The sequence below is a fragment of the Carassius carassius genome, chromosome 43 (genome assembly GCF_963082965.1).
Source record: "Carassius carassius chromosome 43, fCarCar2.1, whole genome shotgun sequence".
Taxonomy (NCBI): Eukaryota; Metazoa; Chordata; class Actinopteri; order Cypriniformes; family Cyprinidae; genus Carassius; species Carassius carassius.
The window spans coordinates 19,778,813-19,850,901 of NC_081797.1; the positions used below are offsets into that span (position 1 = coordinate 19,778,813).

Below are 72,089 nucleotides of genomic sequence, written 5' to 3' on the forward strand. Positions count from 1 at the left end.
GTTCAGCATGCCTCTAATTAACAAACCTGTTAGAGCTTGTTATTGAGAGTTATCGAGCATCGTAGGGATGAGAGAATAAGAGTGGATCTGCCCTGACGCCAAATACATGGGAAAAAGTGCATGTCAGAGAGAAAACAAGAGCTATGATAAGTATGTGTGCCTCATTCTCTGAGCGTTCAGAGATTCTCCTTCAAGGCTCACTTTCTAGTGGTCTTAGTTTTGTTTTAGGGATCTTGTCTCCGTCATTACTCTTAAAATTCTTTGGGAGAAACAACAGGATGGTTTTTCCAGCAAAATGGTACATTGAACACCAATCTGAGCTCAGTTTGAGACATAGTTGTGATCTTTTAAACATCTCTTGATCAGATATGTGAAATGATTGGATTTTTTTTCTTAAATGGTTATGATGTAATTTCTCAGAGAGAAATTGCATTGCTCAGAAGCTGCACTTTTATAGTTCAGGAGAATTAAAGGTGGTCTCAGATAAAGGATCAACTTGGTCTCAGATGTTTCTCAAAAGAATCCCTGGGATAAAGTAAAAATAAAACCAAATGGGGTGAATTTAATGAGAAATCTCTGTGTTAGATATTTGATCTTGAGCAAAAAAATCTGAGTTTGAGACCTGGTTGAAATCTATTTTGGAGATGTGCGAGATTACAGTCTTGGAGTTTTATTGTCAATGGAAAACTCTGAATATCAGAAGTAGCTAAGTATCAGTTTACTCGCATTACAGTCTATGAGAAACCAATGAGATACTGAAAATTTCTCCTGTAGGATTTTAATCATGGGTTACAATATAAACATCTCACAGAGAAATATTATTGTTGATAATTCTTAAGTATCTCAGATATGTTTCATTTAAGTGTCAGCTTTTGGGCATTTCTCCTAAAATTCCTTCATATGCAATAAATGCACCATGCGCATAATATCAATGTGCCTAATAATAATGGTGTATAGACACTAACTGGGAAATATTTGAGTTCCCTTTGAGTCTTTTTACTGAGTTTGTGTGTTGAGAGCAAACCTAAGAGCAGTTTGAGACAGTAGCTGCATTTCCATTACATATTTGTTCAAAACTTTTGCGATATTTAAGAAAAATGATTAAAATGATGATGGTGTTTTATAAATTAAAACGTATTTTCGTCCTCTTGCAATAAGTCATGGAGACAGAGTTTGGTAGGTTTACGTATCTCGCAGCCATCGCACTAGCCATTTTGTTTTAATCAAAGGAGACTTGGGTGTATCTTTAGCAAAGTAGCATAGAGAGTGCTTCTGGGACACTTCTGAAATGTGCCGGTATAAACACAGGCTTGGACTAGATTGTCCATGTCAGAGCTGTAATGCAGTGTAAATAAGGGGTTATCCAAGCATCAGTGGCAGGGAACATCCCTTACACTTGACAGCGGCCACATATGACGTAATTCTTGGAGGTTGTAGTACATTAAGCTTCACAATGTATCATGGGATGCCATAACACATCAGCATATGGATCTGATCCATGCCTTGCCACAACAAGCCATTTAAAATGGGCACCCATTCTGTTGCGTCTCACACTGGCGGTTGGGCAGCATGTGCAGTCATTTTTAACGAGCGAGAGGCCTCTTCGCTGTGAGTGCTGGATTGTGCCTGACTAATTTGTGTGTGGAGGGACGTGCTTAGCGCTGGGCTGCGTGCGCGAGGGATCTTTGTGTCTGAGGCAGAGGACGGGGTCGACCTCGCGGGGCTCTGCTAGGGGCTGGAACAAAAGCCACGGCAGGATAATCCACCCTGAGACAAAGTGTGTGATTAACATGAGAAAGCAGCTTGGTTTGGCACCGCTGCCTTGGGCGAAGAGGGAACGGAGAGGTGGTCTACCAGCGTTTGCGGCGAGGGACATTGGAGGCACAGATTAATGCACCAATGCGCAAACAAAAGGGCCTTGGAGGTGGTTCTGTTGATCTAAGATGTTCTCGGATGGTTGACAAAGAAATCGTCCTTCTTGGTGTGCGAACAGAAAGTGGATGGATACGGTTTGGTGAGAGACTTGGATCTATGACAAATCCCAAGTCCTGCTGCGATGACTAAACAGGCCCATTGAGCGGCCGCTGTCCTAAACCCCCAGCAAGTAGATTTGAACTTTTCACAAACTTTCTTGTTCCTGCAAATTAAGAGGATGAGCCGATCTCCTCTATGTAAACCCCCTCCACCTCCTGGGTCCCTGGTTTAGAGAGTCACAAGTAGCATTTGTTTTGTCTGGGAAGAGATATCCTCTCAGTAAATCTCCTATCCTCTCACTCTTGTCCGAGAGCATTTGATATGTTGAAGCACCATATCAGATGGCCTAGCAGATGCTGCCATCTCCGTGTCTTCAGTAGCTCTTTTTTCCAGTATCATCCTAATTTGCATACATAAGTTTACACAAATCACAGTCAGTGCATTTCAAAAGGAAAAGTTCATCCAAAATTTACAGAAATTCCGTTTTGGGTGGAAATTTTCTTTTAATATATGTTGTGTATGCTAACAAATACCAGTACTCAAGGGGGTGGTAGACTTCAAATGACTTTCAAGATTCATTATACAGATAACTAACTATGGAAGCTTTATTACACCATGATGTAAACATTTTTTAAAGGTAATTGCGACTTATCTCACGATTCATGGAGTGTTCCAGGTCAGGTTTCGCTACAATTGTGAGATGTACAGGTAAACTCTGAATTATGAAGAAAAAACTGATGTAAACTAAGAATTCTGAATTGTGAAATATAATCTTGAAATTCCAAGAAAAAAAAAAAAGTATAATTATGAGATTTAAAACAGTGAAATGTAAACACATAATTCTGGGTAAAAAATGATCAGAATTGTGAAATGTCAACTTGGAATAAAAATGTTTTTTTTTAATAAAATTTCAGAATTACCAGACATAAACTTCACGTAAGCATTGTGACATTTGACATTTTTATTCTGTGGTCCCATACCTATAAACGTTTATAAGACGGAACTTTCTCAGCAAGGTGCTCTTCAAACTATTTATTTGTGAAGTTGACATGAAAGAGAAAACAGACTGTCGCAGCAGACATTTTAATCTAATGCTCACTGTAGCAGAATTTACATTCTCAATTGCAGTCTGATGCATTTTAGAATGATTTCCTTTCGCCTGCTTATGTTTTGTGCCTTAAAACTAGAAACTTATACCACCACATACAGAATGTCTGGATATGAAAGGCTCCTTTTATCACATGCTGCTTGTGTTTGCATTAGCATTTAGCTGATTTCTGTCTAGCATTAGAATCTAGATAAATAACACAGAATAACAGTTAAAAACCTTGCCGAGTTTCGTCAGCTGACAATGCTGAAAGAAAAAAATTGCAAGCTACTCCTTTTCCATGAGGCAATGTATGCAATATTAGTCAACAAAGTGAAAATCCACCATCATCCAGGCAATCTGATTCACGTACTATAATTTCATATGCACTAATATGTGGATAGCACGCAAATTGGGACACAGGGTGAGTCTCTGTGTTCGTAATGCGTCAGTAATATGTAAATAATGACCAATTTGTCTTAAATCACTGGCATCTAGGGTTATCCAAAGGGTCAGAAGTTCAGCATGCTGCCGCCTTGACCAGCATTATTTACAGATGCCTTTTTGTCTGGGGTTGCCACTGTTTTGGTGCGTGTATATTACCCTGTGATGTTTTACGACCCCATTGTGTTCGGCCTTGTGTCTGCAGGCACTGTCTCTTCCTCTTTGGGGTAGAAAGCAGGTCAAAGCTTAAGCAAGACATCTCTGTTAAGTGATGCATTGTTCAGCTTTTGTCTGAAGTAAATAGCTGCTGAGGTCACTGTAGAAATCTTTGCTTGAAGTACAGTTACAGGAAGGCAACCAAATTCAGAGTGACCAAAAACCACTGGGCAATGAAACAAAGCGTTTTTGAACTTTAGATCTCTCAAAAGATGTCGGCTGATCAAGAGAAAGCCTGTCCGGATGTGACTCATATATTTGCTCATTGTTTGAACATGGAAACTGAGATACTTTACTCAAGCAAAAGAAACTTTAATTGAACTTTTGCCTACAATATAAAGTCAAAGGATGAAGAAAGTGTTGGGTGGGATAAGGGCATCATGTAGGAATCAAACCTTCGTCCTCTTGAGACCAACAACAAAAACATGTATCCTACCCACTGTACCACAGATCTCATGAAGGTACATGCTATAGTAGTTTTTGTTTCATATTTATTCATGTCTGCAATGCTAAACGAGTCTGCTTTTGGTGGTCACAAATCAGAAACAAGGCCTAGGCTAAAAATATCCCCCCGCTTCTCCTTTCTCTCCCCTTTTTTTCTTCAGAGTGTATTCATCCCCATACCAGTGGGAAAAAGATGGCAGTATAGGTGATTTATTGGACGAGAATGAATATATATCTACTTTTTGAGGGGAAGTGAACAAAGTTTGGCCTAAAAAATGGCATGATCCAGCAGTAGATTTGAAATTAAGCAGTCAGCAATGAAGTTATAAAACACTAGTGTGAGCCGACTACAGAGAGTATACAGTTATTTTAAATTCATCAAATTACAGCGTTATGGTCATGGTTTTAATGGGACACAAATTCTGATATTGTGATAAATTTGGCCAGATATTCATGTTTTTGAGGACATACACACACACATACACAGGGGAGGGCCGAGACCCCCAGATGGCTCAGGGTTCATGTGGTGACAGAGAGGCTCATTAATAACCATAGAAGAAGAAGAGACATCCTCTTCTGTGAGCCAGAGCCACATTCAGCCCAAAAACAGTTCATTTGAGCTCACACTGTAACTCACTATACATGCACAGAAGAACCTGTTTACACAGACAAACATCCACCCACAGGAATGACATGTGTATTCATCCACCAGGAAAAGTAGTCCCACCACTTACATGAATATATACACAACTTTACAACCAAATAACAATCACAATTTTTCTTATCCAATCTATTTATTATATCATTCATTCATTATGAACAATATAACAGAGGAAATTTTTTTTAGAAAGGAATGTCTGGTTTCTGATTTTTTATTTATTTATTTTGTAAAAAGTGGTATGAAATAGTGAAAGTATATTTTTCCTGCGCAACAATAATTATATATCTAATGAATCAATGAGTGCAATTCACCTTTAGTCCTCAATGTAGCACTGCTTGATACACAAATGCTTCACTCATAATAACCGCAGGCATAAAACAAAAGAATATAGTGGGCAAAAACTGAACTGGCTTGAATGGCTTTACTTGCAGAGCATGTACTGTAGCCACACAATGAAGTGTCACTGTCATTTGATGGTGGATGTTGTGAATGTACTGAAAATATTGATTTTAAAGACACTGAAAGTGATAGTTTTGAGAATTTGAACCTTTAAGTTGCTTCAGTCCAGTAAATTGTCTTCTTGAAGTATCACTAACAATATAAAAAGAGACACATGAACCATGAGCTGAAGGTGGATGCTTTTAGAGTTAGGCTTTATTGAAAGGGTTTTTTTTGTCTTTTGAGGACATAAGGCATGTAGTAGATGGTGTACAACAGGACTTTCAGCAGAGTTTTGAACATGTTGATAATTTAGATGCCTCGGATACATGTACCATTACTAATTTCACTACTAATAAAATTTAAGTTACATATTTGTTATTACCACTCTGCTGCAGATGCCAAAGCAGAAGGTTTTTTTTTGTTTTGAACACAGCTTTGTTGGCTGTGATGGGAGTCTTCTGGTCGTGTCGCGTCACGTCAGTCACTCGCGGGGCACACAGTGGTGTTTGAGTTCAGGGGTGGATCCCTCCGGCCCCTTTGACAGCCTCAAACACAGAGAGGAGCTGGTGACCGTCCCGGGCCGAGGGGTGTTTTGGGAGCACCACTCCCTCCGCTGAATAGACCTCGCTGTTGTCCCTCTGAAGGGGAGGGTGCAGAGCCGCGAACAAAAGCCCAATCAAAACCAAACCCACTACACTTTCTGCCTTTTCTTCTCCGTGCTCTTTTGTGGCTGTGCTCCTGACCCAGCTCTGCTCCGGACGGACGCAGGAATATTTATATGGCGAAAGCAGGGTGCTGATAAAGCGCTGCTTTTGATAAATGCGTCTGCGTGAACTCGAGCACGTACACAAGAGTATTCATCGAATGCACACACAGCACATTACATTTATTACTGATACAGAAACTCATATATCACTGGGAGACAAGCACGGGGCCTTGATAAAGTGTAACTCTGCTCATTTGAGACCACACACACGTCGTGATTTTACTGCCAACATTACTTCGACTCCTGTAACGCGCTTTACAATGAGCCTAATTGACCCTTACGCTGCCCTCTATTGTGCGAGCGCGCGTTACAGCATCATTTTTGTCTTTTCAAGTCTGTTTCCACCTTGCAACCTGGAATGTACAGGACAAAAGTGACATTCCCTATCCTTTATGTGTTTGTGAATTGACATGTTCACTGGACAGAAACACACACCGACAGCGGGACACTTAGGAGACGCAACCTGCCTTGATTGTACAACACATTTCATTTATTCACTCATTTCTGGCTAGGCTCCTCAAACTGTTAAAGGAAGAGTTCCCCCAAAAATGCAAATGTACTGAATATTTACTCATCCTCAGGCCATCCAAGATGTAGATGAGTTTATTTCTTCATCAGATTTGGAGAAATGTAGCATTTCATCATTTGCTTACCAATGGGTCCTCTGCAGTGAATGGGTGCCGTCAGAATGAGAGTCCAAACAGCTGAGTAAAACATCACAGTAATCCACACCACTGCAGTCCATCAATTAATGTCTTGTAAAGTGAAAAGGTGTGAGTTTGTAAGAAACAAATCCATCATTAAGGTATTTTAACCTAATCTATCTATCTATCTATCTATCTATCTATCTATCTATCTATCTATCTATCTATCTATCTATCTATCGATCTATCATTTAATCATTCATCTTTTACGTTGATTATATTTGATCAATATTTCAGATCAGATTAATTTATTTTCTGGCATCTTTAAGTATGCGCGAGTATGTTTATTTAAAGTCCAGGGAATAAAAAAATGTGTGTATCATTAAAAAAAATAAAAAATAATTCTTTGTGGTTTTAAAATGACCTCTTGGTAGATCAAAAAACAAGATATGTGAATTGGCATCTTTATCCTTTTGAATTAAAGTTTAAATGGTTCAAATAAAAAAAGCAAAACGAAGCCGGTCACCGAAACATTAACTATGCAAACACTATGCAAAAGTGAGATAACAAGAGTAAAAGTGGGCAAAGACTTCTTATTCAGCTGCTCTGAATGTTTCTTTCTCTGTGTACTTGTTGTCTGTGTGTGTGCTGCACAAGCTGGCCGCGCTCTGATAATGCCACAATGGGGATCGCTCTGTTTGTAGATGTCTTAGTGTGTGAGTTCCCACCCTGCTCAGAGTGTCTGCTCTCTCTGTGTTCAGGAGCCGCACGTGGGACACGGCCAGCTGTGCTATTCTCTGAGCGACCCGAGCCTCAATCGTCCTCCCCGGCAGGGCCTGCACACCATCAGATAACAACTCAGAAGCCCCTCCGAGCCACTCTGTGCTAACAATACGACCATCATTTACATGTGAAAACACTGGGCCTTATCTTGAGTTCACTGGAGCTTAAGGACAAGAGGACTCAGCTGGCATGTGACGGGATGCAGATCTGTAACAGGTAGGTGTCTGATGGAAAATGAGGGATGTGGTGCAAAGGAAAGTCTGCCAGAATAATATAAAGATGCAGAAAAGAGAGAGAGAGAGAAAAGCTAAACATATATGTATAGCTGTCACTACTATTAATTGGGGTGCAAAATGAATCATAAAGTGAAAGCATTCAAAGAAACATAATTCATTGATTAGGCTAAAACCTAATCCTGAAGTATTTGCAAAATTCCCATTCCCAAAGTTCAACTCTCACACAGCTGTTCACAAAGTTTTCATCTAGTTGTGTGGATCTTTGCCACCACCTACTGGAAAACAAACGAGAGCACTATCGTTCACTCTCAGAAAGAGGTACAAAAGCTGTCACTGGGACTGGACCCTTTCAAAAGGAACACATTTGTATCTTATTCCCCCCTAAAGGATGAATCTCAGTTCCTTAAAGGTACACATTTGTGTCATATTAGTACCAAAATGGAACATATTAGTGTATTTCGGAAAATGATGCCCCTTTTGTAGGCTGCCTATATGATTTTTATAATAGTGTTCTGTTATGTGCCGTATTGTTTAAAATGGTATACAGTTTGCGATGATGAACTTTTCAAACAAGTAGAGTAAGACTAGGGAAGATGACCCACTCACATCTGATTATTTTTAATTTTGCCATTCCCTCCGAGTATCAGCATTTGAGCGATTTTTGTCTTTTGAAACTGAAGGTTGACTGATCTTTGAGCCTTGTGTAGTAAGTGATTACATGTAATCTGGAATATCAGATTCCCTTTTGTTTTGTCAATAAAATCAATAAAAAACAAATGGGAAAGTGTAGTTATTTGATCAGCATTTAATTTTATTTCATGTCATTACTGAGAACAATGTTACATACAACAGGACCTTAAATTCTTCAAAGAGTGAAAATGTGCTTTGGTTTTAATAAACAGGTTGCAAATACTCAAGCATCATCATTTCAGAACAAACTACTTGACATTTCAAAAGCATTTGAAAACCGCATCAAGACCATACATGTACACACACACAAACCGGTACTGCAAATGCAAAGAGCTGCCTAACCTCCTGAAGGCGCATTGTGTCCACTGTGGAGAATATTCAAACTATCTAAATCGAAAAACAGACATATAGCTGCAAAAACATTGGTTAAATGGCGCTTTATGGTTCAAAAAGTGAATAGGGACGTGTCCCAAAAGTGTTCCCTGAGGTTTGCAGAGGATGCAAATCAAAGTGTTGTCACAGTTTTGAAGTTCAGTTTCAAGTCCCATTATGTATTAAAAAGTTCCTGAATATTCTAGAATCCTATTGATTTACAGACAGTGTCAAAATAATCATCTTAATATAAAGCAAAAATAGAGAAAAAGCAAGCACAAAACAATCAAATAGTGCCCGAAAGGTCAATTCAGCAAATCAAATCTTAGGCTAGTTGATCTTTTAATTAAAGTACCTCTTCTGACATTACTAGATAACAAATGAATACAACCTCGAAATTAGGTTCGTTTAAAAAGCCCTCCAACATGATGAAAACCCATACAAAAAACCCAACCAGAGGTAGTTTAAACCAAACATGGTGCAGAGAAATCAAAACACAATAAGAAAATGATTAAATCTCTGATTAAGTAAAACTTTCATTGATATATCAACTGATAATAATAACACGTCAAGATACCCAAAGATATTTACAGTATAGGTATTGATTTTATGCTTTTGGTCTCGTTTCAACACTTAATGCATGAATGCAATCTGCTAAACCTAACTTTTTTTAATTCATAAGAATAATGCACAAGCCACAAGAAAATATGGACAACATGCTGTATAAATTAAGCCATTGGTTGAAGCATTAAAATAAGAAAAGGCAAGAATACCCCAAAAGAAAAACCCTTGAAAAAAAAGAAGAAAGACTTGATATAAACCTGAATTAAATTAGACTTAAATATTTAGCAAGAATATAGATTTGGTTATAGTTTTACAGTATTTCTTAAGCATTTCAACATTCAATATTTCTTTGGAACTGTACATCAAAGCACCCTAATCGCTCAAGCAATACAACTTCACGAGCTCAGATCGCAACCCCACAGTGAAGTATTACCTGACCCCCTGAAAAGTGTTTATTAACACAGGCAGTGTGTTTTCCTCTGTTCTGAATCAGATGTCAGTTTAAGCTCATTAATTAAACTAGAAAGAGTGACTGTAATATGGAAGACACTGTGTAGTTTATCTTCTCTAATATGTATTTGTAATCTCATGCAGGCTAATCAGAGGGTTTGGTTTAATTTGAGGTAGCAAGTTTGTGTATTCAAGTAAACAACCCAGATAGCTTTATTACAGCGTCTGTTTCTGAAGCATAAACTCTATCATGACTCCTAAATTACATTCGCAAGTCACCGCTGTAAAATAACTGGTATCACCAGGAACATTCGGCTGTTTCAGTTCTGAGAGGATTACTAGCTATTTGAGGTAATTTTCATTTGAATCGATGAAACTACATCGTTAACTGGATAAACTCGATAGTTTTTAGCTACACACTAACAATAACAAACAATTCATGCACAATAATAAGAAGGTATGAAGAAAGAGGTATAACAGCAGGTATTGGCTGAAGTTGGCATTTTTATGCTGTTCAGGGAATGGCATTGCCATCTCTTTATAAAGATTTAGATAATTCTTTATAGCATTCTAGAGGATTTGCTGTGGAAACTGAACTTTAGATTAGCTAAAAAAAAGTAAACTTGATAGAGAATCGCTTGTGAACCCTAGATTAAACTATCTAGAAAGAATGCCACAAATAGAATGCTTTGGATCTTCTCTACAGAAGTCTTTTGAACTAAAGGGATTCTGGGAGAATTTCTGAATGAAAATGAAAAATTAGTATGGAGAAGATCTAGAGAACTGTTTGTAGAATTCTAAATGTGATGCAAACGGAATTCTCGATTACCTCAAAAGGTTTATCTGTGAATCTCTTTATTATTATAGAGGAACTGTAGCCAAACATCAACCTTACAATATACTACAGAGGTTTCCTTTCTTGAGATCATCTAGAATTTCACTTTGGAAAGGATTATTCATTAAATTCTAAATGACTTGTGATCCAAACGGAATCCAGTATTAGCTCAAAAGATAAAGTGTCTGAAGAAGACCTAAATTAATCTTCAGAGAATTCTAGAGGATTTGTGGCCACAGTTGATTTCTAGAACAGATTACAGAGATTCCCTCTTTGAGAAAATTTAGGCTTTAGTCACAAATCCTCAGAAATATAATTCTTGAATTCGATTTATAGACCAGTTTTCCACAAATTAGGAGTTTAACACCAACCCTAATCAATGACACCTGAAGAATCAAACCAAGGTATGCAAAGTTACAAGTAGGTAAGTTGTTCAGTGTTTAAGCAAAACCCTGCAGGGCCTCCACGTCTGAATTTGAGTGGACCATCCTCCAACCCTAACCAAACACACCTGAACAAGCTAGTCAAAGTGTTCCAATTGTGTTGCCACAGATTTGGAGCTGAAACCAGCAGGAAAGTAGCCTTTCAGGTGCAAAGCTCACTACCCCTGATCTTGATCAGTACTTCTTAAACCTGTCTACCACTTTGCATTTTGGTGTCCTCCTCCTTTAGACTGCAAGACTTTGAAATGGTGTAGGACAAGGGTGGGCAACGTCGGTCCTGGATTGCCGCTGTCCTGCAGAGTTTAGCTCTAACCCTAATCAACACACATGAACAAGCTAATCAAGGTCTTCAGGATTACTAAGGCTAAAGACAAGTGAGGTTTCTTTTTTCAGGGTTGGAGCTAAACTCTGCAGGACCACTCCATTGCCCTCCCCTGGTGTAGGATCCCCAGAAAAAAATAGAGAAGAGATCTAGACTGCTCTAGATCTTCAGAAGATTCTGTGTTGAGTTAGAAGAATCTTTGTAAAATTTTCAGAGATTTGTGGGTGAAAGTGAACACTGGTTTTGTTCAAAAAAAGAAATCGTTGTAGAGAAGATTTTTGTAGCAGTCTAGGGTATGTGTGGCCTGAACTGAACCCTAAATTAGCTCAATTACTAAACTCTGTGGAGAAAATCTAGAGGAATCTTTGTAGGATGTGTTTCCAAAATAGTACCTTAGATCAGGGACGTTAAATTCAGCTCCTGAAGGCCAACTGTCCTGCACACCTGAACTAGCCAATCAAGGTCTTTAGGATTACTCAAAACTTCCAGACAGGTGTTTTGAAGCAACACTCTGCAGGACAGTGGCCCTCCAGGACCAGAGTTCGACACGTGTTGTAGATTACACTACAGAGGTTTCCTTTTTAACCAAGATGACTCTTTGCAGAATCATAGAAGATTTGTGGGTAAGACTAAACCGTTCATTAGCTCAAAAAGGAAACCCCTGTAAAGAAGATTTAGAGGAATCTTTGTGATGTTCTGGAGAATTTGTTGGAAAACTGAACCCTAGTTAAAAAACCCAAACCAAAGCACTATGGAGAACTGTGGGCATCTGTGTTATCCTAGTTTAGGTCTTTGATCTGTTCTAAGATACTGAGGTATGCATCCGCATATGACTAATGAGGTTTCTTTGTTGCGTAAATTTCCCACCACAGACCTGGCACTTATATGGTTTCTCCCCTGAATGGACACGCATGTGCTCAGTGAGTCGGTACTGCCTGGTAAAGCGCATGCCACACTCCTCACACGCAAATGGCTTTAGACCGAGGTGGCTGCGCATGTGGCGGGTCATAGTGCCGCGCTGCGTGAACATCTTTCCACAAATGCTGCAAGGGAAGGGACGCACAGTGTCGACATCTTTGAGGGACTTTAATGGACTTTGATCCAGGCTTTCGGAAGTTTCTGGTGAGACTCTGGTAACTCCAGGCTCTCTGTCACGTTCCTCTTCCTCCTCATCCTCAACCTTCACATCCACATCTTCATCCAAATGGCTTTCCACATGGGATTTAAGACTCTCCGAGGAGGGAAAACCCTTTTCGCATGGGATACAAACATAAGGGTTTTCCCCTTCAGCTTCTTTGAGAAAGGTCTCCTTTTGATAAACAAAATTGGTGCTGCCATTGTTTGATTTTTGGCCCTCAATTTCATCTATTTTCCCTCCAATTCCTTTCTCTTTCTTTACAGACAACTGTAAAGTGAAGGTCTGATTCTGGCTTGATTGACTTCCAGACCTGCTAGGAGGAATGTAACCATTGACCTTAGATTTTCTTCGGGATCCCCCCCTTTTTCTTTCCTGAGCTCCATCCAAAGGAATTATCCACTTCTCTTCCTTTGGAACACACTTCATATTTATTGCCAGCTGCATATTGTTGGAGATGGGTCTAGACTGAAAAATTTCTTCGGTAGCTGTTGTCTCAGAATTTAAATTTTTCTTAGACAAATCCAACAACACCTCCTGCTTTTTCCTTGAAATGCATCTACTTTCGGCCTTATGCCGTTTTTTGGGAGGCGTCATACACGTGTATGTTTCAGTGTCTGATGAGTGGTCTTCGTACAAGTGAATTGAAAGCTTGGAGCTTCCACGAGCACCACTAATGAGGGACCCATTTTGGTTGATCTTACTGGAGCAGAGGTTTGCGAGGTCATTGAGCTGGAGAAAGTTAGCTGTGGTGAGCAGAGAGCTTATATCCACACCATCAAAGGTCTCTTCTGCCAACTTGCCGGTGTAAATGAAATCCAGAATTTCCTGGAAAACAACTGGATCCACCATGTCAGGGTCGAGGTGGATGAGGTTATCATGAAGGACAAGGGACTTGAAGTAGTGGCTGGTGGCGGCGAGGACACTTTTGTGGGCCCGGAAGAGCGTGTTTTCAACCATGATGATGACATCGCACAGGAAGCCCTTGGAGCGCTGCTGATTGAGCTGGAGAAGCAGTTGATTGGCGTAGTTTGGGAGCTCCATCGCATACCCTTGATGTTTTGCATCGGTTTCACTGTAAGAAAAGATGGCTAGATGTTATTTTGATGTGACACAAACCCTCAAGGATAATCGCTAGTATCTGCATTGTTTTAAGCAAACAAAAACAGGTTATACCAGGTAGGGGATAAAACACAAAAACCTTTACAGATAAAGTGCTTTAATTCCTTGTTGTCGTCATATGTCATAATTATAAAGTCACATTAAAAAACAAATAATTGTGTCAATGTTATATGATATGTCAATTGAGTTCAAAAGTGATTTCTATTGAGTTCTATAATACATCAGTACTTAAATATTGATTTTAAGCAAAAAAAGAGACAACTTAAAAATTAACATCACTGTGTACTTACAGTTCAATAGAAACTTATTGACATTTAGTCACTGATTTTAAACATGAAAGTTGACGGCAAAGTATTTAGCCTATTACAAATTATAGTCTAGATTAGTAACATAATCCAGGTCACTCATTTTAGGTAATGTATTCTGAAAATTTAGATTCCATTTCTTTCCCAATGTGTTTTAAACTTAACATAAGTTAACATAAGGGCTTGATGTAAGAACTGCAGTGGGATTGTGAATTGAAAAAAGCTAATAATCAAATAATGAAAATGTTAAATAAAACTACATTTAAAAACTTGTACTATAAAAATATAAATATATGTTTGTTTTCTTGCATGTTAACGTGACCATTAACAGAGATCAGATAACTGTGTACATGCAAATATGGTTGTTGTTATTTGAAGTATTAACTCAAAACAAAACAAAAAATGTTTGGGAATCCCTGCATTACGTATAATGCAAAAAAAAAAAAAACATTAATAAACACGAAGACAGTGACATGCCCAAAGTCTTCCATGTCTGAAATATATTTTTGTCCTGACTTCTAGAACCAACAGTTAGTGAAGGTCACTGGATATGATGAAGACAGTGTTTTATAGCTATATATCACCAGTTTTAAGTAACTAGTATAATTACTTGTTTTATACATGGTCTAATAGCTTGAGATGTGCTTTTCCCCCTTCAAATTCAGAAGTATGGTTTGCAAATTTATTTACACAACATTTGTGAACAGTCAAAGCTTAACTGTATGATAAAGTAGAATTTTAAGAAAGTAAAAAAAAAGACAGAAGATTAATTAGGAAGCATTAATAAATAATAATGTACTTCCATTGTGTGATTAATATAAAAAAGTAACTGTTATCTGGTGCATGTACTTAAGTACTTTTTCGAATCTGATTATGTAATCGGATTAAATGTAGCCTAATCAGTTACTACCCAGCACTTTTTACATATACAATGAATGAGTAGTTTGGGAGTGTATAGTAACCTACGATTGATAACAATGCTTGTAAATGCTATTGATAATAATAATAATAATAATAACGAATAACAAACAATGAATATGATTTTTACTTTTGCACGCTACTGTGGTCTTTAAATTCACAAGAAGTGATTCGAAGGCATTAAAAGCGTCTATAACCAAAACAAATAACCACATGTTTTGATGGTCACTAAAGTTATTGCTACCATAAAACCGCTGTAACTTCATATCAGCCAAGTCATAAAAAAAAGAAAAAGAAAAACAATGAAACAAGATGAAATCGGTTCCCAACGCGTGCACTACAGTTTATTATGATTTTACAGTATTGGCAAAAACTGCAGCATTTCGACCAGAAGCTCCGATTCGAGGATTTTTTTTTAAACAAAGTGGCATAAGTGATAATTAGAGTAAAATAACAATCATCGCCGGTTTTTTCAGTTTCTTATTGTGTTTTACGGAGCCTCGAACAACAGTGTAGATCAAATAATGCCCGAGTTACAGATGAACAGTTTAAGATCCTGAAGACCGACTGCGCATGTGCTAATTAATTAGGGCTGGTCTTTGATCAAAATTGCGAAACCACACGCGTTTAAAAAATGTGTTTTGGTTTCATTTCATAATGTTATCAAATAAAAAACAACATCTACTCGTCAAAAACAGCACGTCCGCGAACACCCACTTCAGGGTTTGATGAAAATATATAATGTTACACGTATGTCTTTATAAACGCGGACACTGCTCGTTTATAGGCGTGTACAGGTTAAAACTCATACATTTAACACATTGTTTTATACTCTCTACCATCCTGGATCCGACGAGATCTATTGATGTCTGCTAAGAGGTAAACGACGAACAATTTAAAGATCGTTTAAAATGAAAACAGGAAATGATACCTTGCTAGCAGATCACGAAACGCATTTAAAGCAGCTGCTGTTGTTGTTACGGCTAATAATCACCATCAGTTCCTCAGTTCAGCATCGCGCAGATGTTTCCACCACGTTTATATGCGACAACAAACACATATACGTTGTATTTTCAGATACCTTGTAAACAAGGGCAGGGGTCCTCACTTCTCCCGTCGTCATCAAAACGCCATCTTAGGAGCTTGTGACGTAGGCAGTGTGACCCCTGACCCAGTGGAGATCAGTCTCACCCCCTACCTGTCCTGCTGGAGCCGGTATTACCACAGTATTATCTCAGAGGCTTGCTAATACTCTACTGATAGGTGACCATACATAATAGAGTAGCTAGGCTACAATAGAAAACGTACATATTTTTGAAACAACCTACAGTCAAACAAAAATTTATTCAGAAACCTTCAACATGTCTCACATTATATCACAGTTTAGAAAACGGTAATAAAATATGACGAGAACTGTAAAACTGTGTCAGAACAAATTCATCTGGATAACGTCAGATAACTTTAATAGAAAGGTATGTAAGGAATTCAGATGAAAAGTTGTCAGCTATTAAATATAAGAACAATTAGATAAAACCAATTTAGCTCAATCACACACACACACACACACACACACATATATATATATATATATATATATATACACACATACACATACACTATATCAGGTGTCTGAATAATTTTTGGTTTGACTGAACATTCCAAAATGACAATATATTGAAAAAATGAAATTGTATAAAAATACATTTATTAAATGCAACTAACTGGTTACAGTGTATTTGCCGTAAAGCATAAATATAACAGCATAATTAAAGGATGTGTAGTATATAATGATCAGATATGTTATGGAGAACTATTTCATGAGTGAAACCATACATTTCACAACTTCATAATACCAACTGCACACGCAAATGTGGCGTGCCTTAATTTTAATAAATTTTAATGCATGTGTGTGTCTTTTGTATGACGGTCTGATCTGGAAACATCACAGGTCGAGGGAGAGAGGGTTAGAGGACCGTGGCTTCCTGGATCGCTTCAATCCATCTGGGAGGAAGATAGGATTGTGAGATTTAAATGACAAAAATATCAAACGCATGGAGTCTGTATAACAGAGGTCTGTTATATTACACGCACCGGTCACAGATCTGACTGTCACTCGCTCTGAAGATGTAGTACAGAGTGCTTTTGTGATAAAGTTTAAAATGCAAGGAAGATTCAGGTTTCTCTGTTCGGAGAGAAAATCCCAGAAGAGGCTGACTTTCCAAAGCTGCTACGTCCTGCATACAATTAATACAAACAGGGTAAAAATGCAATGTAAATAATTTATACTAGTGTATAAAATATATTGATCTAATGCATCGAGCTGCCTGGTTACATAGAAATAATACTGGATAAATACTAAAATATGTGGTTATAAACCAGAAATATTACTGCATAATTTGTCCTGCAATTTTTTTTAAAATAAATACAATGGAAAAAAAAATCAAATTTTCTTTTGACGAGAACAAAAAATTATACTATGTATATAAAAAAACATCTATTGAAACTAAACTGAAGATCTGCTCTCTCCTGTGCTGTGTTTGATGACAGAAACCCGAACACATTAACACACGATTGCCCTCGTTTACACATCAATGGCTCTTTCTGTTGAGAAACTAGACCCACCCCGTCACCATCACTGATACTATCACTCCAAAACATATGAAACCCCAGCAATAAGAGTAGCATCGACCTCCTGATCATTTCAAACTGACATCAAAGTCTGCGTAAAACTAAAGATGGACACTATTTACTGAATTTAAATGGCCCCGTCTTTATACTCTCACCTCACTGGCAGCGTAAGTGTACAGAACTTTGTTCATGATGACGAACCAGAACCGCTTCCACTGTTTTCTGTTGGCCTTCGCCCTCTCCAGGTAGCCGCTCATCGAGGACCCGTCTGTGTTCGCTGAAACCTACAATAAATGTACATGTACACAGACCAAATCTAACATTTAAGACTTTCTGAAAAAGCATATTTTGCTCATCAAGGCAGCATTCATTTGAGAAAAATCCAGCAGAGGCATCGATATTGTACATATTGACTGAACTTTAAATAGCTGAATTATATTGTTAAATGTTAATGTTAAAATGTAATTTATTCCTGTGATCAAATGATGAATTTGCTGCAGCATTACTCCAGTCTTCAGTGTCACATCATGACCTGCTCAAGAACCATTTCTGATTATTACGTCCAAGGGCGTAACTTTGGGTCTACCATTGGGGGGGTTAAACTCGCGGCATATTTATTTATTTATTAATTTATTGTATTATTTTCTTGTGTAAAAGGTAACATGCTAATTTGCATAATTTAATTATGCAATCCCCCCCAAAACGGGTGACTGTATTGGAGCAAACAGCAGTTACAATTCAGTGACATTGGTTCTACACAGTCCCTGGCACCCTCTGGCTTTACCTCATAGGACACTGGCAAACGAACATCTAGCCAGCCAACTCCAGTCAACAAAACAAATCATCAGCTAACTCAGTGTTTCTCAAACTTTTCTGCCATTCCCCACTTCAGAGGTAGGAAAGGGTTCCGAGCCCCACCTGTCCCCAATCACCCCAACAAAATGTTAATAAACTAGGCTTTAAGTTTAACTGTTAAAATGTATTTTATTAACATCACATTTTAAAAACTTAACATCAAATAACAGCATTAAAAAATTTCAAATAAAGAAAATGAAAGTGCAATTATATTATCACTTTGCACGAAATAAGACTCAAAATTAGATTAAAAAATAATAATAATTGTGTTTGCATTTAGCCTCTGATAACATCAATACAAGTGTGGACTAACATTAACCTAGTTGTGCTTTGATTCATTTTGACACTTTGCAAAATCCATGCAAAAAGAACAACAAAAAAACAAACAAACAAACAAAAATAAAAATAATCTCAAATTGAACCAGAGGTGGTAAATTCCTAATAATGTACGTATTTTTTTAGGTATTTTAATAAGATAGATACCTAAAATACGTTGCGCATACAGCTCAAGTAATGCGATCGTTATAAAGGTGTTTGAACAATAAAACACATCCACTTGCACATATTTGACAATCGGAATATCAGATATATCCTGCTATAGCTAACACATTTGTGAAATTTTGAATAAAAAAGGAAATAAAAGCAGATCATCAGTCATTCAGCACTATTGTGGCTACGGTGTGACAAGCAATGAATGGCGCGTCTCCATGGGAACCATAAAGCGATACTACGATCAATAACGGTAGCTTACGTGTGAACTTACGTGTGAAGAGGTTAAGTAACGTCAAGGCTTACATTTAAATGTGTCTTTGTTTTGAGTGTATGGTCAATAAATAACGGAATTTAAAAGATGGGCACAAAACCTGTTTGTCATGTTTCTATTCCCCACACTTTGAGAAACGCTGAGCTAACTTAACAGCTAACTTAAGGGTACCTCCGTTTGGTCAGGATTTTTCGTTTTTCTTTTTTTTTTCTTTTTTCTTTTTTTTTGGCTGGTGTCGACAAACAATAAAAAATCGTTGTCTGGCTGCCTTTCAGTGTCCTTTTCATCTTTCCGTCAGCTTTCTCCAACCATTCATCCCATCGACTGCGCAAAATAGTGAACAAACTTGGTACAGAAAGCGGGTTGGGTAATACCAAATCGGTGCGGTGGGCGGGGGGTACATTACAGATTATTTAAAATATGATACTATCTTTCTTGCTGGCAAATGAAATTAATAAAGAAAATGAACAAAAGTATTCATTCTGAATATTTCATATCTATTTTAATCTGAATGATGTGATGATATTGGGGGGGTTATATTAGCTGGATCTGATTTTTGGGGGGGTCATGACCCCCGTAACCCCCGTGCAAATTACGCGCATGATTACGTCAAAAACTAAATCCTCAATGGCTGGAGCAAGACAAACCTCAGCAGAAACTGGGTTTATGATATTAGGCTAGATTCGGTCAGCTTTGACTTGCATATGAAAGACAGTTCTTTGCATCATCACCTCTTTAAGGGCAGCTGGTATTTTCTTCTGCTTTCTGAAGGGAAAGGCCCCTGGCGACTTGCCAGTAGGTGACAGAGGCGAATTACTGGTTTCTTGGTCACCTATTATTAGTAATAACACACACATAAACACACACTCTTATTACAAATCAATATATATAGGTAGAGGCTTCAAACAGACAGTTTCTGTGCGAGTGTGTTTGTGTCATGAACCTGAGCTATTCTGCTGCAAAGTGGAGAAACAGAGATCACAAACTCGTGCGAGGTTATTCTTCAGGTATTTCAGCGGATGTTTGTTAGTTGAACAGGCCTGACACACAACCTACACGCCAAGAGAAGAGAAGGCATGAATAAGCACACGCAAACATCATGCAGTCAACAATTACTAGCTGGCAGACAGACTGAAAGAAATCTGGTGCATGTGGAAATAATAATAATAACAACAACAAATATATAATAAAACTATTAAAAGTATTTAAGTATATATAATATACATTTAAAAATGGTCAAAAAACACATGCCAAGTTCATGTTGGATTTGAAAACTTACACCGCTTTTAACAATAGTTTAAACTTCATGATTCTTAAAATGTCAACTTAGAGATTCTATCAAGTAAAATAGTATTTATTCCTTATTAATTCCTTGCTATCCTTAAAAATTTTGGTAAGGTAAAAGTATTCTGAAGTAATATCAATATTATAATTTGAATTTGAATCAATAGTTCATAAATACTGTCTATGATTAAGACAGTTGTATCACATTGACATTTTTACCTTTTACAAGCTTATGGTTTAAATATTTAAAAGATAGATAGATACAATAGATAGACAGACGCAGATAGATTCAGCATGTTTCAACATATACCGTATTTTCCGGACTATAATTTTTTTCATAGTTTGGCTTGTCCTGCGACTTATAGTCAGGTGCGACTTATCAAAATTAATTTGACATGAACCAAGAGAAATGAACTAAGAGAAATGAACTAAGAGAAAACATTACCTTCTACAGCCGTGAGAGGGCGCTCTATGCTGCTCAGTGCTCCTGTAGTCTACACTGAAAACATAGAGCGCCCTCTTGCGACTGGAGACGGTAATGTTTTCTCTTGGTGCTTGGTTCTAAATAAATGCGACTTATAGTCCAGTGAGACTTATATATGTTTTTTTCCTCATCATGACGTATTTTTTGACTGATGCGACTTATACTCAGGTGCGACTTATATTCCAAAAAATACGGTAATTAAAAGGTTAACGCAAGCATATTTTAGCTTGTCGCATGTTTCTAGAAGTTGTGACGAGCGTGTATAAGCATGTGTTCAGCAGTTCCCTGTATGTTGCATACATGTTTTAATTTAGCGTGTTTCTAGAACTTAACACGTTTTTGCGTGCATGTATCAGCTTGTTTTTCTTGCTATATGTGTTAGCATGTTGCTAGCATTATCATACAATGTTTGCCCTCAACAAAAAGGCTATTTGATTTTGAATAACTGCACAAAACAAGTGACCAGGAAATGTTTATGATTCTTATGTTTATTCATATATGATAATCTTCACAAATTAGCACAGCAACTCTGAATATTTTAGCCTAAATACAATTAGCAGAAGGAATAATCTTAAATCAGACTACAAACAAACTACACTATAATCGTAAAACGTTACCGTTACTAAGCTTCCGACAACTCTTTCAATCTTTATTTAAAATTTACAAGGTGGAAAGTTTGAGTTAAAATGTATTACTTGTGTTTATATTCACACAGACTTTAAGTGAACTTGCAAGTAGCATAGCCTTTGCTGTCCCATTTTGTGGAAAGTTACTTTTAAAAGTAACATTACAATATTGCGTCTTATTTACTTTTTATGTAATGTAATGCAAAGGGCTGGGCTTGCTTATTTGTTTTTAATAACAAAAAACCCAAAAGTGATATTTTTGGCAATTGTAAAGGCCCTTTCTTTCACACCAAAAGTGAAATGAAAAGGCCTCAGACTGAAAGAAGCACCTTTAAATGGGAAAACAAAGTAACTTGAATTAATTAATTGAAAAAGTAACTCAAGTATTTCCTTGTAAATGTAAAAGTAATGCATTACTCTACTAGTAGCTTGAAAAAGTAATCTGATTACGTACTGTAACTCTAGTTACTTTGTATCCATTACATATTGTAGAATAAAACATTAAAATATCTTGAGATTTTGTTAACCACTGAACTTATTTCAAGCATTTAACCAAAAACCCATTAAAAAAAAACCCTACGTCTCGCTTCTGGGATTTAAGACTCATGGCCTGTACATGGTATCAACATACTGTATGTCTCAGACAGATCGCAGTTCACACCTGGTAATAAATAAACGTTCATCCAAATCTGCTGTCGTCATTCACTAACTCACATTTCACTCTAAATTGTAGACCTCAGATAGAGGTTTAATTGATTAGATCTTATATTGGACATGTTTTACACCTTGTGGTCAGATTGCCCCTGATAATATCAGGTGTGAATGTGGTTTTTGTTAAGGGCAATCATCTCACCTTCCCACAGGCTCTGCAGTGGTGGCGTCTCCAGGTGAGGGTGAACTCACAGGTGCAGATCATGCACATAGTGGTCCTCAGGTCCGGGATCCATATCGGGGCTTTGGATCCCAGCTGGGCCCCGCTGTCTGGAACATCTTGGGTTGCCTGGAAAATATTGACGAGTTGATAACAAAACTGCACACATGAAGCATTATGATGATACAGTTCATGATTTAAACTCCGTTACAGGTAATTTCAATCAGTTGGTTTACCAACTCAGGGTTTCTGACGGAGGTGAAGGTGGTCTCTTTCTTGGTGTAATCGTCGATTGCGGTGGAAATGGCCTGAAGCCACTCATCTCGACATGCAGCAGAGCTTTGAGGATCAAACCACAAGACTGTATCAGTCAGAAACATACAGTACTCATTCAACTGTATGAATTACAAGTACATGGTCTACAAATTGTATGGATTTCATGTTACTGGGCATGAAATAAATGTCAGTGATGAATAAAAAAGAATTTGGACACTGTACAATATAATTTTTTTTTTTTTTTAAGTTCACCAAAATTATCATTTATTCACCCTGCTTTAATCTGCATAACGTTCTTCGGCCGAAGAGAAGATATTTTGATTTTGAAATGTCTGTGTTTCTTTTTTTGTCAATTCAATGATATTTTGGATACGACTGACTTTCAAGTTTTACTGTACGGGCAAATAAATGTTTAAACATTCTTCAAAATATGTTTAATGTTTCCCACAAGACAGTCCGTCATGTAGATTTGGAGCAATATGAGGCTCAGAAAATGATGGTTTTTGGGAGAACTATTCCTTTAAAGATTAATAAATAAATAGGACAAAAATTAGCACCACATACGAGCACCACCACAACCCACATATTTAATATTTAAGCATTTTATGTTAAATTCTCACCTGGCAGATAAAATAAAAGATCGTTCAACACTCTCAATGTTCAGCTCATTCTGATACCCCTCCTGACTTGGTTTACTGACCTGAGCGTAATACAGACAATAGAAAACAATAAGACATCCTGAAATCTATGAAAATATGTAAAAATATCCATGTAAAAACAAAACAAACAAACAAAATACGTGATAATAAGCAGGATTGCATTTTACTGTGACTGACAGTTTTTACTGAAAAAAAATAAAAAAATAAATATTCTCACCTTCATCTCAGCCAATGACAGTATGTTGTTCAGTTTGAAATTACCCGTTGCTACCGGCGAGGTATACAGAAGACTATCGTTCAACTGTTCAAGAAGAAACAAGAAATACACGATAAATAACACTATTTGATGTTTTATGTCAGAAAAAGAAAATATTAGGGAATTTAAAAACAAACAAACAAACAAATAAAAAAAACAACAAAGACAACAGAATAAAAAAACAACAACAAAAAAACCCTAAACAAACATAAAATCAAACAAGTCAACACAGAATCAACGAACAAAACTAAAAACATAACTAACAAACATACATAAAATCAAACAAAAACAAACCAAATCAAACTGGGTCAACAAACATCAACGAACAATAAACAAATTTAACTGCAAAATCAATGTAAAATGAACAACAACAAAAACAATCAACATAATCAAAATTAACAAGTCTCTATATTATGAAATATATAATAAATAAAACCAGCGACCAATCCCCCGCAAAAATATATATTTTTAATTACAAATCAAACAAAACCAACAAGTCAACATAAAAATCAACAAGCAAAACAGCCAACGAAATCAAAACCAACAAGTCATAATGGAATCAATATTAAACAAAATTAACATGTCAAGATAACATAAAAAAAACTATAAACATAAAAATCAAACAACAAAACTCAACATAAATCAACTAACAACAACAACAACAAAATCAACAATCAAAATTAGCATACAATAAACAAAACAAAAAAGCCAACAAAATCAAACAAAACTCAACAAAAGATCAAAAGAATACAACCAGTGTTGAGAGTAACATGTTACAGAAGTAATGCATTACTGTAACGGATTACTTTTTGCTGTAACGCAGTAGTGTAAGGCATTACGAAAAAAAAATTCACTAATATTTTACTCAATACATGTTCAGAAACAACACACTTTTAGCCCAAAATGTGATTGTTAGAAGAAAAAAACTAAACAGAATGACTGCGAGACATTAACGTATCAAAAATGCCGCAAGTAAGTTCTACTTCAAGTTCATGGTCAGTCAATAGCTGTGTGTGGTGTCCACGTTTGCAATAAAGACATGCATCAATTGTCATGGCATTAGAGTTTACATATTATAGTGCAGTTGTGTCTAATATGAACAGACCCAAGCAATTCACAGATATTGCCAGATAATCACTTTACCTCTACCATACTTCTAATAGACTTGGTTCTACATCTGTAGTTATTTTAGTGAAAGTAACTCAAAAGTAATACAGGAGTCATGTAACATTATGTGACGGCAATATTGTAAATTCAGGAATTACTTTTAAATAACAGTAAAAAGTAATCTATAATTACATTTATTCATTTAGCTGATGCTTTTATCCAAAGCAACTTACAATTGCTATATATGTCAGAGGTCGCACGCCTCTGGAGCAACTAGGGGTTAAGTGTCTTGCTCAGGGACACATTGGTGTCTCACAGTGGATTCGAACCCGGGTCTCTCACACCAAAGACACGTGTCTTATCCACTGCACCAACACCACCACAGTATGAATTACAGTTTGGAAGTAACTTGCACTACACTGGATACAGCAAACTTTTTTTGTGTGTGTATCCTTTTTTTTCATTGTTTTTCAGTTAAAATAACCAAGGTGGAAAAAATCTATTAATCAACAATAACACCCTAACATCCAACTAAATCCTAACAGGTAAAATTAAGCCTCGCCCACAGAACAGAGTGAATTAAGCCTCATTACAGAAGCTGCATTGTGAATATTGTTTCATGTCATGTTTAATAAAACCAAATGATCAGTGTGATGACTGTCACTTACTAAAAAGAACATCCGAGGCTGCATCACTTTCCTAGAGAGCTTCATCAAGATCCCTTCCTTTAACAAAACCTAAAAAAACACACATTAATATATTACAAGCATTTACGATTAAAAACAATTCAACAGGAATTGGCAGTTGTCAATGTACCCTTCCTGGCTGGACGATCACATGATTCCCAGTCAGCCGGCACTGAACCTCATAGAGCTTCTGGCTGTTGTCCTGCGTAAAAAACACATTTCACATTCCTCAAAATTTGACAAAAAGCATAAAGGCCCGTTCACACCAAGCACGATAACTATAAAGATAACGATAAAGATATAGTTCTAAAAAATACACAGACAATATCGTTCGCTGGTGTGGACGCTAATATCGTTATCTTTATAGTTATCGTTCTTGGTGTGAACGGGCCTTAAGACATTGTATGTATCTTTTAGAGACTAAAAAAAAAAACTGATTCTGAATTACCTCCTGTCTTACGATTTCATTCGCATGATTAGCCACCTCCTTTACTATCGTTAGGGCAGCTGTAAACATGTATAGATATATTGTTCATATATCATATAATAGAAGACTGAGATTTTATTGTGCGCCTAATAAGATCATATATTTTCACCTTCTGCATCTTTGTAGTCTGGCGATTCTTCATCTAGGTTGTTCAGATAACCTAAGCAGAAATAAAACAGGTGTACAGTATATTTAAACATTTCTTAAATGTACGCTTATACAAAAGAACACTCTGAATAATAAACAATTAGAAGTTGTCATTAAGCCATTTCACTGCTGATTTTTATCACATTTCCACATTTTTTCTCTTTCTCGTCAAACATAACTATGTGTTGCAGGTGCTGATTGTTTTCCATGATAACGGTGCCTTAAGTTTCTAACAATTTCAAAGTTGATTAATGTAATTATGAAGAGCTAGAATAATCCTTAGTCTGAACACATTTATGTGATCAATGCATTTGTATTATTACATACATAGTTCACATTTTTTGCAGCATTAAGCCTGAACTGCTTACACAACACAAGCATGCAGGAGCATGTGGCTCAGACTTCTGCTTCCTCTGGAAAGCTGATTAGGTGTCAAACTAATGCATGCAACTTGCCTATCACACACACACAAACATGCTCTTCTGAAAACGTGTTGCTGTTGTGTTCAGATGTTTGGAAGTTCTTTATTTGAGGTGTTTGCAGTCAGGTTTCACGGTTCTCTTGCTCTTAGTAATTTGTATATCGGGGTATCAGTGCAGATTTCCTGATTCAATCGTGATTCACAAGCTCACACTTGCATATGGAATAAATTCTCTCACTGCCCTTCCCTAGCAACCAACCACAATACCCTGGCAACTGTAGTGTTTTAAAACACTACTCAGAACATCTTAGCAATTGCAGTGTATTTAAAAAAAACACGGTTATGAACTCTTGAGTGGATCCTCACTGGTCAGGAGCAGCTGATACTGTGGAATCCTCTGGATGGGTTTCAGCATGTAATGTTTCACTGCCAGGTTTGCACAGCATGGGAGGCTCTGCATCAGTGAGACAGAAAGAGAAAGGCAGATGATGGCCAGAGGGACTTTTTTAAGAATGTGTAACCCATAGGCCATTCACATTACTCCAAACACTGCCATTCACACAAACTAGAGCATCTGGGTTACTACTGTCTGAAGTGAACTGAACAAACAGGTCGGAGTGGTTCTGTCACCTCAAACTCTCGGACAGCTTTGGCAAACGCTGGGTTTTTCCGGCAGTGCTCTTCTAGAAGGGCCACATTCTTGTCGAACTCTCGAATATAAGTAGAATACATTTTCAGATAAGGGCCTTTCTTCACAAATATGTCTGCTACACAACAATGCTCGTTCCTGTTTGAACAAGGAAACATCTATTAATAGTTCAAATAAAAATACTCTTTGTAATCATTTATTTTGTTCCAAACTCACAAGACGTTCTTTCATCTGTGGAACACGCACACATAAAGATATTTAGAAGAATGTGCTGGTTGCTCTTAAAGAAACAGCTCAGTTCAATTTGTGAATGAATCATTTAGATTCAGAGTCATTTGATTTAGATTCAAAAGAACACTGCTAATTGTCAAGAAGGGCTATTGAAGATGTCAAAATTTACAGTGAAGTTACATTTCCGGATGTTTTTCACACAAGGTTATGACATTGCTTTAGGGACTAGGAGAATAGTGCAAGAATCATTTAGACTATTTCTATGATATTTTGTTGTGCATTTGGTTCCTTCATGAAGCTTTAAAGCTGCAGTCCTATTCATGGAAACGTCATGGAAAAGAGCAACTAGCACATTCTTTAAATTTTCTTATTTTGTGTCAGAAGAAAGTCAAACAAGTTTGGAATGACAAGTGGGTGAGATATTAAAATAATACACATTTTTAAATATTTACATTATTACATTCTTGAAGTGTTTATTTTAGTGACTTTTTGTATAAAATTATGAATTAACCCCAAATATTAAACGGGTTAATGATATGTTTATATTCGGACCTATTACACTAATCAATACATACACTGATTTAAAAACACTGTTTCTATAAAGAATTTTTTTTTATTTTCTTTACATTTTATATTATTAGTTCAGGTTGTTAAATGTAATGTAGTGTGACTTTAAACAGGATATTTACTGTAGAAATTGATTTTATGTATATATATATATATATTTTTTTTTTTAAATTTAGGTTTGCATGTGAAAAATATGTTGGTTACACTACACTACATTTATTAAGTGTAATATTTATGAAATGTTTTCTTTATTATTATTTTTTTATTTTCCTTGAATATGAGCCAACATTAGTACTTAAGCCCTATTCGGACGGGACTAGTTTTACAGGGGGTCGTTAGAGAAATATGTGTTTCACAGACGTACTTGGTGATTTTAATCCCGTCCGAATGCGAATGTCTGTGATTGCCGGTGATATTTTATTTCACAACGTGTTTCCTTGTGTGTTTTGGCCAACGTGAATTACCGTAGATGCTCTTACCGCGCGCATGTTTGATATATTTGCTTACCGGCAAAGAAATAATAATAAAATAATAAAATCAAGAGCAAGATCAAGTAATATCAGCATCAGGTAAGATTACTCACGTTCATTTATGTACTCAGTTACATAATGTTTTAATTACATTTAAAAAAAAAAAAAGGAAAACAAGTTAAACTAAAGGAACCACACATTAACATGGTATTGCTATACTAACCATTTAGTATTTATTGTGTAATAATACTAATGGCAATCATTCTGAATGAATCCATACAGAGCGCGTGATCTCTGTGATGCCCAGATGCACAAATCAGACCCTCCCACCTTCGCAGACGTCAGGTGGTAAGAATCGAAACTCAAACGTAGTTTAGAAAACTAGTCCCGTCTGAATAGGGCTAAAGAGTACATTTCTAAAACTTGACACATTTGTTTTAAACTGGATTTTAAATGTCACTCTTACATGTGACCCCGAACCACGAAACCAGTCATAAGGGTCAATATTTTAAAAATGAGATTTATATATAATATGAATAAATAAACTTTCCATTGATGTACAGTTTGTTAGGATCTGACAACATTTGGCCGAGATTTGAACTATTTGAAAATCTGGAATCCGAGGGTGCAAAAAAATAAAAATCTAAATATTGAGAAAATCACCTTTACAGTTGTCTAAATGAAGTTCTTAGCAATGCAAATTACTGATCAAAAATTAAGTTTTGATATATTTATTGTAGAAAATTTACTAAATATTTTCATGGAACATTATCTTTATTTAATATTCTAAGCATTTTGACTAAAGAAAAATCAACAATTTTGACCCATACAGTATATTGTTGGCTATACATATATACCTGTGCTATTTATGACTGGCTTTGTTCTCCAGGGTCACATGTGTCATTGACTAATATAGCTAATATCTTTGTCTAGCTTAGCTTTTACATAAATATCAAACATAAATTTGTCTAAAGCTCTACAGTGACATTTTCCATGAAACGGTGACCTACAAACGCACTGCAGCTACTGACTTCCCAGCATTTCAATATAAATAAGAAGGTATGAAGATTTGTTGCTTTCTGGTAGTTTGTTGATGTTTTCATTACCAGTGAGCAACCCGTTCTTCCAGCTCTCTCAGCAGGTCACAGTTGAGCTCGTACAGCTGCGGCAAATGACACAGGATCTGGTTCAAGACTCGCTCGTCGATTACGGGTTTCCCCGCCTGACAGGAGGCCTTCAGCACCGCGTCACGAAAATCCTGCAGGGCGAAAGGAAGTGATATTAAATTACAGAAAACCATTATTTTAGATGCTATTCCAAAGACCTTTTAACACCAAAAGCTCTGAGAAATAGCCAAAGGCTTTGAAACTTAACACAATAAAAGTATCCTATTCCACTGAATTCATACCGACATGAGTACGAGAAAATAAGGGTGAACCCTTCCTGGATAAAAACAATGCTTAAACTGGTTTTATTTACCCAGGACTGATTTTAACCTAACAGACTACAGACAAACCTGCTGATCTGCTTCAAAATGTAAAATTACATTACTGATCCCAAACAGTAAAGTGTGTTCATTTAAATGTATATGACTCTTGTTGTAACATTTCAATTAAACTAATTAGTCTCTACTTTAACAGCTGAATGAAAAAAGCAGCTCGCTACTTTGATGCTACCAAACTGCTATTTTTAGGTTTTAAAACATATTGACAAAATTACTGAGAAACTAATAGTTTTAGTGCAATAATGCTACTGCAAGTCAGTCTGCTTTCACTAATAATGTACAAGAAGCAGATGAAGCATTAAAAAGCAGATTTAGAAAAGAGCCCATGTGACTGATTTACTCATTTCATAAAACAGGTTCAAAAGCAGACCTTTACATGGGACATTACGCAATGGCTGCTACTTAACGTGACTGTGCATAAATCAACTCAAGTCATAGTGAACACTTACTACATGGAGCAGCTTCAGCACTTTCACGAATCTGGAAATAAGCAGATAAAAAGAACAATTAAGAGAATTTTAAGAAAGAATACCAATTTCAAAAGGAAGGATTTATGCAAATAAAACTTAAGTTCTGTCATGACAACTCTCGGAGGGATTGGCATGGTAATGTACATGACAATGTTATTGTATTTTTTTTCGCGGAATAGATATGCTACGCTGCTACTGCGGCAGAGAATACAGAGACTTACTACTGCCAATACATCCACAACATGCTGCTGTGAGCATGTAAGAAATACTGCTGCTGCAAATATAACACATATGAATAACCCCCATATAGCATACATGAATCACCCCATAGCAGATCTGTACAGGTGGAGCTGGGGAAGGAGGAGGGTTTCTAAAGTGCGCTGCAAACTGCTACAGCAAAAACAAACAAACAAAGTATTGAATATTAAGCAATAAGATCATTGGCTACTGATACAGGAGAGAACCAATCAGCTGCCATGTTACAATGATGTCACCAGCTCAGATTGAGGTAGACCTATCGGACTGCCCCATCTACAGTTTCATGCCAGAACTCTGTATTTATTGAATTTATGCGAACAAGACTTACACTTTCTCTGAAGATGAGATCTCATTTACAATGTACGCAACCTTGGTTTTCTTCGCTTCAGTCTAGAAAAAAGATAAGAAATTACCATCAAAAATAACTGTTTATCTCTAATTAAATAAGTAAACAATGTATAGAAATGGTATATCCTGTTCTGTTATATTTCTGTAAATAAATAACTTTTCTTTTTTTAAGATCAATGAAGTGTTAAAGGGATAGTTTTCCCAAAAATGAAAATTCTGTCATCATTTACTTACCCCTCATGTCGTTCCAAACCTGTATGAGTTGCTTTCTTATGTTGAACATAAAAGAAGATATTTTGAAGATTGCTGGTAATCAAACAGTTGGTGGTTCCCATTGATTTCCATGGGATAAGAAATACTATGGGAGTCAATGGGAACCACCAACTGAAAGCAACTCATACAGGTTTAGAACGACATGAGGGTATGTAAATGATTAAAATTTTCATTAATGGGTGAATGAAACCTTTAACTTATGAAGTGTTAGAAGATTTTAAAGCATTCCTTAATAATGTGAATACAGTACCTGTTTTCCTTTATTGACATTGTTATCCTCATCTTCTGAGCTACCGTCATCTTCTGAATGTGTATCATCCACTTCCAGTACTTCTTCCAAAACATTTCTGGAAAGAAATCAAAACACCTCCCATATTGTAAAGGATTGTGAGAGGAACTGAAGAGCTGTCATGAATGCATCACCAAATTTCCCTTCTTCCCTCCAGAACAGCTACAGAACCATGGGCCTCATTTATCAACAGTGCGTAGAAAAGGTTCTATATTTTGTACTTATATTTCAGCACATTCCTACATACAAGTTGGTAGTTCACACACTTTGTGTGAAACTGCGCTTACGCATTCATTATGCACACATTGCACTGTTGATAAATGAGGGCCCAGAAGAGTGGATAGTTATGACTCAGAAGCTGTAGTTTGAATTAAATGTAGGTCAAATGTGATATCATTCAGCAACATCTATTCAGAACGCTGTGGCCATTCTTCAGATTCTATGTGGAATGGGTGCGTCACATAAACCAAACAAAACATGTTTTTAAGTTTGTATTGACCTTATGTTTTGCTGGTGCTGTCAGCCAGCAGCTCTCTAATTATTTCAGTACAAACAAGAAAGACTTACCCAAACTTAACCATCTGCCAAATTATCTAGCCTTAATTAAATTTTGTTACTAATATTGGGGGAAATCATTTGAAAATGTAATAAAAAAATGATTAGTTTAAAATAAGGTGATATTAGAGATTTTTTTATATATTAGTTTATTTTGTATATATTTTTTTAAATCTTAAAGTGTGAAATTAAATCTAATTAGATAAAACCCAAAGAAAATTGGAATTGGAGTTTGAATGACAGGAATATGAATTTTCATGTTGCTAAAATATATATTAAATATGATTATAATATGTAAACTAACTACAAATATCCATCCCTAGGTACAGCATGTAAACGTCAATATTTTTAACTTTTTTGAAAAACAAACTTTTACAAACGTGACTTTTCTAAACAGCTTTAATAGTTGATTTGTTTAAATTTTGGTTTATTTTAACTCCACCTTACATTCAAATTACAATAGCAACTCTGCATTCTACTTAAAAGGGTGGTAAAGGGTGAAACATTTCCGTCACACGCTTGAGGTATTCAGCCAATTACTTTGCACTGGATAGCTGGCCAATCAGAGCACACCATGCTTTTAAGAATGATGAGCATTGTAAAAATCGACACGTTTCAGAAAGGCAATTTATATTTTGAACTGTAAACCGCGTAAATATTTCATTACACCAAATTCACAAAATAACGTTCTTTTTAGCAACGTCGTATGAACCCTTTAAGTTAAAATTCAGGAACCAAGAAATCTTTAATTATTTTATACTGTACATTATAATGTTGTCATGTCTAAATTTAAGCATCACAATAGTAATTTAACATTGACCAAAAAAAATTTGTTTCTAATCTGTGTTTTCACAAAACAATCTACACAAGCGATTCATTGCCGATTATGAAAGCGATTTTGTGTAGCTTGTCAGTTGAACTATGGTTCCGTGTAGTAAATGCTGCTCCATCTGAACCAGTGTTGCCAAGTCCTTGGTTGTTTTTCATTTCCATGGGTCGAAGCAACCCAATCTCAAAAACGTGGTATTCTGGAATGCAATTTTTAAGGGGGAACCCCTTCAAATCACAATTGGTCTAGTTTTAAGAAGCAATTGGGCAGGTTTTGTTGTGAAAACCTGGCAACCCTGATCTGAATGCATGTACTGGAGATACAGTAATTATCACAGGAGCGTCTTTAATAACGAGATGCGCATGAAAATCACATTAGATTTTTTGCACAACCCCACAGTGTAGAAGGGGGGGTCATCAGGAAAGGTGCTCAAGTCAGGACACCCAACATATTGGACAATTTTTAATTGATATCCATGCATACTAACCTTTCAAGAAACTGCTGCTCTTTGGTATCTACACAGTGTTCTGGGAACTCATCAGGAACTTCATAAATACCATCGTCCTCATATTTTGAAGACTGGTATTGGTATTTAATGGTATCCTGTGCCTTTGCAGGGCTAAAAGGAGGCAGGTTTTCATATTCTGCGATGTCTTCATATGCATGTTCAGATTCACCAGCACTCTCCAGACCTTCATCGACACTCTGCTCAACTCCTAATATGTTCCCATTCACTGCTGGACTCAAATCCAGTCCATCTGGGAGTACAAAGTGCAGAGGCAGCAGTTCCAGAGAGCAGATTTTGCGCTTGCTTTTCTCTGTGTCCACTGGCTGTTCATTCATAACCGGAGCAAGATCGACAGCCTGTCCACACTTGATGGATAACTTAGGCACCTTTTTGCCAGATTCGAGGTCCATGATCGTAAGAAAGGAGGTCTTCTTGAGGCCATTAGGTTTATGGGTGTCTGCTGACGATAAGGACTTAGATTTCGGCTTGAGAGTCTTCTTGTTTGGCACATGACTTGCTTGCTTCTTCTCAACTGCAAGAGGAGATTGGGATTCTGGTGTCTTTTTAGGAAGCGTATCTACTGAAAGCTCTGTAGCCCCAATGTTGTTGTGCCTGTTGCCATCAGGTCGAAGTTTTTGGGGCTTCTTCATGTCTTTATTGCTTGATACCAAAATGTCAATGACCTCAGTGGTAACATCCAGATTTTTTGCTTTCTTTACAGTCCCCTGTACACCAATATCCTGGGATTTATTTTGTTGCACCCGAGAGGTCTTCTGGCGTGGGGCTGGTGTTGGAGCGCCCTTCTGGCTGATGCACTGGGTGCTTTTTGCACCTCTTGAGGCCTGAGGATCTTTGTTCTCTCTAGAATGTCTTACAGCATTGATGTTCACCTTTGGACTTTCTTTCCATAATGGATCTGGATTGTTTACATCAACTGGTAAGACAGTGAACTCTTTTTTTGTGAGGCCTGTTGCCTCCTGAAGGACTGGGCTGGATTGTTCCTTCATAGTTTTGCGCTGCATGGCCACTGGTGCTTTTTTAGGTGGCTTTGTAGCGGATGGACAATATTGCACACTACTTATGGCTTGTTGACATTTTAGAGGTTCTGGATTACTATCAGCAGATGAATTAACACTAGATACAATGTTGTTTTGGTGCTTTCTGGTCAACTGCATCTCAGAACCACTCTGATGTGCCTTCAGTGGCTCTGTGTTCTGGGATGTTTTCCGAGGTTTTTCAGTTGGATGGAAATGATTACTATTGGATGAACTGTGTTCAGAGATGGACTTCGACAAAGAGGTTGTCACTAAATGCTTCTGTTCTTCTGGTATTTTCAAGGAAGGTTTTAATTGGATCTTTCCAGGTCCTTTGTTTTTGCTCGCCTTATACTTATCAGAACTTTGTTGGTGAACATTTTGGTTGTTTTCCTTCGGTGAACAATTGGCACAGTTTCGGTCATTGCATACGCAGATGGGAATGATGTAATCCCACTCCGGCTTGTTGCTATTCTGAGTTTCATTTCTAAAATTTAAAGCACCAACGTTCTTTGTGATGCCAGACGTTTGTTGTGAAACAGCTTGATGACCAACCTTGGATGTTAGGCGTTTCATATTGAAAGCTGGAGGGGGGAGTTTGGAGAGGCATGGTTTTGGTGGCAGATCAGGCTTAACTTTGCATTTAACAGCTGGCAAGGAAGGCTGGTAAACACACAGCTTTGAAGCAGGTGGATGTACTATTTGCATGGGTGGTGGGAGAACCTTCGGTTTTGGTGCCAAAGGTGGTTTCTGATCACCAGCTGCAAGGAAAAAGAAAAGCACATACAGAAATATGAACAAGGAAAATAATTCTTTGGCTGAAACACAGTTAGCTTATTTAAAATGGGAGATGACATGGTCGGTTCACTTAGTTTCGTCGTGGCCACGATATAATAATTCGTAGGAACATGACAATATGTTTTGGCCACGAGATATTAATTTGTGGGAACGTCATATTAACTTGTGAGAATTTCATATTTTGTCGTGGCCACAAGATCATTTCAACTATATACAAATATTACGGTAACAAGATGATCAGTTAATGGACTTACAAGACTGTATAATGGATAAAAATGTTTTCCTGTAGGCCTATTTTATATTATGCACTTTATGTAACATTTATTCATGATAAACTTAATTTGAATGCTGACTATCCTAGGTAATAAAGTCCGGCAGCCAAGCCATATGGTTAATATAATAATTCAATAATGAAATATTTTCTATAATAAATAATGTACAAATTTTGCGATTCAAAATGAAATATGAATGAATAAATCTCTGATAATCCCAGGTTGCTATGGTCGGGCAGGTTTGTTTAAACATTAAACTCATGGCCACGAGAAAAACATGTCCTTCCCTCAACATAAGAAGTCGTGGCCTTGAGATGCTATGTTGAGGGAACGACTGACCATGCCATCTCCCGGGCACCGTAATATCGAAATATATTCTTTATGTTTTTTACTCAAACAATTAGGTAATGACATTAAGTGTTACATTAACGAAACATTAAATAGGCTTGGAGTCCATCAAAGCCCAAAACAGAAAGTTGTTCTCATAAGCACCTTATGTTTCTGTCATTTCAGTTTCACCACATTGCAAGAATGTACTGTACATGGAAAGTCCCCAGCTTCAATGAAAGTAATAATTATATTGCATATTCTACTATTTAACATTGTTAAAATAACATAAAAACAAAAATCAGATAAATATGGTAGACTGAAACTAATAGCTGCCATACATTTTACTCCAGTGAATATTTCGAGTAGATGCTTGAAGGAGTTTAAAAACCAAACCAAACCCATCCTAGAAAAAACAGGTGTTACAATATTTTGACAACTCTCTATTTTCATTTATATTTGACTTTCCTTTTAAAAAGGGAATTTCAAACAAGCATAAAATAAACAAGTGGTGAGCTTGTGATAACACACTTTTGACAAGTCTTTTAAATGACACGTTATTTAAATATCACATCAGCTTATTGTATAATTGAAATGGTTGTAGTTGTGACTTTGTGTGCATTACGTGTAAAAAGAAAAACACACTCACCTGCTCTCTTCATCTTCCAACAACAATATTCACTCAATCATGACATTTTTGTGACCACCAGTAGAAATGTGCCGTGCGTTTGTGTTTCCAGGAGCATGTTTTCAAGTTTAACACACAATCCAAGGCGATGTTTAGTCCAGTTTAATGAGGAAAGACAGAGCAAATTCTTTCAAAGGCTCAGGGAGGGCGGGTTACAACTGTACACACGTGCCTCTGTGTGGAAAGTAATTCAGGTTTTACTAACTCTTCCATTGTGCGCATGGCTCTGTTGATCTGAGTTAATACTGCCTTAAAGTTAAAAGTCCTATATTGGCGTTAATAAAAAGAGAATTGCACGGAAATAAAATTCCATCTATTTCTGTGCTGAACGTATCCATGTCGGAAGGAAATAAATCTGTTATTTTCAGTCCCCTCAAAATTTAGCCTCAATAGTTGTGCATATAATATGTTGGCTAAATGTGAAAAACATTTAGCGATAAATTGGATTCCTATGAATCCCAAACTGCTTGTTTCCATTTAGCATGGATCTCCATTTGCGCTCCAGAGACCAAACATCGATTTGAGAACGAATCGGTTTTTGAATCAGATTCACCAACCGCAACCGGGCTGAAAGATTCAGTGAATCAGCAACTCGTGATTCATTGAACTGCCTCGGATGTGTTTAATTCGTAATGAGCCAATCAATTACCGACGAGGAAAGTGAAGGCTTGTGATGTGTATGTAGATATATGGTGTATTTGGGAGGTTTAGAGCATGCGGATAGTTTGAATCAGACCTTGCGTCCCATGTATTTCCAATCCACCCTTAATAGTATTGGAAATTACCAATATCACTATTTAAGATGGATAGTTGGCACACTGGGACGCAGGCAGACAATCTGAAACAAACTGTTTGAATGAACAGATTCGCCAAATGAAACTGACTTCACAGCTCTGTTATAATTTTGCACTCATGTAAAAAAATAAAAATAAAATAAGTCTTCACTCAACTGACTAGGCGACAATAAAATCTTTAATCCTTTTATTATTAGTAGTAGGCTATTGTTGTTGCTTTTAGTTTGTCTTGAAGAGTTTTATTAGGTTTTAGATTTGCCATTATGCTGTTGTTTAATTATTTAATAAAACCTCAAAATATAAAATGTAAATGTGTAATACATCTCCAAGGCAAATCACAAAATCATCAACACTGGGTTTCCATTTGTCTGTATTTGTTCCAGATAGACTGACAGGTTGTGTGTTTTACCAGCATTTTTTATTATTAATTTTTTTTCAGGTTATATTATTATGTCAATATATGGTGACTGTCTTTATGTCTGTACCTTTACCCAGGAAAAAAAAAAAAACTTATATAGTGGCGCCCCCTAGTGATTGCGAAATGCAATGTCAATTTCAGTAAGTCTGTCATCTTATTCTTATAAGGCCATCATTTAGTGCAATTTAATGCATCCTTGATCTTACGGGCCACAATCGTTTAAATGGTAGTATACATTTGTTCTTTATTATAATAAAGGATATTCCAGATATTAATTTTTTTCTTGCTTTTTTTCTTTAATTTTATTTTCCAAATATTACAACATAAATGTGTGCACAAAAAAAATCTTCGTACAAAATTCTGTCTAAAATGGTAAAAGACTGTGAGGATGCAGAGATTCTGAAGAGATCAATGCTGCGGTGTTTGAATAACAGTCCTGCACCTGCGTCTGCAGACACTGAACCTGCTCTCGATCCTCCAGAGACGAGTCTGCATCAGTGATGATCACATGACATCTGTGCACCAACACCACTGACACACTCCTGTCAATCAAAGCTGGAGTACTTCTGAAATACAGCAGAGTCAAGCAGCAGGACTCATGATGCAGACGGCGCTTCCTAGTGATTCAGTGTAAGTTACAACTTTAGACTGCTTCTGAAAGTGTGCAGACCTGCAGTGAAGATCTATGATCTAATCTGACCCACAATGCATCACTTCAGGTGGGTGTTTGGGTCTGGGTCTTTGCAGTGCAGCTCGTCTGGGTGTCAAGATTTCATGCTTTTTTTATTCGTAGTAATATTATTATTAGTATTATTACTACTGTATGTTTATTCTTTTTGTTATTTATTATATTTGAATAAAACATTAAGCAATTATTATTAAATGTTAAGCAAAATTAAAACTATGCCTTTTTAAATATAATTAATTAATAATAATAATGATTAATTGATTCATCAAAACAAGAAATATGAATTTTATAATAATTGTATAATTAATAAGTCTAATTTTGATAACTATTTTTATAAAAACATTAAACAAAATAAATTTTACTACTGCATTATCTCAGAGTTTTTATTCAAACAAAAAAAGAATCAATTAACTGTCCTTTAACTGTCAAATTAAAATACTAATATTTATGGCTTTCTTAACTGCTTCATTCGAAGCCATGTTGTGGTTTAGTTATTATTTATGAAGTTTCTCTTTAGAATAGCGTGTCATGAATAGTGACAAAAGTGAAAGTGACGTGACATTCAGCCAAGTATGGTGACCCATACTCAGAATTCATGCTCTGCATTTAACCCATCCAAAGTGCACACACACACTGTGAACACACACACACACACACACACACACACACACACACACACACACACAGAGCAGTGAACACACACACACACACACACACACACACACACACACACACACACACACACACACACAGCAGTGAACACACACACACAGACACAGACACACACACACACACACACACACACACACACACAGCAGTGAACACACACACACACACACACACACACACACACACACACACACACACACACAGCAGTGAACACACACACACACACACACACACACACACACACACACACAGCAGTGAACACACACCCGGAGCAGTGGGCAGTCGTTTATGCTGCGGCACCCGGTGAGCATGATCTGTGTGCAGCAGGAGTTTACTGTTGGTCAGATCACTGGGCTCGTGTTTCAGGACGGTGATGTTGGAGCTGGAGTACCCTGGTCTGGATCCGCTGCAGGAAGAGAGAGGTCTGGAGAGACTCGCATTGCTGGGAAGTTTACTTTTAAAATGTATTTCGCTACAGATTAAGAGTAAAAGTCTGTTCTTCACTCTTTACCAGGACAATCTGGCGCTTCTGACTCACGGTTTGCAAGTAGGTTTTCATATGTAAAGGATTTGTCACTGATGATTCAAACACAAATGTTGAGCTGTGTAGAGTAGCACTTGTTGTTTGTCAGACAAGATTTTATGTTTACGTGCCATGATATACAACACAACACGTAAAAAGTAATTATGTAATTATCTCCCCATTGCATGCTGTCTCGTTTGTAATGGGTTTTCTTTGTGTCCTGTCATGCTGGTGTTCTGACTGGGACATGCCATAACAGTATATGTTGAGGGATGTACCATTTCCGTCAGACGATTGAAACATTCGGCCAATCACAACGCCCTGGATAGCTGTCCAATCAGAGCACACCTCGCTTTTCAGACCGATGAGCTTTGTAAAAGTACATGCGTTTCAGAAGGCAGGGACATAGAGGAGAAACAATAATGTACAGTATGTGGAAAATAATGTGTTTTTTGAACATAAACATATTTCATTACACAAAATAATGTTCTTTTTACCAACATCATTTGACACCTTTACGCTATGAAACACACAAAGGAACATATTAATTTGATGTCTTGTTTTTATGCTTTCCAAATCTAAATAAAAGTGGCATTTACCAGTCATAAGATTTGTGTTTTCTTTGCATTTTATTTTTAACAATATAAATTTCCACAGAATTTCTAAGAACAACAAAATCTTCCAATCAACAGAAATTCAATCAGACTACAATGAATGTGATTCTGTGCTGTTTCATGCTGCATTCCAAGCTTCAAAACGAATCCAGACGCACCAAACACATAATAAAAGCAGCCAAAACAACTGCACAGTTGTCTAAGTTATACAATAAATTTGTTTAATGAATGGACCAAACTTTAAGTGATGATAATCCTCTCTATGGAGAAGCGATCGGCACAAAAGAATTGCTGAGTCAAAATTGACAGAGCTCGAACCACAGTTCGCTAAGGATGCTTTTGTGAAAACACCTCAGATCTTTACAGTTTGTGAACCATTGATTTCCACATTGGTTTAATTAAACAAAATAAATGATTCTTTTAAAAGATTGACTCAAAAGAATCATCTTTTCACAAATCGGATCATGAACTCACATTACCGCAACAAAGATGATCTATTCTTGAACATTTCGAATGAATAAAGACTCCAAGTTCATCTGTAAAGCACATAAAGCTATCGTTTGACTTTATAAACCTTTATTTCATGTATGATTCAAAATAATCTGTTGTTAATCTGAATTCTAGGAGTTTTTGTATTTTTCATACTTTTCAGATGTAACTGTATTCCGATTACCCCTCATTTAAAATGTAATTATAACGAAATACAGTTACTCATATTTTGTATCTTGATGGAGTTCCAGACTGAATGGTTTTCTGAAAAAAATTAAAATAAGAAGCTATTTAAATAAAAGCAATAATTAACCTTGAAAATGCATTCCTAAGATCATTCTAGTTGTTGTGTGTTATTATGATAAACAGTGTCAGTCATGAAGTGTTTAACTCACAGCTCTATAAACACTCTCAGAGCACTGAAGCATGTGCTCACTATTTAAATCATTGACCTGAAGACTGTAGTTCACTCTCAAAGTCTTTTAAAAGACCATTTCTCACGCCACAGTGTTTCATCTTCAGTCTTTACTGAGACGCTGCAGATAACTGAATGTGTCGTCATGTTACAGTCTATAACTAAATTAAACTGAACGATTTATGAGGAACAAATTCATCACTAATAGTGACTAAAATGTCCTAATGACATTTTTAATTCAAAGTAAATTAAGAGGGAGATGTTTAAATTGACAAGTTTAATGATGTCAATAAATCTCCACAGCATGAAAATGTCTGTATTCTTCAATACATTTAAGGTCTTTCTGTCACTGTTTGACGTTTAGATCCCAATTTAGATTTCACAGTTTTAAACATTCCTGAAACTTCAGTTTTCTTAATATTATGTTTCGCTGCATCTATGAATATGTATTTTTGTACTGTGCTCCTTTATTTTTGTCTGTATGAACACAATCTAAAGTGATATGTTGAAGATAACTGATCATCAGTTCTTTGTCAAAAGCTCATGTCTGCTGATGGTCAATAAGAGTTCATTCACATGCTAGTGACGCCCTCTTCTGTGTGTACAGAGAATAAACCACTCGACATCGCTATAGAAATACTGTTTTTCTTTTCTTTTTTTACTATGAATGAGTCAACTTAATGTGTGTTATTTGTTTGAGAACCACACATGTGCCCAACTTATATTGAGTAAACTTGTTGAAAGAAGTTTGTAAAGATCCTGGGGATTCTTCAGGAAAATATACTTACTTTACTGGGCTGAAACTAGACTTGATATTAAAGATCATCTGCTCACAACATACATTCATACACAACCTTATTGTTTGACTGTTTGGCAGCGCTCTAATGTGATTTTCAGAGTTACATGTTTAGATTGTGAGGTGTTTATTAAGAGTTTGGTGGATTTAGTATTATTGTCAAAGAAAGTGTTCATGGAGATCAAGTAGATAAACTAAAATACTATTTAGTTAATAATTATGGGTGAAATTGTATCTAAATGTATACATTGTTACAATGTTATTAATAAATATTCATATTTAGAAATGTATACACTGTTACAATTGTGACGCTAACAATGGAGGACAGGAGGCAGATGCAAGTAAAGGTAGTTTATTGACAGGAGTTGTGATGGATGAATGCTGGTGAGTGACGCAGGAACCACGATGGCAGCACAGACAGGTGGGTAGGTGATTTGAGTGCGTTGGTAGCGATGACGGTGGTGGTAGATCGGTGATCCGTGGTGATAATCCGTGAGTGACTGTGATAATCCAAAGGAGACCGAAACAGGAAACAGGGCAAGGACAGGAACACAGGAGCACGAACAGACATCAACACATGGACCTCAAACAACGATCTGACAAACAGGAGACGAAAGACAGGGCGTTAAATAGGCGGTTGGAATGAGATGCACCTGCCGCTGATCAGGCGATCAGTGGCAACACCCACATGAACCAATCAACATGACATAACATGACTACAGCTGGAGACGGTGCATTCACGAACCGTGACAGTACCCCTCCTCCTAAGGACGCCTCCTGGCGTCCCCAGAATCTCTTACCTGTCGATTGTAATCATCGATAAGGGAGTGATCCAGGATGTCCCTAGCAGGTACCCAACTTCTCTTCTCCGGACCGTAACCCTCCCAGTCCACCAAGTACTGAAATCCGCGTCCCCTCCTTCTAGAGTCCAGAATACGATTTACCAAATAGGTGGTCTCCCCATCTACGAGACGCGGCGGGGGAGGGACCGGGGTAGGCGGATTAATGGGAGAATGAAATACGGGCTTAATTTTGGACACATGAAAGGCGGGATGAATTCTCCTGTACGTAGGAGGGAGTTTAAGGCGGACTGCCACCGGACTAATGATTTTGGTGACAGTAAACGGGCCAATAAATTTGGGAGCCAATTTATTAGATTTGGACCGGAGAGGAATATTCTTGGTTGAAAGCCACACCTCTTGACCCACGACGTATACGGGAGGCCTAGACCGGTGGCGATCGGCCTTGGCCTTGGTGCGCGCCCCCACTTGGAGTAGAGTCTCACGGGCTCTGGTCCAAGTGCGGTGGCACCTCTGGACGAAGGCGTGAGCGGAGGGGACCGCAACTTCGGATTCCATACTGGGAAAAATAGGTGGCTGGTAACCTACACTACACTCAAAAGGAGATAGGCCCGTAGCTGATACTGGTAAGGTATTGTGGGCGTACTCCACCATAGACAATTGTTGGCTCCAGGAGGAAGGATTCTTGGAGACCAAACATCGCAACACCCTTTCCAAATCTTGGTTGGCTCTCTCGGTTTGACCATTGCTCTGGGGGTGAAACCCTGAGGACAGACTTACAGTCGCTCCCAGTAGTCTACAGAATTCTTGCCAAAATTTAGCCACAAATTGGGGTCCCCTGTCGGAAACCACGTCTATCGGGAGGCCATGTAAACGAAAGACATGGTCTACGACGGTCAACGCTGTCTCCTTGGCTGAGGGTAATTTGGGCAAGGGAATAAAGTGGGCCGCCTTCGAGAACCGGTCCACCACGGTTAAAACTACCGTGTTGCCCTGGGAGGGCGGGAGGGCGGTAATAAAATCTAGAGCGATGTGGGACCAGGGTCTCGAAGGAACCGGCAGCGGTTGGAGTAACCCATCAGGGGGCCGATTGGAAGTCTTACCAGTGGCACAAACCGAGCAAGCCAAAACAAAACTGTGAATGTCGCGAGCCATAAGTGGCCACAAGAATCGTTGCTTGACTAAAAATCTAGTACGGTTAACCCCTGGATGGCAAGCTACATTCGAGCAATGTCCCCACTGGATAACGTTGGACCTTAATCCCTCCGGCACAAATAAACGGTTCGGTGGGCACCCGGGCGGAGGCGTTACCCCTTCTAAGGCCGTTCTGACCTTCGATTCGATCTCCCATGTGAGAATGGAGACCACTAATGTCTCAGGAAAAATACACTCGGGAGTGGACGGGCGTTCGGAATGGTCAAAAATACGCGACAAAGAATCGGGTTTGATATTTTTGGAACCCGGGCGGTACGAGATAGTAAAGTCAAAACGTCCGAAAAAAAGTGCCCACCGAGCCTGCCTGGAGTTCAACCTCTTGGCGGTGCTAATGTACTCTAAATTCTTGTGGTCAGTCCATACTATAAAAGGAACCCCCGATCCCTCTAACCAGTGTCGCCATTCCTCCAATGCCATCTTAACTGCCAACAATTCTCGGTTACCAATATCGTAATTTCGTTCTGCCGGAGATAAACGATATGAAAAATACGCGCAAGGGTGGACCTTGTCATCTAAGGGAGAACGTTGAGATAACACTGCTCCTACCCCCACCTCTGATGCGTCGACCTCCACCACGAACTGACGTGTAGGGTCAGGGGTAATCAGAATAGGGGCTGAAATGAAACGGCTCTTCAGTTTGGCAAACACAGCCTCAGCTGTGTCCGACCACCTGAACGCAGTCTTGGCGGAGGTCAAGGCGGTCAGAGGTGCGGCTAGTTGGCTGAAGTTGCGAATAAAACGCCGGTAGAAGTTAGCGAACCCCAGAAACCTCTGTAGGGCCTTACGGGAATCTGGGCTTGGCCATTCTACCACAGCCTTAACCTTCTCGGGATCCATGCGTATTCCCTCAGTCGACACGATATACCCCAAAAATGGAATTGACTGTGCATGAAATTCGCATTTCTCCGCCTTGACAAAAAGCCCATTCTCTAGCAACCTCTGAAGCACTCGTTGGACGTGCTGCACATGTTCCTGGAGAGAAGAAGAAAAAATCAATATGTCGTCCAGGTAGACATAAATGAACTGATCGATCATATCTCGCAGCACGTCGTTGACGAGTGCCTGGAAGACCGCTGGGGAGTTGGAGAGCCCAAAGGGCATAACCAAGTATTCAAAGTGCCCTCTGGGGGTGTTAAAAGCGGTCTTCCATTCATCCCCCTCCCTGATCCGAACCAAATGATACGCATTGCGTAAGTCCAGTTTTGTGAAAATTGATGCTCCCTGCAACCTCTCGAAGGCCGAAGACATCAACGGCAAAGGATAAGTATTCTTTACCGTGATGTTGTTCAGTCCCCGGTAATCAATACAAGGTCGCAGAGATCCGTCCTTCTTTCCCACAAAAAAGAACCCCGCCCCAGCAGGAGAAGAGGAAGGGCGGATGAATTTAGAAGCTAGAGAATCAGAAATATATTTCTCCATAGCCTCCCTCTCTGGAACAGAAAGTGAATAGAGTTTGCCCTTAGGCGGAGACTTACCTGATAGTAAATCTATGGCACAGTCGTAAGGACGATGCGGAGGAAGAGAAGCAGTCCGAGACTTACTGAACACTTCCTTCAGATGGAGGTACTCAGCGGGCACGTTAGACAAATCCACCGCCTCCTCCTGCAACACAGACACAGACACAGACGGACAGGCAGACACTAGACAAGACTCATGACACCTTTTACACCAAGACAAAACGGAGTTAGAGAGCCAGTCAATGCTAGGGTTGTGGAGGAGGAGCCAAGGGTGTCCGAGGACAATGGGTGCCAGGGGAGAGTCAAGGATGTGAAAAGAGATGGTCTCGGAGTGATTGCCAGAGGTGATGAGTGTAATGTCTTCAGTGATGTATGATATGGTGGGAAGTTGCTGACCAGTGAGGGCGTGAACCGTGATCTGGTGCGGAAGAGGTCTGAGGGGAATGTGGAGCTTGTGGGCTAATGTGCTGTCCATGAAGTTACCTTCTGCCCCGGAATCCAGTAGTGCCTGACAGTGATGTGTCTGTGCTGACCACCGCAGCCATACCGGGAGGAGCGTAGAAGATGATGGTGATGATGATGATGATGAGGTCTTCTCGGCGGAGATCCCACCCGATAGTAGCCTCATACGTACTACCGGGCCTGGCCTTTTACCGGACAGGCGTGGGCTTGATGTCCGGCTCCCCCGCAGTAAAGGCAAAGGCCCAGGGACCTCCGCCTCTCCTTCTCCTCCCGGGAAAGCAGAGCTCGCCCTACCTGCATGGGCTCGTGATCGTAGACGGGGCTGGCCACGTCCCCGCCGCTGAACCGCACGTCTGCCGGTCCCCTGGATGGGGTGTTGAGTAGCCCCCTCCTCTCCATCCGTGCATCGACCCGAAGGGCCAGCTCAATAAGTCCATTGAACGACGGGGGAAGGTCCAGGGCGTAGATCTCCCTCTGGACGCGGTCAGCCAGCCCATGCAGGAACATGTCCCACTGCGCCTCCTCGTTCCAATGGCACTCCGCCGCCAGGGTCCGGAACTCGATGGAATAGTCCGAGACGGATCTCTCGTGCTGGCGTAACTCCGCCAGCCTCCTGCCCGCCTCCCGTCCTGCGGCGGCCCGATCAAAGACCCGTCTCATCTCGGCGGAGAGCGCCTGGAACGAGGCGCAGCATGGGTCCTGGTTCTCCCACACCGCTGTTCCCCACAATGCCGCCCTCCCAGAGAGCAGGGTCAGAACGAAGGCCACCTTGGCCCTCTCACTGGAGAAGGTTCTAGGCTGGAGGGCAAAATGCATATCACAACGGTTAAGGAAAGCTCTACAATAGTCGGGCTCACCCGAGTACGCTTCCGGAATCGGGAGGCGTGGTTCCGGCTGGTAGGGGGCCTCCGATGGTGCTGGTGGAACAGGCGGTGTGAGTGGCGCAGTGGGAGCTCGTAATAGCTGGAACTGTTGGGTGAGCTCGGACACCTGCGTCACTAAAGCCTGAACCGCGCGACCAGTGTCGTTAAGAGTCCGCTCCTGGGAGTCCATCCTCCGAACACTGGCGCTGAGGAAAACTTCGAGGGAGGAAGGTTGATTACTCGCTGCCTCCATGTTGGTCAGATCGTTCTGTGACGCTAACAATGGAGGACAGGAGGCAGATGCAAGTAAAGGTAGTTTATTGACAGGAGTTGTGATGGATGAATGCTGGTGAGTGACGCAGGAACCACGATGGCAGCACAGACAGGTGGGTAGGTGATTTGAGTGCGTTGGTAGCGATGACGGTGGTGGTAGATCGGTGATCCGTGGTGATAATCCGTGAGTGACTGTGATAATCCAAAGGAGACCGAAACAGGAAACAGGGCAAGGACAGGAACACAGGAGCACGAACAGACATCAACACATGGACCTCAAACAACGATCTGACAAACAGGAGACGAAAGACATGGCGTTAAATAGGCGGTTGGAATGAGATGCACCTGCCGCTGATCAGGCGATCAGTGGCAACACCCACATGAACCAATCAACATGACATAACATGACTACAGCTGGAGACGGTGCATTCACGAACCGTGACAACAATGTTATTTAACTGTATACTTTAAAAACTTAAAATATTTAAAAACTATTATTTGTTTAGATTTTTTTTTTATTATTCAATTAACATTCACTTAAATATTGACTCACATAATAAATTATTTATTGTGTCTGTTTTGATTCATATTTTGTCTTCTTTTTTACATTGAGATGGCCAGGGCTCACCTGCAGATGAAGGAAATTATGAAACTACTCTGTGTCGTCAAATGGTGAAGCTCAAACACTGAAACAGATCACTGTTGGTTCTCTGTGTGTTGACTCTGTGTAGTTTTACTGTATCATGAAGCTCCTGTGAGGACGCTGAACATCTGCTGATGGAGATCAGCTGTCTATTTTTTGAAGAGAGCTGTCTACAGATTTTGCTGCTACCCATTTAAATGAGCTTCTGATTAAATGAAGAATTTTATTTTTGTGTGAACTATTCCTTGAAAATGTATGTATTTCAATGTAAACATAAAATAAAGTATGTTTAGGCCTATGGCTGTAGGCTAACGTCTGAAAAGGTGATGTAGTATGCAAGTTGAATTTGTATTTTGTTGTTGTGTTAAGTTTAATTTTAATTCATATTATGTGTGTTCAGTCATTTAAAGCATCTTTAAAAACAACTACTTTTAGACTCATCCTTCAGAACACGCATGTTATCAATCAGTTGTGAGTAACTATACAGTAACTATACAGTTCTAACAAACTGTCATGAATCCGGTCCATGGACTTCGATTTGTACCTCACCAGATGTCACTAACTCATCATACTGACTTCCTCACTACACTCACTGATGCACATCACATTGGACTACATTTCCCATACACCACTTCACTAATCACACACTTGTATCCAATTAGACACAATCTTGTTTCCTGCAGGGGGAGCTGGAGGTGCAAGTCAATGTGCTGAAGCAGGATCTGGAAATGACTTCAAACAAATCTGTGAAAATGCTGCTAAAAACAAACCAGATGAGTCCATACATATTTATACAATAACCAAATGTTATTATATTATTATATATTATTACAGATGGAGGTGTTTGAGACACTTCATCAGTTCCTGAAGGAGGATGAGGAGCAGAAGAGAGACAAGATTCAGCAGAACACTGTCATTAGTGCTGACAAACAAACAAACAGAAATCCCTTATTTGCCATATTACACAGCATACACATCCTGAAAACTAGTTTAATTTCCATTCATATTGTCTGTGTTGAGTTACAAACAACACAACAGCTTTGAGACTGACCTGAGATGATGATGATGATGATGAAGATAATGACTGACCTGAGATGATGATGATGATGATGATGATGATGATGAAGATGATGATGATGATGCTCTGCACCACTAGAGGGAGAACAAGACGAGAAAGAGACAAGAGTCACCTTTGACCAGGAGACTAAATGAAAGTAAAAGAAAGGATAATATTTTGAGAGTTAAATTCTATGCCTGGACTTTTAAGTGGCAGCACAGTGCGGTAAGTTCAGAACTTGTTCTTTATGTAACCACATACAGTAGATATGTAGAAATAAGTTGGTAATGGTAATCGTGATAGTAAGTTATTGGGAATGTAATATTTTGTTGCCAGAATATTTTCTACATTTTAAACTGTACTAATTACACTATTTATCAGACAATATCAATAAACCAATGATTGCTGATTCTCTTGCACAAATGACAGAATATGAGATGCTTGTTAAAAGTCATGATGTGCACTTAAAAAAATCTGTATTTTTAAATATTTTTGTTTTAGCTTACAGTACAAACGAAGTAGTGCTGAGTTCTGCATTTCTTTTGTATCACAGGTACAACATTATAACTAAACCTATACTGCTTATCTACTGCAGGTAAATATACATAATTGTACTGTCACAAACATTAAAAGCTGAATGAACAGTGAGGAATTAAAACAATTGAGCTAATATTTTTTAATGATTGCATATTTTCTGTAAATAAACACTGCAAATGATGTATGGCAGTTCCTCACACAAACTGATCTTGAGTTTCCTTTGAGTTTGAGTTTTCCAGTTATTATTTTGAGTTTACCAGGAGTTATTGGGTTTGTTTTAGTTAGTTTTATTTGTGTTGTCCCAGAATACACTGTAAAAACTCATTGTGCAGAACATTATCGTTTGTACTACAGAAAACTGCACATTTTACTTAACAGGTGAGTATCCAAAGCTACTGACAATAGTCTGCATTTAACTGTGTATGTTTATTTAACTTTTTTTTTTTTACTTTAAATTTTATATTGAATTTTGATATCAGTTAGGGATGTTTGCATCATGTTACTTTAACCCTCTGAAGTAGATTCACACGTATACGCGTTATGAGTCATTTTCTCCTGATAACCCCGAAAAGAACTTAAATTAAACTTTCAGTTTTAATCGCACAGATAAGAGCAATACATCAATCGAATCTGTAAAGGGTCTACTTTTTTTTTGGATAAAGACATAATAACAACAAAACTTTGTGCACTTAAACAACAAACAAGGTGTGCTGTCTGCAGCCTTTGTCTGTGCTGATCTTCATTTACAAACACGTCATTAAAATGAACTGTAACTCCGTGAATACTCAACGAAGAGACACGAGAGAGATATCTATAGAAAGCTTGACATGTCTACTTTTAAACTAAACAAGTGCTGCCGAAAACAAATATTCTGTGATAAAGTAATCCATATCAAAACAACGCGATGTCCTTTTTTCACGTCTCCCTTCATTATCTTCTAATGTGACCACGCCCCCGCGCTGAACGCGCTATTCAGATTCAAACTGAAGCGCGCGGCTTGAATACGCCCACACAGAAGAAAAAGCAGCGAGACTGTTCTTCAAGTTTTTATTTTACTGTTTGCTTCGCGATGAGAGGAATAAGACATAATTCACCCCAAAAAGATGTGATGTGGTTGAGGATTTGAGAAATGGATTTCCTCAGAAAAAAGGATGAAGCACTTTATTCAGCAGAGATCATAAACATGAGTAAGTCTCTTTTTATTTATTTATATACTTGTACTAGTTTACACATAACGTGTAAACATTTTACTAGTTAGACTTTTTCCAAAGACTTTTTCCAAACTATAATTCCTGACTAAATGTATAATCAAGTGAAATATTATGAAGTTTCAATAACAATATACAATACTATACCATTCAAAAGCTTGATAAATAAATGTAACTGTAACAAATGTAACAAATAATGCTGTTCTTTCAATTTATCCCCCATAAAAAAAACTGAAAATATTCTCAGCTCTTTTCAATAATAATAATAATAATAATAAATGTTTTTTTGTAGAAAATAAGATTGTTAGGATTAACATAGGATTTCTGAAGGATTGTGTGACTGGAGTAATGATGCAAAAAAAATTAGTTTGAAAGTCAGCTTAGATTTTGTTAATAAACTGTTTAACTGCTCCCCCAAGTGGATATTAAATTATGTTGTGGGATAATCAAATATATTCTAAATAAACTACAAACATAAAATTATATAGATTTATTTTGTTCTCACATTCTTTCTTGTAACTCTTCCCTCTCAGTGGCACAGATGACTGAGAGGCTCATTATGCAGCTCATTATGCAGATCGTTATGCGGCTCATTATGCAGCTCATTATGCAGCGCATTATGCAGCTTGTTATGCATCTCATTACGCGACTCATTATGCAGCTCATTATGCAGCTCATTATGCGGCTCATTATGCAGCTCATTATGCAGCTCATTATGCAGGCCTTTGTCTTCTCAGGTGTAAATCACAATGATATTATATGTTAGTTGAGGTTTACTCGCATATGACTTTTACCAACAAAAAGTGTCTTAGAAAATTTAAATCAATATATTGTTTTCTGTAAGTGAGTAAACAAGATGATTTTCACATAATTTAGAAAGAAAAATTCTAGGCTACAAGCTCCAGTTCTCAAAAATCCCGGGAACCATTGTTCTGTATGTGTTTTATGGCTTTATTCAAGTGATTTAACATTTTTCGTTTTTCACTAACCATGCATAACATTTTTTTTTTCAAAAACACAATCATGTACATGCATGCATTTCACATATAATTATAGCCAAGTTTGTGCTTATTACAGTGAGATTAGACTTTACCCATTTAGATATTTATAAGAAAATGAAAAAAACCACAAATGTCAGGGCATGACAAAACTTCTCCAAGGCCCAAAAATACCCTTAGACTCCAGAGGGTTAAAGGAACAATAAAGAAGTGCTTACATCTGCCGTGAGATTATTTAATTAAAATGTGACATTTTTATATATATATATATGCACATTTAGAATTGGAGGAAAGTGCTTCCAAAATGAGTTCCAATGAGCAAAGAGAGAATGAAGACACCTCCAGTGAATCCAGGTATGGCATCAGCACGTTTGCAACTTTTTATGAAGATGATTGTAACAATGTTCTTTCGTGGGGAGAAGGAGGCTGGAACCGGCGGACAATCAAACAGAAACTTTTACTACAAAATAAACACAAAACAGCGCGGCAACCCCTCACGAACGAATGCCACGCACAAACAAAATCAAAACACTAAATTAAACCCAGGCCTGGTCCTCTCTCATCCTTCACTGTCGTTGCTCCTGTTTTATATCCTTCCATCTCCTCCGTGGGACTCGAGACCGGTGAGTGCCGCAGGTGTCGCTCATTTCTCAATCACTCCACCGGCCTCGCCCCTTTCCCACCGCTCTCAGCCCTCCGCCCCACTCGCTACAGTGAGTTATATCTCTTTATCTCAGACAGTAGAGCATAGCTCTCACAATGCAAAGATCATGGGTTTGATTTCTTTAGGCTTATTCACACTGCACCAACAGATGCTGGCCAACGCTACACCACTTTTTTTTAGGTTTGTTGGATCAGTGTAATGTTGGCATCTGTTGCCATATTCAATCTGTATTTGATGGGTTGCAGAATATCTGAGACGTGACAAACTTTAATCTGGTGATTGTTTGCATCGGCTGATTTCTGTCAGTGCTGTGTCCAATAAACTGAATGTATCTTAACTAAATTAATAGCCAATGTAATGTTGTTTTTTATTATTATGTAATGTCTGTATAATTTATTAAACAAATACAATAATAATAATTAATATAGCTTTAATAATTATAACAATACTGAATGCTAAATAAAAGGGGAAAAAATCATTAATGGACAATGCTTATCTGTTTATCAAATAGTGCAAGTGTGTATCTTAATATACAATAATACTGTGTGTGTGTGTGTGTGTGTGTGTGTGTGTTTATATGTACTATGCATACTTGTTTGTTTTTTGTCACTATGAGCAGAAAGAAGGAACTGGGATCAGAATCTGCAGGACCCAGCAGCAGTGTGTCTATGAAGAGAACACAATCCATAACTAGACCCCCTTCATTAAGTGATGGAACAGAGGCCTCCGCCCCAGAGTCAGTATACATATTTAGCTGCTGATTTACTGCAGTTTCATTTAAGAAACCCTAATGAACACTAAATGTTCTCCAAAATAAGCAACACAGAAAATCCACACTGATATGTTTCTGATCATCTTCAGCAGCCATTGCAATTACTGTTATTTCCATTTTGGCTGTGCTTTCTTTTAATTTCAGGAGTGTGGAGAAAGATAATAGATTTGCATCCCACAATCAGACCCACATCAGGGAGGAAAGACCTGAAGCAGTCCTGCAGAGAGTCAAAGACCAACACAAAACCAGTATAAAGAACAAGTATGCACACTTATTTGAGGGAAACAAACTAGAAGGAAATGAAACCCTCTTGGCCAGGGTCTTCACACAACTCTACATCATAGACGGAGAGAGAGAAGGAGTGAATGAAGAACATGAGGTTTTACAGATGGAGAAAACACCCAGAACACAACCCAACCCAATCAGCTGTAATGACATCTTTAAACCATTACCTGAACCAGGATGTGAAGAGAAAGAGAAAATCAAGACTGTTTTTACTAAAGGCATCGCTGGAATTGGAAAAACCGTCTCTGTGCAGAAGTTCATTCTGGACTGGGCTGAGGGAAAAGACAATCAGGATGTAGATTTCATGTTTGTGTTTCCATTTCGAGAGCTGAACTTGATTCAACATCATCAGTACAGTCTTCACAGACTTCTGTTGGACTTTCATCCTGAACTTCAAGAACTGGATTCAAAGATTTACGAGGAGTGTAAAGTTGTGTTCATCCTAGATGGTCTGGATGAAAGCAGAAACAAGCTGATTTTCTCAGATGATGAGAAAGTTTGTGATGTGAACGAATCTTCATCAGTGGGTGTGTTGATGTCAAACCTCATCAGAGGAGAGATGCTTCCCTCTGCTCTTATCTGGATCACCTCCAGACCAGCAGCAGCCAATCAGATCCCCTCCAATTACATTAACCGTGTGACAGAAATTCAGGGATTTAATGACCCTCAAAAAGAGGAATATTTCAGGAAGAGAATCAGTGACCAGCATCAAGCCAACAGAATAACCACACACATCAGAAGAGCAAGAAGCCTCCACATCATGTGCCACATCCCCGTCTTCTGCTGGATCTCATCCACTGTGCTTCAAAACCTCCTGAAAGAAGATCTCAATGCAGAAATCCCTGGAACTCTGACTGAAATGTACATCTACTTCTTGCTGATTCAGATTAAGAGAAAGTCTGATGAAAGAGATCCAGAGAAACTCCTAAAGTCCGTCAGAGAAGCGATTGTAAAACTTGCTGAAGTGGCTTTCAATCAGCTGATGAAGGGCAATGTGATGTTCTATGAGGAGGACCTGATTGAGAGCAGCATAGATGTCACTGACGCCTCAGTGTTTTCTGAGATTTGCACCGAGATCTTTAAGGAAGAATCAATGATTCATCAGAGGAAAGTCTACTGCTTCATTCATCTGAGCGTTCAAGAGTTTTTTGCTGCTTTCTATGTGTTTTATTGCTATTTAAGCTGCGCAATGAAAGCTCTGAGGGTTTTTGATTCAATGCACAATTTGCATAAAGGGGCAGTAGATAAAGCTTTAGAAAGTAAAAATGGACACCTGGATCTGTTCCTGCGGTTCTTGCTGGGCATCTCACTGGAGTCCAATCAGAGACTCTTAGGGGATCTGCTGACACACACAGAAAACAGCTCAGAGAGCATCAGTAAAACCACATTTAACATTAAAGAGAAGATCAAAGATGGAAAAGCAGTCTCCACTGAAAGATCCATCAATCTGTTCCTCTGTCTGCTGGAAGTGAAGGATCAGACTCTGTCTAGAGAGATTCAGGAGTTTCTGAAATCAGAAAAACATTCAGAGAAGAAACTCTCTCCAACTCACTGCTCAGCAATCGCCTACATGCTTCAGATGTCAGAGGAAGTGCTGGATGAGCTGGATCTCAAGAAATACAACACATCAGATGAAGGTAGAAGAAGACTGATATCAGCTGTGATCAACTGCAGAAAAGCTTTGTGAGTGTGTAACCCCTGTCTTACAATGAAGAGTCCTTTTTGAATGCAATTATACTTTTCTACCCTGTTAAAAAAGCATATGCTGGTTATGTATGTTTTAATACATGGCTGATGGTTTGAGCTGGTTTAAGCTGGCCATGTGCTGGTTCTAAACTGGTCCTAGCTCCTGCTCAGTACCAGCTTAGAACCAGCACAGGCACACCTAAAAAGCATCTTAAACCAGCAGCCATGCATTAAAACATACCTAACCAGCATATGCTTTCTTTTCAGCAGGGTATTGTTTTGCTTATTTTTAGAATGTCCCGATCTGTTGAACAGCAACTAAATGCAATGCTAATTGTAGAATGAGGTTAAGATTTTGATTGTATTGTGTTCTGTTATTTTTCAGTCTTCCTGGCTGTAATCTCAATGTCCAACATTGTGAGATAGTGACATCCGCTCTACAATCGTCAAACTCTGTCCTTAGAGAGCTGGACCTGAGTAACAATGACTTGCAGGATTCAAGAGTGAAGCTGCTCTCTGATGGTCTGAAGAGTCAAAACTGTAAACTGGAGATACTGAGGTCTTTAGAACATCACACATTCATAAATTCTCAAGATTCCTCAAGGCAACAGGTCTTTAAGATCAGTTGTCACCAAACACTTTCCCTCTTTCTGCCCAGTTAAATCTTTGAAATTAAGTTGACGAGGGAGATGTTGTCAGGTTTGGGAGGTTTGCCTAAAGACTTGATGTCTGATTTAAAAGAAAGGAAAAATGTATCTTTCTGCAATGTCTATAGATTACACTAATATAATATGTCTGCAGACTATTTTATTTTTTGTTACCAAAGTTCAGCACAAAGTTCAGAGTTGTGTTTTTAATGTGCTGTCAAGTTAAAAATATTTAGATTAAACTTTTTCAAGATGTTGTGTTGGATTTGATCGATTGTTACATGATCTTTCTTGTCACTTCAGAGCATTTCTGCAAATTGTTTTATAAGACAAGAAATCCAGTAAGGACATGCATACTGGTTTAAAACTAAGATCAACAATGATTCCTCAGGTATTTGAGAGCTGAGGGCTTCACAGATGATGTAATCTGTTGATGTGTGTTTGTAGGTTGTCAGGCTGTATGGTGACAGAGGAAGGCTGTCGTTATCTGTTTTCAGCTCTGAGCTCAAACCCCTCACACCTGAGAGAGCTGGATCTGAGCTACAATCACCCAGGACAATCAGGAGTCCAGCTCCTCTCTGACAAACTGAAGGATCAAAACTGCTCACTAAAGACACTCAAGTATGTGGGGTACAAGTTTAGAAATACTTTCTGCAGCAAGAGCCCACACTTCACATCTCTGCATTTACTAATTAAATCCCTATCCTCAAATAATTTATCTATCCACTTCAGACAATCCACTGACTATAAGTAACTTTGCAAGTACAAGTCAGTTTATTCTATTAAAAACAACTCTAACCTAACAGTCTACTAATACTCAAATCAGAGTTAGTTCACATGAAGTTGAAAGTTACGTACTGTATGTTTAGTACAATGTCTAAAGTACACTATCATAAAAACAAAACAAAACCTGTTCACTATGGACTGCAATGGACTTCCAATAACTTGTCTGTACTATGTCTGTATGTTTGTGTGTCATTTTAGTTTGGACCATGGAGAGCCTTTCAGGATCCAACCAGGACTGCAAAAATGTAGGTTTCTGTCTGGCACACTCTTGCACGTTTTATGAAAACAAATAAAATTATGTAACTGTTTTGTCTCTCTCGGGGTTTAGATTTCTGTGATCTCACACTGGATCCAAACACAGCAAGCACCCTGCCCCTTCACCCTCCACTAAAAGAGTAGGAGTGTATCTGGACTGGCCGGCCGGCACTCTGTCCTTCTACAGTGTCTCTGACACACACACACTCACACACTTACACACATTCAACACCACATTCACTGAACCCCTCTATGCTGGATTTAAGGTTTTTAATTCCTCTCTGTCACTGTGTAAGATCACACAACAGACAAACATCTGACTGAGTCATGGTCCTATGTCTGATTATTAGAAGATTTGATTTAAGGAGTATGTAATGTATGAATTTAACTATAGAAATAGTGATTACATGATTGTGTAAAACTACTGTATACTCAATCTCTCTTTCAATTAGATGTCTGTAACTATATCAAAACAAAATTTATTTTTCTTTATATTATATTGCAAAATATTGTTACTGCTATTGATGTGGAATACGATTAAGGTTAAGGAAAGGTTAAGGGATAGTGATAGGGTCAACAGTCTGATTATAGATTTAACTACAGAAATTATTAACATATGTGATATTTATGGTCTATAATAGAGCATATTTAAGAGAGCAAACACACATTTGTATTGTACGTCATTCATATTGTTTCTATTTCTCTACAAAACATTACTTCCTACACGTATATAATATATATGTACTGCAGTTATTATGTTGTTATTCTGTTACTGTTTATTCTAACTGTGTGTTGTGTGCTGTGTTGCCTTCACAAGTAAGTAGATACCTGAAAGACACAATCTCTGTTTCAAGGATTTATTATCACATGATGATATAGTGAAGCAGTATTTTTTGTTTTGGTATAATAACACTTGTTGAAATTGTGTTGCTCAGGCGATGTCTAACTGAACATGGAAAACTATTCAATAAACTCTACTGATTATTACCATCACTTCATCTTCTGCTTTCTGAAATGAAACCTGCCTCTGTCTGTGTTTGGGCTGACAGAAAAACTGATTTTATGTTGACAAATTTAATGTGTGTGGAATTTTGAAATGAAGAGTCACTGAGATCCTCTTGTTTTCTCAGAAATTAATGTGAGACAAAAGCGAACAAACCAGTTTCTCCGGATGTACTATTCCTGCAGTGTGTTCACTGTAAATCTGAAGTGTTTAATGTAAATCTGTAGAGTATTTATAGTAAATTGTATAATGATCAGCTCAACCCTTTTCTATCAACAGAGAGCAGTCTGACACGACTCAGATCAAGTACTTTCAGTGTGTTCATTAATTAATGAACTGTTAGTTGGATTCAGTGCAGTTTGAGGAGGACTTTCACAATATATTGCTCCCCTTTACAGAGATCAGATCCTTGTCAGATGCTCCTCTGACAATTGTTGAATTAGCACAAAAATTAATTCTTCCTTTAAAACTTCAATATATCTATGAGGACTTCACTCACAGACAACCAAACTATTTTCATGTTGTTATTAAACCAGGTTCGAACTAATCTACTAATTTACATAATACTAAATACAGCAGAGAAGCTTAATATTATGTGAATAAATACATTAAATCATTATCATCTGTACACTAGGCAAGGTCATAACATTATTTCAATGCACAGAAGTTAACTGTCTCTGACAGGAAGTACATGGTGAGTTAGGATTGGAGCCTGAGACTGAATTGTTTTGAATTGTCTCCATCTAGAGGTGAATGTGCAGCATGACACAGACACATTGCATTGAGAAGCACGGGATGTGCCCTTGATGTTTAAAAATAAAGTGTGCTTATTATGGAAATAATATAGCTTAGTATACCTTAAAAGATTATACTGTTATATAATTTTACTTGCCATAAAATTAAAGTGCATTAATTAGTTTAAATTGATATTAAACACAGTTAGCTGAAATTCGGTGTATTTGACCAATTGTAGATATATAGAATTTCATAATTACTTTGATTCATAATTTTCTGTAAAACGATGTAAGTTCATGGTAAACTAAAATATACTTGAACTCTATTTTGATTCAAATTATTTGTCTTGTATTTAAAAATAGCTATTTGTAATCAATGATAACATTTTAATTTCTATTACCTTCAAGTGTAATGTCAGTTAAAATTATGATAAATTAATTTACAATTATTAATTTACAATTAAAATAATTTTAATTATTTGACAAAAATGTATTTATGGCATTCATTCATTAAAAAAATGGTACAATTCAATCCAGACCAGATGGATCAGCAACTAGAGAGGACCTACAGCCCTGAAAGACAACTAGAGTCCCAGATACAGATCCCCTGTAAAGACCTTGTCTCAGACGACCACCGGGACAAGGGACAAGTTTGAGAACCAGAGGTCTGGAGCCGGACAGCTAGATAGATTTTTGTTTTCATGGGGTGCTTTATAATATGGATATATATACAATATATTTCTTAAGTGAAAGTAAACAGTTGAGGAAAAAATGGGATGTGTATTATATTGGATGCGTTCATCATCTCTTAAAGTGACCGCGCCTAATTTAGCGACTGGCTGCTGTAATGTTAATCCAAGAAAATGAAAATGCAAATCACTCACTGCTCTTGACTGAATTACTTTGTAGTTTTAACAGTCAAACCAAAAATTATTCAGACACCAGATATAATTTTTGATAAATATAGCAAAACTGTAATAATGTGAGAAACGTTGAAGGTGTCTGAATAAATGTAGGTTTGATTGTATATTTCATTTTTACATTGAAGACTATCCAATGCTATTTTACATTTAATTATTTGGTTTCTGTACCTTGACACATACAAATTTGAAAAAAACATTGTGTAAATAGCACAAATAAATAAAAATAAACGAACATACAAATTAAACAATTTCAAACAGGGCCCACTGGTACAACCTTCACCGGGTCCCTGTTGACCCCAGCTACGGCCCTGCTCACGCCTGTTTCACACATACTCCGTCTGCAGTGCGTATGCAGTCCGTGTGTGTTACGTACGTGGTGCAGCACGGACTTGATTTGCAGTTTGCTACTTGGTACGTAAACGATCGCTGTACTGCTGCAGATGCAACGCTCCTGGAGCGCAACTGGAATCCGTTAACATGGGTGCGTAAAAAAATATGCAACGAATACGCACTGCAGACGGAGTATGTGTGAAACAGGCGTAAGGTTGTTTGCACCTTGTGCAATGAGGAATTAGTTTACAGCTTTTTCAAGCACTTTGTGATGCATTTTGGAAACAAGAGATGAGCCCCTTTTCTAATGCACCACCTAGCTTGATAAACCCCTTCTCAAAGACTTACTGTTAGTCAATTTTATTTGGGTAACACACATATTCTGAATGCCTTCGGCAGAATTTGAATGAGCCATTTTAATCTAGATTAATTTCAAGATCACAGTGAGATTAATCTAGATTTAAAAAATTAATCTATGCCCACAACTAATATATATATATATATTTATATCTTATATTTATCTTGTTGTTCAGTATTTGGATCAGTTTGATGAGATTCACCTTTATTTTCGGTCTTCGTGCTCGAGCGGCCTTCAGTGGATCCCCACAGAGAACTCCACCAACACCTCTGCTAACATCTGCAGACACCTATAAATACCTGATATTACACTTAATATTGTAGTTATTGTATAAAAACTATCACGTGTATGGCAGCTTATTAGAGTCAACAGGCCTGCACAATATGGGGACACAATTTAATTTTTCTGATGAAAATTTAAATTGCTATATAAAAATGAATACTAATATTAACAACAACAAGAATTATAATAATTATTAGTAATAAATGTATGTATTATAACAATAACAGTTATATAACATATAATAATTATAATAATTGTAAATAATTTAAAATAAACCAAATAATATATATATATTTTTAATTTATTTATTTTATTAATAATCGTAATTTTACTCCATGTTTACTGTGTTTGTAGTGCTGCACAATTTGGCCAAATTCTTCATTGTATATAAAAATAATAATAATAAATTAATTTCATTAAAAATTAGAGAGACTGCTTCTTAAACACATGGATTGTTGCTGTGTCTGTATCTGTGAGCTCCAGGCCGTCACTGACTGAAGCGTCTCTGATGGATTCTCTGAGAAGAGTCCAGTCCTGCTGTGAAGCACTGCAGCTCTGAGGTTTGTCCTCTTCAGCAGGAAGGTCATCGAGGAGGATCAGCTCTCGCACCGCAGACCTGAAGCTGTAGCCTGAGACCTGCTGCACAATCCACATGTCAGAAATCTGTCTGGAATATGAGTGCATTCTGCAAACCAAATTTGTCATTAAAGAAGCAAAACAGGGGGAAGATGATTCTTCATGTTCCTCAGAGGCTCCTGGAGCGGGACGGGTGCACACAGGGTTTCCTTCCAGTGAAAGTGTCCTGAGATTCACACCTTAGCCAGATCTTCAACCTCGTTCTCCTCCAGATCCTCCAGCCAACTGACTGGACAAAGGTCTGAGACGCTCCTGAGCAAAACCCATCAACATTTATGACCCGGTCACTTCTTTAAGTGGCTTAAAAATAAACATGCTGTAGTTCACAGTAAGTAAAAGTGTAGTTTGCTTGATTTTAAAATACCTTCTATTAAAATACATTCACATTAGAAAAACAGGTTATTAGAAAAGTTATATAAGAAAGTATTTTTTTATCCATTCAGTCTCTGTAAGCCATTGCCTGTGAATGTTGTTTGATAACTTTACGGAGGAAAGAGCTGAATTCTCCTCCTGGCCGATCAGACCACATCAAGTCAGACCTAAAACCTGCAGATATATTTGAATTTTTGGGAGAATAGCTTCTTTATGGATGTAACAAATGAAGGTCTTATTGCACAGATGAGATCAAACTGTCATTCATTTTCAGGCAATTAGATTCCTGAAACAAGACGACAAAAAAACGCAAATATACATCAGTTTCCACAGATGGTGAAGTATTTATTCTTATCCTCTCAGTCATAATCGAATGCGTTGATTAGTTTTGTGTGTGATTGTGTTGATCAGTGTTGTGTGTGTGTGTTTGTTTCGATCAGTGTTGTGTGTGTGTGTTTGTGTCGATCAGTGTTGTGTGTGATTGTGTTCATCAGTGTATGTGTGTGTTTGTGTCGATCGGTATTGTGTGTGTTTGTGTCGATCAGTGTTGTGTGTGTGTTTGTGTCGATCAGTGTTGTGTGTGATTGTGTTGATCAGTGTATGTGTGTGTTTGTGTCGATCGGTATTGTGTGTGTTTGTGTCGATCAGTGTTGTGTGTGTGATTGTGTCGATCAGTGTTGTGTGTGATTGTATTGATCAGTGTTGTGTGTGTGTTTGTGTCGATCAGTGTTGTGTGTGTGTTTGTGTCGATCAGTGTTGTGTGATTGTGTCGATCAGTGTTGTGTGTGTGATTGTGTCTATCAGTGTTGTGTGTGTGTGATTTTGTCGATCGGTGTTGTGTGTGATTGTATTGATCAGTGTTGTGTGTGTGTGATTTTGTCGATCGGTGTTGTGTGTGCGTGATTTTGTCGATCGGTGTTGTGTGTGATTGTATTGATCAGTGTTGTGTGTGTGTGATTGTGTCGATCAGTGTTGTGTGTGTGTGTGATTTTGTCGATCGGTGTTGTGTGTGATTGTATTGATCAGTGTTGTGTGTGTGTTTGTGTCGATCAGTGTTTTGTGTGTGTTTGTGTCGATCAGTGTTGTGTGATTGTGTCGATCAGTGTTGTGTGTGTGATTGTGTCGATCAGTGTTGTGTGTGTTTGTGTCGATCAGTGTTGTGTGTGTGAATGTGTCCATCAGTGTTGTGTGTGTTTGTGTCGATCAGTGTTGTGTGTGTGTGTTTGTGTCGATCAGTTTTGTGTGTGTGATTGTGTTAATCAGTGTTGTGTGTGTGTTTGTGTCAATCAGTGTCGTGTGTGTGATTGTGTCGATCAGTGTCGTGTGTGTGATTGTGTCGATCAGTGTTGTATGTGTGTTTGTGTCGATCAGTGTTGTGTGTGTGTGTTTGTGTCGATCAGTTTTGTGTGTGTGATTGTGTTAATCAGTGTTGTGTGTGTGATTGTGTCGATCAGTGTCGTGTGTGTGAATGTGTCGATCAGTGTCGTGTGTGTGATTGTGTCGATCAGTGTTGTATGTGTGTTTGTGTCGATCAGTGTCGTGTGTGTGATTGTGTCGATCAGTGTTGTATGTGTGTTTGTGTCGATCAGTGTTGTGTGTGTGTGATTGTGTCGATCAGTGTTGTGTGTGTTTGTGTCGATCAGTGTTGTGTGTGTGTGATTGTGTCGATCAGTTTTGTGTGTGTGATTGTGTCAATCAGTGTTGTGTGTGTGTTTGTGTCGGTCAGTGTTGTGTGTGTGTTTGTGTCGATCAGTGTTGTGTGTGTGTTTGTGTCAATCAGTGTTGTGTGATTGTGTCGATCAGTGTTGTGTGTGTGATTGTGTCGATCAGTGTTGTGTGTGTGTTTGTGTCGATCAGTGTTGTGTGTGTGTTTGTGTCGATCAGTGTTGTGTGTGTGTTTGTGTCGATCAGTGTCGTGTGTGTGTTTGTGTTGATCAGTGTTGTGTGTGTGATTGTGTCGATCAGTGTTGCGTGTGATTGTGTTGATCAGTGTTGTGTGTGTGTTTGTGTCGATCAGTGTTGTGTGTGTTTGTGTCGATCAGTGTTGTGTGTGTGATTGTGTCGATCAGTGTCGTGTGTGTTTGTGTTGATCAGTGTTGTGTGTGTGATTGTGTCGATCAGTGTTGCGTGTGATTGTGTTGATCAGTGTTGTGTGTGTGTTTGTGTCGATCAGTGTTGTGTGTGTTTGTGTCGATCAGTGTTGTATGTGTGTTTGTGTCGATCAGTGTTGTATGTGTGATTGTGTCGATCAGTGTTGCGTGTGATTGAGTTGATCAGTGTTGTGTGTGTGTGATTTTGTCGATCAGTTTTGTGTGTGTGTGATTTTGTCGATCAGTTTTGTGTGTGTGTTTGTGTCGATCAGTGGTGTGTGTGTTTGTGTCGATCAGTGTCGTGTGTGTGATTGTGTCGGTCAGTGTTTTGTGTGTGTTTTTGTCGATCATTGTCGTGTGTGATTGTGTCAGTGTTGTGTGTGATTGTGTTGATCAGTGTCGTGTGTGTTTGTGTCGATCAGTGTTGTGTGTGTGTTTGTGTCGATCAGTGTCGTGTGTGTGTTTGTGTTGATCAGTGTTGTGTGTGTGATTGTGTCGATCAGTGTTGCGTGTGATTGTGTTGATCAGTGTTGTGTGTGTGTTTGTGTCGATCAGTGTTGTGTGTGTTTGTGTCGATCAGTGTTGTGTGTGTGATTGTGTCGATCAGTGTCGTGTGTGTGTTTGTGTTGATCAGTGTTGTGTGTGTGTTTGTGTCGATCAGTGTTGTGTGTGTGTTTGTGTCGATCAGTGTCGTGTGTGTGTTTGTGTTGATCAGTGTTGTGTGTGTGATTGTGTCGATCAGTGTTGCGTGTGATTGTGTTGATCAGTGTTGTGTGTGTGTTTGTGTCGATCAGTGTTGTGTGTGTTTGTGTCGATCAGTGTTGTGTGTGTGATTGTGTCGATCATTGTCGTGTGTGTGTTTGTGTTGATCAGTGTTGTGTGTGTGATTGTGTCGATCAGTGTTGCGTGTGATTGTGTTGATCAGTGTTGTGTGTGTGTTTGTGTCGATCAGTGTTGTGTGTGTGTTTGTGTCGATCAGTGTTGTGTGTGTGTTTGTGTCGATCAGTGTCGTGTGTGTGTTTGTGTTGATCAGTGTTGTGTGTGTGATTGTGTCGATCAGTGTTGCGTGTGATTGTGTTGATCAGTGTTGTGTGTGTGTTTGTGTCGATCAGTGTTGTGTGTGTTTGTGTCGATCAGTGTTGTGTGTGTGATTGTGTCGATCAGTGTCGTGTGTGTGTTTGTGTTGATCAGTGTTGTGTGTGTGATTGTGTCGATCAGTGTTGCGTGTGATTGTGTTGATCAGTGTTGTGTGTGTGTTTGTGTCGATCAGTGTTGTGTGTGTTTGTGTCGATCAGTGTTGTATGTGTGTTTGTGTCGATCAGTGTTGTATGTGTGATTGTGTCGATCAGTGTTGCGTGTGATTGAGTTGATCAGTGTTGTGTGTGTGTGATTTTGTCGATCAGTTTTGTGTGTGTGTGATTTTGTCGATCAGTTTTGTGTGTGTGTTTGTGTCGATCAGTGGTGTGTGTGTTTGTGTCGATCAGTGTCGTGTGTGTGATTGTGTCGGTCAGTGTTTTGTGTGTGTTTTTGTCGATCATTGTCGTGTGTGATTGTGTCAGTGTTGTGTGTGATTGTGTTGATCAGTGTCGTGTGTGTTTGTGTCGATCAGTGTCGTGTGTTTGTGTTAATCAGTGTCGTGTGTGTGTTTGTGTCGATCAGTGTCGTGTGTGTGATTGTGTCGATCAGTGTCGTGTGTGTGATTGTGTCGATCAGTGTTGTGTGAGATTGTGTCGATCAGTGTCGTGTGTGTGATTGTGTCGATCAGTGTTGTGTGTGTGATTGTGTCGATCAGTGTTTTGTGTGTGTTTTTGTCGATCAGTGTCGTGTGTGTGATTGTGTCGGTCAGTGTTTTGTGTGTGTTTTTGTAAATCATTGTCGTGTGTGATTGTGTCAGTGTTGTGTGTGATTGTGTTGATCAGTGTCGTGTGTGTTTGTGTCGATCAGTGTCGTGTGTTTGTGTTGATCAGTGTCGTGTGTATGTTTGTGTCGATCAGTGTCGTGTGTGTGATTGTGTCGATCAGTGTCGTGTGTGTGATTGTGTCGATCAGTGTTATGTGTGATTGTGTCAATCAGTGTTGTGTGTGTGATTGTGTCGATCAGTGTTGTGTGTTATTGTGTCGATCAGTGTTGTGTGTGATTATGTCAATCAGTGTTGTGTGTGTTTGTGTCGATCAGTGTTGTGTGTGTTTGTGTCAATCAGTGTTGTGTGTGTTTGGGTCGATCAGTCTTGTGTGTGATTGTGTCGATCAGTGTTGCGTGTGATTGAGTTGATCAGTGTTGTGTGTGTGTGATTTTGTCGATCAGTTTTGTGTGTGTGTTTGTGTCGATCAGTGGTGTGTGTGTTTGTGTCGATCAGTGTCGAGTGTGTGATTGTGTCGGTCAGTGTTTTGTGTGTGTTTTTGTCGATCATTGTCGTGTGTGATTGTGTCAGTGTTGTGTGTGATTGTGTTGATCAGTGTCGTGTGTTTGTGTCGATCAGTGTCGTGTGTTTGTGTTGATCAGTGTCGTGTGTGTGTTTGTGTCGATCAGTGTCGTGTGTGTGATTGTGTCGATCAGTGTCGTCTGTGTGATTGTGTCGATCAGTGTTGTGTGAGATTGTGTCGATCAGTGTCGTGTGTGTGATTGTGTCGATCAGTGTTGTGTGTGTGATTGTGTCGATCAGTGTTTTGTGTGTGTTTTTGTCGATCAGTGTCGTGTGTGTGATTGTGTCGGTCAGTGTTTTGTGTGTGTTTTTGTCGATCATTGTCGTGTGTGATTGTGTCAGTGTTGTGTGTGATTGTGTTGATCAGTGTCGTGTGTGTTTGTGTCGATCAGTGTCGTGTGTTTGTGTTGATCAGTGTCGTGTGTGTGTTTGTGTCGATCAGTGTCGTGTGTGATTGTGTCGATCAGTGTCGTGTGTGTGATTGTGTCGATCAGTGTTGTGTGTGATTGTGTCAATCAGTGTTGTGTGTGTGATTGTGTCGATCAGTGTTGTGTGTTATTGTGTCGATCAGTGTTGTGTGTGATTATGTCAATCAGTGTTGTGTGTGTTTGTGTCGATCAGTGTTGTGTGTGTTTGTGTCGATCAGTGTTGTGTGTGTTTGGGTCGATCAGTCTTGTGTGTGATTGTGTGATCAGTGTTGTGTGTGTGATTGTGTCGATCAGTGTTGTGTGTGTATTTGTGTCGATCAGTTTTGTGTGTGTGTTTGTGTCGATTAGTGTTGTGTGTTTGTGTCGATCAGTGTTGTGTGTGTTTGTGTTGATCAGTGTTGTGTGTGTGTTTGTGTCATTGTGTGTGTGATTGTGTCGATCAGTGTTGTGTGTGTTTGTGTCGATCAGTGTTGTGTGTGATTGTGTCGTTCAGTGTTTTGTGTGATTGTGTCGATCAGTGTTGTGTGTGATTGTGTCTATCAGTGTTGTGTGTGTGTGATTGTGTTGATCAGTGTCATGTGTGTGTGATTGTGTTGATCAGTGTTGAGTGTGATTAAGTCTATCAGTGTCGTGTGTGTGTGTTTGTTTCGATCAGTGTTTTGTGTATGTTTTTGTCGATCAGTGCCGTGTGTGTGATTGTGTCGGTCAGTGTTGTGTGTGAGATTGTGTCGATCAGTGTCGTGTGTGTGTGTTTGTTTCGATCAGTGTTTTGTGTATGTTTTTGTCGATCAGTGTTGTGTGTGTTTGTGTCGATCAGTTTTTTGTGTGTGTTTTTGTCGATCAGTGCCGTGTGTGTGATTGTGTCGGTCAGTGTTGTGTGTGAGATTGTGTCGATCAGTGTTGTGTGTGTGTGATTGCGTTGATCAGTGTCATGTGTGTGATTGTGTCTATCAGTGTCGTGTGTGTGTTTGTTTCGATCAGTGTTTTGTGTATGTTTTTGTCGATCAGTGTTGTGTGTGTTTGTGTCGATCAGTTTTTTGTGTGTGTTTTTGTCGATCAGTGCCGTGTGTGTGATTGTGTCGGTCAGTGTTGTGTGTGAGATTCTGTCGATCAGTGTTGTGTGTGTTTGTGTCGATCAGTTTTTTGTGTGTGTTTTTGTCGATCAGTGCCGTGTGTGTGATTGTGTCGGTCAGTGTTGTGTGTGAGATTCTGTCGATCAGTGTTGTTTGTGATTGCATTAATCAGTCTTGTGTGTGCGTGTGATTGCGTTGATCAGTGTTGTGTGTGCGTGTGATTGAGTTGATCAGTGTTGTGTGTGTGTGTGTGTGTGTGTGTGTGATTGTGTTGATCAGTGTTGTGCGTGTTGGTGTTGATCAGTGTTGTGTGTGTGTGTGATTGTGTTTATCAATGTTTTGTGTGATTGTGTTGATCAGTGTTGTGTGTGTGTTTGTGTCGATCAGTGTTGTGTGTGAATGTGTTGATCAGTGTTGTGTGTGTTTGTGTTGATCAGTGTTGTGTGTGTGATTGTGTTGATCAGTGTTGTGTGTGTTTGTGTTGATCAGTGTTGTGTGTCTGTTTGTGTCGATCAGTGCTGTGTGTGATTGTGTTGTAGAGCAGCTGCTTAAAATAGTAATGAATTGTTATTTTGATCAACTGGGGTTTTATTTATTTTTATTTATTTATTTTTACTATGAATGAGTCGCCTTATGAATGTGTTATTTGTTTGAGAACCACACATGTGCCCAACTTATATTGAGTAAACTTGTTGAAAGAAGTTTGTAAAGATCCTGGTGATTCTTCAGGAAAATATACTTACTTTACTGGGCTGAAACTAGACTTGATATTAAAGATCATCTGCTCACAACATACATTCATACACAACCTTATTGTTTGACTGTTTGGCAGCGCTCTAATGTGATTTTCAGAGTTACATGTTTAGATTGTGAGGTGTTTATTAAGGGTTTGGTGGATTTAGTATCGTTGTCAAAGAAAGTGTTCATGGAGATCAAGTAGATAAACTAAAATACTATTTAGTTAATATTTATGGATGAAATTGTATCTAAATCTATACATTGTTACAATTTTATTAATAAATATTCATATTTATAAATGTAAATGTATAATATATATTTATAAATGTATACATTGTTACAATGTTATTTAGGTGTACACTTCAAAAACTTAAAATATTTAAAAACTATAATTAGTTTAGAATTTTTATTTTAATTCAATTAACATTCACTTAAATATTAATTCACATAATAAATTATTTATTGTGTCTGTTTTGATTCATATTTTGTCTTCTTTTTTACATTGAGATGGCCAGGGCTCACCTGCAGATGAAGGAAATTATGAAACTACTCTGTGTCGTCAAATGGTGAAGCTCAAACACTGAAACAGATCACTGTTGGTTCTCTGTGTGTTGACTCTGTGTAGTTTTACTGTATCATGAAGCTCCTGTGAGGACGCTGAACATCTGCTGATGAAGATCAGCTGTCTATTTTTTGAAGAGAGCTGTCTATTTCTTACCCTCTATGTTACACATTATGTTGTAACCATGAATGTTTTTTAAATACGTTTTTATTACATAAACTGTCTCAATTACATAAATCCAAAAAATATTTTATAAAAAAAATTGTAGCAACAGTGTACCACAATGGAAAATGGCCAAAAAAGTATTTTTCTATTAAATTATGATTATCTTTTCTTGTGTTTTTGTCGATCATTGTCGTGTGTGATTTTGTCAGTGTTGTGTGTGATTGTGTTGATCAGTGTCGTGTGTGTTTGTGTCGATCAGTGTCGTGTGTTTGTGTTGATCAGTCTCGTGTGTGTGTTTGTGTCGATCAGTGTCGTGTGTGTGATTGTGTCGATCAGTGTCGTGTGTGTGATTGTGTCGATCAGTGTTGTGTGAGATTGTGTCGATCAGTGTCGTGTGTGAGATTGTGTCGATCAGTGTCGTGTGTGTGATTGTGTCGATCAGTGTTGTGTGTGTGATTGTGTCGATCAGTGTTTTGTGTGTGTTTTTGTCGATCAGTGTCGTGTGTGTGATTGTGTCGGTCAGTGTTTTGTGTGTGTTTTTGTAAATCATTGTCGTGTGTGATTGTGTCAGTGTTGTGTGTGATTGTGTTGATCAGTGTCGTGTGTGTTTGTGTCGATCAGTGTCGTGTGTTTGTGTTGATCAGTGTCGTGTGTATGTTTGTGTCGATCAGTGTCGTGTGTGTGATTGTGTCGATCAGTGTCGTGTGTGTGATTGTGTCGATCAGTGTTATGTGTGATTGTGTCAATCAGTGTTGTGTGTGTGATTGTGTCGATCAGTGTTGTGTGTTATTGTGTCGATCAGTGTTGTGTGTGATTATGTCAATCAGTGTTGTGTGTGTTTGTGTCGATCAGTGTTGTGTGTGTTTGTGTCAATCAGTGTTGTGTGTGTTTGGGTCGATCAGTCTTGTGTGTGTGATTGTGTCGATCAGTGTTGCGTGTGATTGAGTTGATCAGTGTTGTGTGTGTGTGATTTTGTCGATCAGTTTTGTGTGTGTGTTTGTGTCGATCAGTGGTGTGTGTGTTTGTGTCGATCAGTGTCGAGTGTGTGATTGTGTCGGTCAGTGTTTTGTGTGTGTTTTTGTCGATCATTGTCGTGTGTGATTGTGTCAGTGTTGTGTGTGATTGTGTTGATCAGTGTCGTGTGTTTGTGTCGATCAGTGTCGTGTGTTTGTGTTGATCAGTGTCGTGTGTGTGTTTGTGTCGATCAGTGTCGTGTGTGTGATTGTGTCGATCAGTGTCGTCTGTGTGATTGTGTCGATCAGTGTTGTGTGAGATTGTGTCGATCAGTGTCGTGTGTGTGATTGTGTCGATCAGTGTTGTGTGTGTGATTGTGTCGATCAGTGTTTTGTGTGTGTTTTTGTCGATCAGTGTCGTGTGTGTGATTGTGTCGGTCAGTGTTTTGTGTGTGTTTTTGTCGATCATTGTCGTGTGTGATTGTGTCAGTGTTGTGTGTGATTGTGTTGATCAGTGTCGTGTGTGTTTGTGTCGATCAGTGTCGTGTGTTTGTGTTGATCAGTGTCGTGTGTGTGTTTGTGTCGATCAGTGTCGTGTGTGTGATTGTGTCGATCAGTGTCGTGTGTTTGATTGTGTCGATCAGTGTTGTGTGTGTGATTGTGTCGATCAGTGTCGTGTGTGTGATTGTGTCGATCAGTGTTGTGTGTTATTGTGTCGATCAGTGTTGTGTGTGATTATGTCAATCAGTGTTGTGTGTGTTTGTGTCGATCAGTGTTGTGTGTGTTTGTGTCGATCAGTGTTGTGTGTGTTTGGGTCGATCAGTCTTGTGTGTGATTGTGTGATCAGGGTTGTGTGTGTGATTGTGTCGATCAGTGTTGTGTGTGTATTTGTGTCGATCAGTTTTGTGTGTGTGTTTGTGTCGATTAGTGTGGTGTGTTTGTGTCGATCAGTGTTGTGTGTGTTTGTGTTGATCAGTGTTGTGTGTGTGTTTGTGTCATTGTGTGTGTGATTGTGTCGATCAGTGTTGTGTGTGTTTGTGTCGATCAGTGTTGTGTGTGATTGTGTCGTTCAGTGTTTTGTGTGATTGTGTCGATCAGTGTTGTGTGTGATTGTGTCTATCAGTGTTGTGTGTGTGTGATTGTGTTGATCAGTGTCATGTGTGTGTGATTGTGTTGATCAGTGTTGAGTGTGATTAAGTCTATCAGTGTCGTGTGTGTGTGTTTGTTTCGATCAGTGTTTTGTGTATGTTTTTGTCGATCAGTGCCGTGTGTGTGATTGTGTCGGTCAGTGTTGTGTGTGAGATTGTGTCGATCAGTGTCGTGTGTGTGTGTTTGTTTCGATCAGTGTTTTGTGTATGTTTTTGTCGATCAGTGTTGTGTGTGTTTGTGTCGATCAGTTTTTTGTGTGTGTTTTTGTCGATCAGTGCCGTGTGTGTGATTGTGTCGGTCAGTGTTGTGTGTGAGATTGTGTCGATCAGTGTTGTGTGTGTGTGATTGCGTTGATCAGTGTCATGTGTGTGATTGTGTCTATCAGTGTCGTGTGTGTGTTTGTTTCGATCAGTGTTTTGTGTATGTTTTTGTCGATCAGTGTTGTGTGTGTTTGTGTCGATCAGTTTTTTGTGTGTGTTTTTGTCGATCAGTGCCGTGTGTGTGATTGTGTCGGTCAGTGTTGTGTGTGAGATTCTGTCGATCAGTGTTGTGTGTGTTTGTGTCGATCAGTTTTTTGTGTGTGTTTTTGTCGATCAGTGCCGTGTGTGTGATTGTGTCGGTCAGTGTTGTGTGTGAGATTCTGTCGATCAGTGTTGTTTGTGATTGCATTAATCAGTCTTGTGTGTGCGTGTGATTGCGTTGATCAGTGTTGTGTGTGCGTGTGATTGAGTTGATCAGTGTTGTGTGTGTGTGTGTGTGTGATTGTGTTGATCAGTGTTGTGCGTGTTGGTGTTGATCAGTGTTGTGTGTGTGTGTGATTGTGTTTATCAGTGTTTTGTGTGATTGTGTTGATCAGTGTTGTGTGTGTGTTTGTGTCGATCAGTGTTGTGTGTGAATGTGTTGATCAGTGTTGTGTGTGTTTGTGTTGATCAGTGTTGTGTGTGTGATTGTGTTGATCAGTGTTGTGTGTGTTTGTGTTGATCAGTGTTGTGTGTGTTTGTGTTGATCAGTGTTGTGTGTGTGATTGTGTTGATCAGTGTTGTGTGTGTTTGTGTTGATCAGTGTTGTGTGTCTGTTTGTGTCGATCAGTGCTGTGTGTGATTGTGTTGTAGAGCAGCTGCTTAAAATAGTAATGAATTGTTATTTTGATCAACTGGGGTTTTATTTATTTTTATTTATTTATTTTTACTATGAATGAGTCGCCTTATGAATGTGTTATTTGTTTGAGAACCACACATGTGCCCAACTTATATTGAGTAAACTTGTTGAAAGAAGTTTGTAAAGATCCTGGTGATTCTTCAGGAAAATATACTTACTTTACTGGGCTGAAACTAGACTTGATATTAAAGATCATCTGCTCACAACATACATTCATACACAACCTT

The 72,089-nt window shown here is 38.4% G+C and overlaps 4 protein-coding genes across 4 annotated transcripts; 2 read left to right on the forward strand and 2 right to left on the reverse strand.

The window, feature by feature from the left end:
* Positions 1-11,817: 11,817 nt before the first annotated feature.
* LOC132125492 (hypermethylated in cancer 2 protein-like) lies at positions 11,818-16,079 on the reverse strand. Its single transcript, XM_059536917.1, has 2 exons — positions 15,934-16,079; positions 11,818-13,582 (listed from the first exon to the last, which is right to left on the reverse strand). Exon 2 carries the CDS (start codon positions 13,549-13,551, stop codon positions 12,175-12,177), a length of 1,377 nt encoding a protein of 458 aa, XP_059392900.1. The 5' UTR covers positions 13,552-13,582; positions 15,934-16,079; the 3' UTR covers positions 11,818-12,174.
* Positions 16,080-16,540: 461 nt separating this feature from the next.
* Positions 16,541-36,786, reverse strand: LOC132124827 (FYVE, RhoGEF and PH domain-containing protein 6-like). Its single transcript, XM_059535974.1, has 21 exons — positions 36,434-36,786; positions 33,333-35,148; positions 31,423-31,519; positions 30,880-30,941; positions 30,273-30,303; positions 29,426-29,577; positions 27,033-27,189; positions 26,769-26,856; positions 25,944-25,994; positions 25,796-25,854; positions 25,478-25,549; positions 25,330-25,398; positions 23,516-23,599; positions 23,260-23,339; positions 22,600-22,702; positions 22,346-22,492; positions 20,042-20,150; positions 19,830-19,930; positions 17,636-17,764; positions 16,944-17,086; positions 16,541-16,853 (listed from the first exon to the last, which is right to left on the reverse strand). The coding sequence occupies exons 1-21, from the start codon at positions 36,444-36,446 to the stop codon at positions 16,817-16,819; spliced, it is 3,600 nt and encodes a 1,199-aa protein (XP_059391957.1). The 5' UTR covers positions 36,447-36,786; the 3' UTR covers positions 16,541-16,816.
* A 14,909-nt stretch (positions 36,787-51,695) lies between these two features.
* LOC132124828 (NLR family CARD domain-containing protein 3-like) lies at positions 51,696-55,879 on the forward strand. The gene is made up of 5 exons (XM_059535975.1): positions 51,696-51,745; positions 52,675-52,791; positions 52,972-54,795; positions 55,184-55,357; positions 55,837-55,879. Exons 1-5 carry the CDS (start codon positions 51,696-51,698, stop codon positions 55,877-55,879), a joined length of 2,208 nt encoding a protein of 735 aa, XP_059391958.1.
* Positions 55,800-56,630, forward strand: LOC132124829 (ribonuclease inhibitor-like). Its single transcript, XM_059535976.1, has 3 exons — positions 55,800-56,066; positions 56,430-56,476; positions 56,560-56,630. Exons 1-3 carry the CDS (start codon positions 55,879-55,881, stop codon positions 56,628-56,630), a joined length of 306 nt encoding a protein of 101 aa, XP_059391959.1. The 5' UTR covers positions 55,800-55,878.
* Positions 56,631-72,089: the final 15,459 nt, after the last annotated feature.

Coding starts and splice junctions, on each gene's coding strand:
- LOC132125492 (XM_059536917.1), bottom strand. CDS start 13,551: ATGGAGCTCCCAAACTACGCCAATCAACTGCTTCTCCAGCTCAATCAG.
- LOC132124827 (XM_059535974.1), bottom strand. Junction 30,304..30,879: donor ATCTCATCTTCAGAGAAAGT/GTAAGTCTTGTT, acceptor GCTTATTTCCAG/ATTCGTGAAAGTGCTGAAGC. Junction 19,931..20,041: donor TTTGCAGCAGAATAGCTCAG/GTTCATGACACA, acceptor TACTAATAATAG/GTGACCAAGAAACCAGTAAT.
- LOC132124828 (XM_059535975.1), top strand. CDS start 51,696: ATGAGTTCCAATGAGCAAAGAGAGAATGAAGACACCTCCAGTGAATCC. Junction 54,796..55,183: donor ATCAACTGCAGAAAAGCTTT/GTGAGTGTGTAA, acceptor GTTATTTTTCAG/TCTTCCTGGCTGTAATCTCA. Junction 55,358..55,836: donor TGTAAACTGGAGATACTGAG/GTCTTTAGAACA, acceptor ATGATTCCTCAG/GTATTTGAGAGCTGAGGGCT.
- LOC132124829 (XM_059535976.1), top strand. CDS start 55,879: ATGTGTGTTTGTAGGTTGTCAGGCTGTATGGTGACAGAGGAAGGCTGT. Junction 56,067..56,429: donor TGCTCACTAAAGACACTCAA/GTATGTGGGGTA, acceptor GTGTCATTTTAG/TTTGGACCATGGAGAGCCTT. Junction 56,477..56,559: donor CCAACCAGGACTGCAAAAAT/GTAGGTTTCTGT, acceptor CTCGGGGTTTAG/ATTTCTGTGATCTCACACTG.